Source organism: Pleuronectes platessa, chromosome 9 (genome assembly GCF_947347685.1).
Source record: "Pleuronectes platessa chromosome 9, fPlePla1.1, whole genome shotgun sequence".
NCBI classification, from domain to species: Eukaryota; Metazoa; Chordata; class Actinopteri; order Pleuronectiformes; family Pleuronectidae; genus Pleuronectes; species Pleuronectes platessa.
Genome location: NC_070634.1, coordinates 5,027,198 through 5,099,286, shown reverse-complemented (window position 1 = coordinate 5,099,286; position 72,089 = coordinate 5,027,198). Strand labels below are relative to the sequence as shown.

Genomic DNA, 72,089 nt, shown 5'->3' with positions numbered 1-72,089 from the left:
TGCCTCGCTGGTACTTCAGTGTATCAGGACATGGATTACTGCGGTAACAGCTGTGCCCATGAGTCCCCTGACTGAGAAGAATTACAAGTATTATCACCTACATCATTAAAGTAGGGTTCATAGACGTGGAATGGCTTCAATCAATTCATCCCCAGATAACACCGGGCCAGCTGGACCCCCTGCGTGAGAACTTGACTTAATTGGCCAATAAGTGGTGGGGAAGGGTGCATGCTATTTGATCAAATTACAGGGCCCCGGCGAAGGGATTACAATTTTCGGATGAGTGCAGAGCGAGGCTGGCGGTGGAGGCGGACCGTGGGTCAGGGCTACCGTTAGCGCGGGCCCCAATAAGCCTGTCCGTGGCTAAGTGTGAGGCCGGTGAAAAATGGTGGCCCACTTGGCACCGGGGAAGCAGAGGAGGGAGGCAGTATCCAGGTCAGCCTTTTGCTTGGGGAAATACACTCATTCATCATCCCCCCCTTGGCCTCATTTCTGGCTGGTGATACTTGTAAACTAATAAATTCCTTGTGCTATTTAGTTAGGATCATTACGCTACAAATTCTCCAACTTTTTCCCTAAATTCATTCAGTGTGAGGATGTGCAGAGAGAGGGGAGGGACACAGGAATCAGTGAAATTATCTGTTCACTTTATTTCACAGACCAAACACGTCTTTGTGTTGGAAATCAGGGTTCATATGCTTAGTGAGTAACATTCCCCATGTTGAGACACTATTTCAGCTTTCAGCATTATTCAAATGTTTAATAAGCATTCAGACATATGGTTAGACTCTCATGACCATAATGCATACACAACTAAATCTGCTCCAGTAACCATAAAACCAGCCAAGAAAAAAAAAAATTGGAGAGATAACAGGAATTTAAATTAGTTAAAATGCCAACGCCTCGCTGAAATTACCTCTTTGCAATATTCATGGGTGAAATGACTTGGCTGAAAGGCATTTTCGTTATCATTATTCCTAAGTAGAGTACAATTTAGTCATCAGTGCCCGACTCAGTTCTTTTCCGAGGTGGGAAGGAATTCACCTCTACGGGACATCAGGGTAAAGAGGCTCTAATTAGAACTGGGGCCCTGAAAGGCAATAGAATATCTAAACATGAGTTGGTCTGGACTCTTGTTTACAAAAAGGGGATTCATGTTGCAATTTCAGCCCCTTGCGCTCCTGTGTGTGTGTGTGTGTGTGTGTGTGTGTGTGTGTGTGTGTGTGTGTGTGTGTGTGTGTGTGTGTGTGTGTGTGTGTGTGTGTGTATGTGTGTGTGGAGGGAAAAGAGAGGGAGAGTGGTGCGTCTCCTCAGCCATTTCTCAAGATAATTCCTTGCTGGAGAGCATGTTTGTCATTGCTGTTAAAGTGCGGTGCACATTAATTCTAGGTTTGCTGTGGTGTAATTCTGGCAAAATGAGCAGCCCTCCAGGGGGCCCTGCGTGTAGACTAACTACTGGACAGAATTAGACTCCACACTCCCCGCTATCCATAATGCCATTAATATAAAGGCAATTAAATGAGTTTTTAACCTCCAACCTCTTATCGTTATTAATGAACGAGGGGACGGCACAAACCCACCCGAGATGAGGCTGGTAATTATCTTTGCATCAGGCCTTTGAAACAGGTTTGAAAATTAAAGCTTAGCGAATGAATTGTCTGGGATTTATTTCGGGGCAAACCCAGAGGGAGATGATGTGTTTTAATTTCATCACATGATGTCATAGCAGGAGGGTTAATTAGATGGGTTTTTACTGTCGCTGGGCTCGGCGGGCCCATGTGCTGGCATCTTGAAGATGCCACACAGCATCTCCCCCCGCTGTCAAACTGTCAAACCGGTCGTTCTTGTACTCCTTCACTGTAAAAAACACTTAAGAGAGAGAAAATAAATCTTCAGTATAATCAGGATAATAAAACAAAAGGACACAGATAGAGAGCCTGAAGGTCATGTGTTTCAATATGCTCATTATGGCCTTTTTACAATAGTAATTATGTAACTGAGCGTGCTGCTCAGCTCAGTGTTATCAAGCACCGCGGGTCAATTTCACACAGTGAGACAGAAGAGACACGTTGCTCTCTCTCAGCGGTGAGGACTGGAGGAGGCGCGGCATGATCGCGGCGTCACAAAAACTTGTTTGACCAGGAGCAGGGAGTGAAGAGGCAGCACGGAGAGGGCAGGTTTTCCTCCTCCAATCGTCCCCGCTCTCCTGCAGACGGTGTGGGTGAAGGTCAGGGGTCACTGTCACTGTGTATCCAGTTCTGCAAACAGCTCATTAGTGAGTCGGCAGGCTCACCACAGACAGCACTCCTGGGAGCGGGGTCGCGCTGGTACCTGCTCCACGCCCCGTTTGTTTAGAGGTCTCTTTGGGGACTGCTTCATGCTTCCCTCTCTTCTGCTTCATGTTTAATTAATAATTAACTCATGTCAACTGCTTGTTTACCCACATGGGGTAACATGAAATGAAATGAAAATGCTGCGATGCTATGAAAACAATATTTCACATTTATTCCTCGTTCGGTCACCAAGTCCCTCTGGTTTTTGTAATAACTGCACTCTGGCTACTGGTTTAGGAGCAAAGCGTCTAAATTATGGAGCACACAGATAGTACTTAAGTATTTTAACTCAAAACAATAAATAGAAACAAAACACAAAAACTTTTATTCAAGGTCACAATTCTTTATTATTGTGAGCAATATGACACTTACCCAGTGAGTGCTGCAGCTGGAGGTGAATCTCTCTTATTCTCACTATTTCCAGTCACACGTTCCCTACATGGCTCTCAAATTGGAAAAATAGTGAAGTGTGATATTTCGCAAGTCCTTGGACCGCTAACTAAGCTGTCAACTGGGTAAACTGCGCTCCATTGGGCTGACAACAATCTGCAAATGAGCTACAAGTAATTAACTGTGATCATTCTGGCAAATCAGTCAAGTTTTTTTCTTTTTTCTTTTTTTGCAACCAGCCCATCTCTGACAAGAAGACCGAGAGGCCACCCATCAAAGTCCCCGCCTCACCTCATTTGGTTAATGCACTTGTTTGAAACCCGAGTTTCATTCGCCGATCATGACAATTACCGGTGAAATGAAGAGTGACAGGGGTCAAAGCCTGTTGTCTTTATTACGGTTGTCTCCGATCACAGAAGGCACGGCTGTGGTGGGAGCGCACCGGCTCACACCCAGACTTGACAGTGTATAAATCTGTCTGTCTGAGGGTCAACAGAAGTGAAGAGGTTCCGCGACCCCGTGACCCACAGGTCCGATTTGACAACTCTATCTATAGCTCGTGTCCATGACAAAGGGCCCGCTGACAGATAGAGAGAGGAAAAGAGCAGGCTGCACTGCTGATGACCTGAGAGGTTTCTTTCTTCAAGGATAACTGCACGGTTAAATGTCACTTCTTCACTTTCATTTTTTATATATGTTTATGATGTTTACATCATCATTTATGGAGTTCTGTCTTATTTAAAATATAATAAGGAAATCTTCATATATAATTTGACATTAAACAAAGCAGTAACCAAAAGTGAAGATTTACTATATGTATATTTGTATTTGAATATTTCCATTTTATCTTAATTTCCATTTGTACTTTTCTTTCTCAAGGGGAAATATTGAAGAGGCACCACCTGGCATATTTACTGACTGAGATACTTTGTGTGTGATTTTACACACAAAACTCACACAGTCACTTTACTAAACTTGATGCAATAATAGGTTCAAATACTCAATATAATAAAAGATTTGTCTCTTTTTTTCCAGCTACAAGATTACAATTTTAATAACATGTTAATGATAATAATACAGTGATCATAATCATAATAGGATTATAACAGACAGGAGAAATGATGCATCAGAGACTTTAACTCTTGATACCTTACAGTACTTATCAAATTTTGAATAACATTTGTACATGAACTGTACTTTTACTAAATATTATAAACACAGGGTTGTATTTGTAAGGGATTACTTTTGAACTTTACTTTTATTACATGTTAAATTTCCATTCTATTTGGACACTTGGGAGTCTTGGGCTGGGTCAACTGCAGCCACACTAAAAGTAGAAAGTGGTCCTCTGATCTGTCTGTGTATTATTTGCCGGCACATGCTCCCGGCTCCGGCCCTCGTGGCTCTGATGGCTTTAATTGACTGTCTCACTGTGATTAATGGTCACATGTTAAACATGCACGTTGTGGACATGCTTACACAGATGTGGAAGGCAATTTGAGGGAGAGGGGCCATCTCTGGAGAAGCACTTATCTCTGACTGTGAGCTCAGCATTTGGGATGGGAGAGGGGAGCACCGCTCTGGTCTGCAGGCCCCAGAGCCGACCTGCACTCCACTGTAGTGACATTCAGGATATTTAAAGAATGGCCTCCTCCCACTGGGTCTCAGACAATGGGCTCTGGTAGCAAGGAAATTCATGGCTGAGATATGATAAAAAGGGTAAAGGTCTGTTTTCATAATTTTTTTGAATCTGAGATATAAGGGGGGTTTGGGAGCAGTAATAATATATTAACACTTGTAAAATAGTGTCAGCAAGGGTCCCTGCAACCAATTCCAAAAATTTGCACAAGGAGATAAAATGAAGTTTATAAGTGAGGAAGATTTTCTGGTCCTCTCACTTCTTGAAAAACAAAATAAAAAATAAACGTTGGGTCCATCCAATCCTGAGAGCCCATAAAGGACAAGGAGAGTTTCATCTTCTGATCAAGGAGCTGCAACATTTTGGTGATCTCAGGAGTCCTATTTGAGACACTAACAGCACAGAGAGCCCATAATAAAAAGAAAAAAAAAACAATTCCTGTGATCCAATTGATTCGGATCAGCTTCAATAACTTGCCTTTGATGAATGCAGACATTGCAGCAAATCGAACCCGTTCCGAAAACTGTTTCAGAATCAGTGAGCAAACGTGATTGTGAGGTTAAATATATTTAAACAAGAAAACATATGGATGAAAAATACCGACTTAATGTGCAAAGACCTTAAATCAATGTCAAAACTATAACTTGGTTGTAAGTATTTTAATTCCAAAGCTATTAGTGTGTAATGAAAATCCTCGAACGTTGTCAGGTAATGTGTGTGATCCCCTGACACACCTCCTATGGTCACCGCTGCAGATTACAAAGCTTACCACTGATCTCGGCTTTATGGAACTAAGGGATTCACTACAGTGACAGTGTTTGCACAGTGGGGTCCACATGGCAGGGCTCTGTATGGAAGCGCAGGCCAGCATCAATCAACCTAGCACCAGGCAGCCACCAGCCATCAGGACCAACCACTGCTCAGACTGATTATCAGGGCAGCTTTTACATCATTAGCCCAACCCCCTGCCCCTTTACACCACCTCCTGATGACCAACGAGGCTTGGCAGGCTGGCTCTGCTGAAATGTCTTGGCCAGCATAACCACGGACCCACCATTACCAGGAGCCGCACAAACACCAAACAATTTGACCCGGGGTGCCGAGGGGCAGTTGATGCAATGTGCAAAAAAATGCAACTAAAGACAAAGCCCTTGAATGGGAGAGGTCAGTATTGGAGCATGGGATTGAGCTAATTGAAATCAACATCCATGATTGGACACACAGGCGAGGGCACTTGGCAGCGCATTTCATGCCAACATCAGTCACCGTTAGACAGTGCCCTGCCGGCAGTGAGGGCGGCCTGCTGAGGAGTGGCAGGGGTCGCATGCCTGTCATGAGTTTACAGAGCGAGGGATCACAGAGGAAGCTGCTGAAGCGTCACTGGTGCTCTGTGCGCCTGCACCAGCGCGCCTTCACAAGGACATTGAAGATATGGATCAGAGGGAGCTCCAAGGCCATCACCCCGAGTCCAGGCTGGACTGGGTCTAGAGCACTTTTCCCTCCCAGCAGACCTCCTAGGGGCCAGTGGTAATGGTGGCTGCTCCACAGAGCCACGCCAGCCCCCACACTCCCCCAGCGACTCTGGCACCACACCAGCCCAGGGCTGCGCACATTAATGCTACGCTAATTAGCAAAGGAGCTGACCAACCAATTATGCACAGTTCAGTCGAGATTCACAAGTTAAAGGGTATTCTAATGCTGCACCACACACTTTGGAACTATCTGGATGTACAGTACAAATGAGTCAGCTGCGGAGGTCACACAAAGCTACCTTCCACACAAACACACTGCGATCCTGAGACAAGGTGCAATTTCACCTCACTAATCCCCAGTGTCCCTTACATCACAATATATAAATAAGTGGCTTGTGGAACAGAGGGAGCTCAGTCATTCAGAAATCAGATCAGGTTCCGCAATAGCATGATGTGTGTCGGCTGAATTAATAGTGTGTATGCTACATGAATTAAACAAAACACACCGGCAGCAGCCTCCTGACAGGAGAGCCTATGTGAAATATTAACGCACACTGTGATTGTTAGACACCAGATTAATTAAGGTATTGTCTGTTTCACATACAATACAAATTATTAACCTCAAACACACCAGCATTAATCCAAACAAGGAAACCTATTAGTGAGATGTGGTGATCACATTTCATTTTCCTTGTCTGAGGACAGAAGGGATCAGCACTGCTGTGTGGTCGGGTTAAAAGGAACCTATTCATTGGTCATTGCTTTGTTTAAGATACTAAAACACAGTGACCCATTTCTGCCACGTGCTTTTATCAAGGCTTTTCACACACTGACACTGGGAACGCTCAATCACACAGGGGATATTCTACTGAATTTACTTTTGTTTGAATCTATATATTTGATATGCATATATACAAATAAGCACATATTTTATAAATTTAATGGGGTTTGATATATGGGACATTTTATGAATTAAGATATTCTGTAATAAAACTATAACAGGAACATGTATGCCAAATTAAATTTAATTACATGCACTTTTCACCATGTATAAAGATAATTTGCTGGTTACAGAAGAGTGTTCTGTAACGTTGCGTCTGGCACTGGTAACCAGGGGAAAGCTGGTCTCCTGAACAATTTCTGAATTCAACCCACAGCCCAATTAGCAGGGATGTTTAAAAGACCAGACTTGTGACCAGAAGGTTGGAATCCCAGCTGGGACGCTGCTGTGTATCTAAGGTACTTAACCTGAATTGCCTCAGTAAATATCCAGCTGTATTAACAGATATAGGACATACAATGGGAACACACTTACCCTTCATATGGGATTTAATGGGCAACATGAGCACACTGTCAGTTTTGCAGCTTTCTGCAAATAACTTCCATAACTTTGCACAAATGAAAAGTTTGCCGCCATAAAAGTGGCAACAGCAGAAGTCTATCTATTAACCCAGAGGCGGACATTACTGTGCCTTTGTCCTAGCGGGATCCACAGTTGACTCCATTGGACTGCAGTCATTTGTATTCTGTTCACATGGCACTGATCATCTGCCACCATCTGCATAGTTTTACTGCCTGTGATCATGGTGCTGTTCTGAGGGGCTGTCATAATGCTTTACAGCATTGTTAAAGCCTGCCTGGCCGCGGCGTCAGAAGAGAGGGCTCATTCAAACATGGCTTCCCCCCCCGCTTCGCCCGGTATAAGTCTCAACCAAAGGTTACAACACACACCTCTTCTACACACAAGTGCCCGAAGACAAATCTGACCAGCACTTTGCGAAGTGATACACAGAACCAGTGAGGTGCGACTGGATTTAAAAGGTCTACATTTTTCAGAGCTGTGAGCAACAGAGACTTCTGACTTTTATTCTTCGTTACACAGAGACAAAACTCACACACACGTAGAATATCCCCTTGTATATATACTTATGTATGTAATAAATTGCTTGGATGTGAAAGGCGACATGGTTATGATATGCAATACCACATTGCTTATTCAATGATAAATCATGTATTTTAGTATGGTAGGAAAACAAAAATATCTTTGAATAATGACTTTCCAGTGATTTAATGTTCAAGTCTACTTCCTTTTGAGAGTCCCAGGTGATGGTACTTTGCATATTGTTGTGAATAACATCCGTTTGTGTGATGGGGGAAACCTAGCGTTGCCCCCGTGGCAATGTAAAGCAGTCCTTTAGTGCGAATCACATAGCCGGAGGTTATTGCTTCATATTCTTAAAATCTGAGACAAATCAAAGGGAAATGTAATTATTCAAAAGACAGTCAACTACATTGTGTAAAGTGTGTGTTATTCTAGCTAAACATTTCAAATGAACCCATCTGCAGCAGTGCTTTTAATAGTTTCCCATTAGTGTGTCATTAGTTGTGAAATGCTTATCGCTGATGTGCACGGTTCTAAAGACTAAGAAGTGCTGTGCAAGTGTTCTGTGTAAACAGGATGGATTTTTCTTCATTAAAATGCACAGTGGCTGCTCCATGTTCCAAGAAAAATAAAGGTTTAGTTCTCATATTAGCAGTTAGAGATTAAAAGCAATTTCAGACCACACCGGTTTTGTGGCTGTGCCTGTTATTTTATAAACATCTGCTTATTAGGGCACTACTACTATTCCAGTTCAGAATTATCTTGTTTTCGTCTTAGCTGTAATACATTATGGAGAAAACTAGCTGCACGGACAACTGATCACGATGGACCAGGACAATGTAACGTGTGACATTTACATGACCAACATTTTAATAAATTAATAATTAGCTGATTTACATGTGTGACAAAACAAACTTTTCACTTCATAATTTAGTAATGAGAGCTGAGCAGGCTGCACCTGCAGGTTGTGGATTTCACTATTCTGTCACAATACAAGATTGTGTGTATTACCATTTCCTTCTCGGCTTGAGACTCGTTACAGCCCTGATTCTGGGTTCAACTCTGTGGATGAAGGAAACACTGTTTGACAACCTATTAAAGTGCAACAGAATAATTAGCTTCTCTCAAGTGAGTCAGCAGATGTTCAAGAGACCTCGTCAGGTCCATAGTGCAGTTTAATGGGGTTGTTATGGCATTTATTCTAATTAATATATATACCAACTTCCCAACCAGTCTCTGAGGTAAATTAATATACTTTGTGTATGTAACTACAGACAGAAGAAAAAAAAACATTCTGTTGCTTATCAAAAGGTGCATTTTTGGATAGATCCAAGCTCAATACAAAACACTTTTGCAGCTCCAGCTTTGCTAAGTTTATGGTATTAAGATATTAAGACAGATATCATAGGATTGTATGTATGGCACTGCTTAGGGAGGTTAGATAAGAGGCGCTTCAATGTTGTGTATCAGTTTTTCCACCTGAATATGATACACAATCCGAAGATTCTCAAACTTTTCTGGTTCATAATGTCGTTTTTTAAACACAAGACTCTCATGACACGTGTCAGTCTTTCATTTGATATAGGCCAAATATGCTGATATGGAGAGCATTACAAATATTGTTATATAAATCAATATACAGTCTTCAAAGCATAACTTTTCATTAAAATTCCCAACATTTCTGGCAACCACAGCTGTATATCCACCCCGAACATATAAATGTTAAATATATTTCAACCGTGTGACCTTTAAATGACTGATATGGATTATGAGGCAAAGAAGTAAAATACAGTGAGACTGGGACAGGAATTTGTGACAAGCTCATGGAATGAAGAGCTAATACAAAGAAGGAGGTGGGCTCAGAAAGGCCTATTGATTTCGAGAATACATTCTAAAACCTCCCTTGCTTGATTTTAGTGTGACAGCAGGATTTGTGAAGACTTTGAAACAGCTTCGGGTCAAGGGTGCTGCGATAACTCCTAACTCCTAACAAGAGGACTATAAGGAGACAGTCAAGCAGCATGAAGGGCCCACCGTGGGCCACAAGAGTTAATGGTATGGGAGGATGCTGGAAAAACGCTTGGCCCAAATTTGCATGTAAGAAACGCCGGTGGCACATTCGGATAACAACACAACAGAGGAGGAGGAGGAGGAGGAGGAGGAGGAGGAGGAGGAGGAGGAGGAAGAGGCAGGGTGGGAAGAGTCAGCAGCATCTTTAATAATATCAGGGAAAAGTCAGAAAATGAACACTCTGCCTATAGGTATGGGGCTAATTAACAAAGTTTTGTCTGAGAGAGGAATCCAGGGCAAAAGAGAATGGTTAGATTCAATATTCCCCAAAGATTGTCTTCAAAGCTTAAACCGAGGATATTAAATGCATCAGAAATAATAATAATGCGAGCGTGTGCGTGTGTCACTGCTGGCGGCTTGTGTCTCTCTCCGAGAAGGCAAGATGTGTGTGTGTTGTGTTTGTGTGTGTGTTGATATCCACTGTGCGGAAAGGATGCACTAAACTTATGAAATACTCCCAATCAGCAAACAACAGTTTGTGTAAAATGGATATTTTCATACATGGAGATATGTTAACAACACACACAAATTATCTCCCTCTACCATGAGATCCATCCCCCTGAGACCCAACATTATAATTAAAACGCTCGACAAACCGTCTGTCAGGCCGGGACGTGCAGGACGCTTATGTGTTGATGAGATGATGAACAACTCTGACAAGTAGAATTTGTTGTTTTTTAACACATCCTCATACAGTCAGACGACAGTTACCGTTATCTTCACAACAACTGAACCCACTCTCGTGCAATTCTTTCAACATATCACGAGTCAGGACCACAAGTCTGTTAACGTGCTGGAGCAACTCGCCTGCTGGAAAGGCAACTCATACAATGCACCTTTGTCTCTATTTATACTCGGGATATCTACAATAACAATAACTATTGCAATAAAACTGTCATCAATATTAATATAACAAAAGTCCAATATATATTAATTTATTTCTCATGGATCTACCTCAGATTTGTACAATAATTTGCATTCTCTGCTCATTAAGAATAGTTTACAAGCACCACCTTCACTCAGGAGCAAAACTCATAAGTCAATAAGTCTTTAAACTTAACATAAATAATATTGTTATATTTGTCATGAAAGTATCGATTCAGAGTAGAAGGAAGAGGATAGGACAACACTTTTGCCATATAGTCCAACCCGTGTACCTATTTCTGTTCTGCTCTGTTCATATATTCATCTAATGTCACTCTGGACCATGATCACATGGTACGGAGCACAAATAACACATATAAAAACTAAACAAAGGCCTGAACAAGTGTTATTTTAAAGAAGAAAGGCCATCCTTCAAAAAAGCACCCAGTGTACAGAAAACTTTTGTCTTGTCTGATTGTAGTAAAATAATTAATGTTAAAAATAGATGGAAGGTTTCCAGAAAACATTGGCAGTTACATTCTTTTATTTATATGTCTTTACAGTCCAAAAAAACTTTCCAAAGAAAAAAAAACTGACATAGGGTTAAAAGTTCCATTCAAAGCTAGTAAGTGATCCTGGAGTTATGGGAAGTTGGTGATATTCTATGAGTCTCGTAGAGTAAACCAATCATACAAAAACACCAAAGACCAACAAAAAGTTGTTTGTGTAACCTGATGAATCTCTATTGTTGAAAGTGCATCAACGAGCCACTGACTGTTGCACCTGCCACACATGTTCATTCAAAAACCTCAGTAGGAACCAATGGGCTCAGGGCTGATAGGGAATTTGTTTCTGTAAACAATAACAAATCCCAGAAGGTATCTGTCTCCACAATGGGAGGGGGGGGGGGGGGGTGCTCACTGTGTGGTACTATTAAGAAGGAGACATGAATCTCTCTAAGCTTGGGTTAAACAAATGATCGGTGTATCTGATGCTGCTAGAGGCAAATCAGAAAATATGGTTTTAAACATTTTGAGTGAACCGAACCTTTAAGATCCCTTGCAGTGAACGAGTGAACGCAGAGTATCTAAAGTTCATACCACTACATAATTTCTGTGACTGTTGCAAATACCGGTTACGAGATCTCTTCCTGTGAGGCAGCCCTCAAATATCTCAGGCCAATTCAGCGAGGCAAGGAGCGCTCCCGATTCGAGCCCTTTAGGTTTCTTTCAGCAGCTTGTTTGCGCTCGGCCTCGCCAAGGGTGGATCCGGGCTCTTGACAACCTTGAGCAGGTCTCTGACTCCAGGCCTGTCCCGTCCGACGCCTCCGTCCATTTGTGGATCTTGGAGGGCTGAGGGGTCAGCTCCGTTCTTGCACCATCAAGCCCCCTCGCCTGGATCCTCGCTCTGCCAACACCACTTACCGTCTCCTGCCCCTACTCCTGCTCCAATCTGCCGCTATACCTCCGACCGACCCTGATACATAGCAGAGAGCACTACGAGACATGTTTCCCTCTCAGCCAGCAAGGAGGGTTATGTGTCGAGTTATCTTTCACTATCTGTGCCTTTCTCCATTTTTTTTCCCCTAACTGTCGACTCACATTGCGTTACAGCGGAGTGCTATAAGACTCCAAGCCATTGCAAAGGATCAGCTTCTATTAGGGCGCCTATTATCATCCCAAATCAGTCGCATTTTAGCATTTAAGTGTCGAGAGTTCACGCTGAATTTTCCAGCACCGTGCCTCAAGTTATAGAAGGCACATCAGGCAGCCGCCGATAACATGCTATCTGCCTTTTCTCCCCCCCCCTATTTCTCTCACACACTGACTGTTTGTAAAATAACATGGGATTTCACAGGGCCAGAGCTGGGTGTGATGAAATGCTTGCTGAAAGTGCCTGGCACAGGCAATAAATGTTCACAATGTTCAGCCAGTGTTGCATTGTGCAACAAATATTAAGCTAATCATCAGTCACTTTTGTCTTCTAGGCAACACTGGAGCCATCTTTATAATCCTATTTACCATTGCCAGTGAAGCCACCCCCTCCCATACCCACTACCCACCCCCTGAATCCACAAACTCTCCCCCCCGCCTCCCCCCCCACCACCACCAATCCAACCCGAGGCTGTTCATCTCTAATGAAAGAGAAGATAACGCACAGACAGTCGGGATCACACACCAAGATGCCTGCCCTACATAGTGCCTTTTCTTTCCACCAAATACTTCACAAGATGTCACTGACATTATTTAAAGTGATTACATTTAGCAGAAGTGAATGTCATGGAGCGGCACAATTACTCTCATGGCAAATTTAGCCCTTTTGACAATCTCCCCTACAGGTTAGCCCCAACACATCCGCAGCACACACACACACACACACACACACACACACACACACATACACACACACACACGCCTACCACCTTTCAACACACACACACACACAAATGTCCTGTCATCCATACTGTGAAAACTGTACATCAGAAAACAAAGAAAATGCTGGCTTATGTTTCAATCCAAGAGGAAACATTTGCTGTCAGGCGAGCTCATTTCAATAAACAACATGAGGCTGCTGGTGCTGGATCTGTTTACAGCACATTCTCACTTTCAGTAGCATCATTAGAAAAACAAGGAAATAACACAAAGCAATAGTAACTTAAATGTTATTTGGTACATATAATATAATAATTTTTTATATAAGGCGATATAAATCCTATTATAAGTTTGAAACACTGAAAAATAAATTCAGTCTTAAGCACAACATTTTAATTTGATCATTAATATAGAAACGCCTATCTGAAGCATGGGCAGACATGTACACACATACACCCTCATTCTGACTTACACACACACCAATAATTGAGATTTTTTTCACAAGGACATGCAGAGCCTGAAGCCAGTGCTTAATTGCACGAGCTATCATTACACGGAAAATCAACAATTTTAAAAATACACTGAACACCTTTCATCTTCACCCTCCTCTAATCGCACCAGTAAGAGCCGTCTGGAAGGGAGCTTGATGTAGTCAAACTATCTAAACAGCGCCAGCGGGTGACTCACAATCAGCACCATTGATGCAGATTCTTTTGGACACGGCGGAGTGCAGCCGTGCTGCCTCGCACTGCTGCCATCCTCTCACCATCTCGTCTCCAATGGGGAATCAGATGTGACCCGTGTGCCATGTTTGCCTGTTTTGCCCATGGTGAGCAGCAGACAAATGAACCAGAATCGCAGACAGCGACACAAATCCCTCCCCACTGCGCTGGTCTCTGTTCGCCTTTTTGAAACGCCATTTGGAGATGGGTGCTGAACCCAAACTGTTACTCGTTTCGTGTCTTTGAGGAGCGGCGAGGATGTGTCTGCCTCCTTCCCAAGTGAAGCGCTGCCCTCGGCCCTTGGGGAAATGATATAATGAGGATATCTATGCCTACACTCTGCCTCATTTCAATTGTAAACGCTGCACACCCTGCACTTTGGACCAGTGATAGTAGCATTATGGGCTGCGTTCAGAATATGACAGTCCATCATGTCTGCGTCACGTGTCACTTCACTCTCCACAGCGGTCTTGGGCAGTGTATTTTACACACTCTTCTAAGGGGATGCTCCTTCATCAACTTTTAAATGTATTCAATTGATTGCTATCAGTGATTGTTGATGGTAATCATACTTGAATAATAATTGCTATGTACACAATAATTATTATTATTATTATTATTAATAATAATATTATTATTAACAAAACTGTAATCCTGCAGGTTTTATCGCACTCGAAACCGATATAGAAAATGCTCTGGATTTCTGGTGTAATTGAATAATTGAACAGCACTGGTAAGGCTGAACGCAGCAATTAGCAGAAACAAGGTTAGCGAGTGAGTGACATGCCAGGTTAGAGGTCAGAGCACATTTGAGGGGCGCAATGGCAGCAAACTCCCAATTTACACACACTAGACCAACCTCTTAGCCTTAATATTGACAAATGCATAACAGCAGTGTCAAGTGCTCAAGGGTGATCTACTTTTCTCCTGATGTGGGGCTCCCTGGAGTACGGTGCAGAAACATATTCTCTTCAAACAATCCCGATGACAGCCAAATAGCCTGCTTGTCGCTTGTAAAAAACCTTCTAATGATGCGTGTCGAGGGAGCGCCCTGCCTTCTTGTAGCAGACGACTCCCTTGTGTACGAGGCAAAGCAGAGGGAAAAAATAATCACGTTTCCCCCAATTCATTCCTCCTCGTGAAAACCCAGCGACACCCGAGCATCCAAACAAACCTCTTCTTCTCGCAGGATCTCTCGCGTTTCCTTCCTCCTGTTTTCTGATCCGCTAAGTCAACATTCATTACAATAACCATTAAATCTCCGTTAACAGACAGTATTTGCACATATGCGCCGACTGGAGTATCTTGAGGAAAAGAAATTGGACATGATAGGTACATGAGCAGAAGCACAGGGGTCTTCGTGTTGCTATTGCATCAATGTAACACAGAAGCAAATGTTCCCTCTCCGTGCATACATTTCAGGTTCCCCCTTCAACCTTCATATTATAATTAGAGCAAAAATGATAGGAAGTTGGATGTTTGCTGTCTGGAGCTTAATGTTCCCTCGTGAAATATTGGGGAAGGAACATATAATCACATTTGTGTGCTTCAAATACAATTTCTCGTTGTGGTTGTAGTTGGTGCCACCGTTAGCCTGAAAAGTTTAGGTTTGAAATGCTAACTAATATTGGATACCATGTCATTTGACACAATTATTTGGATCGACTATGAAGGATGCCTTTTCATAGTTAATTATTCGGACTATTGTATTCTTGATTTAACTATCATTTTAATTTTGCCAGTCAAAATAATAGAAAAAAAATTCCAATAGTTCCCAGCTCCTTGGATGAGATGTCTTGTTTACTTCAAAGTCTAAATTTAGTTAACCATCACACAAGATCAAATAAGACCAACACGAGAGAATGTTTGGTGTTTTTGCATGAATACCTCTGGAATCAATAATACATTATCAAAACAGTTACAGATACATTTTCTACTGATTGTTTAATGCTGTCAGCTCATAATTTACTCGATATCTCTTTTATTTTTGCCCCGTTTATGTCTTTATTGCGTGGCAACACGGGAAACAAGAAAGCAAATGTGAGGAGAGAGAGTAGGGGAATCAAATGCTGCCTCTTTCATACACCTGTGCTGACCCCAATTAGACAATGTGTACCTATCATGATGGTAATTTAAGAGAAACTGCCTTAAATCTTCTGAAACAATCATTAACCAAGAAATTCAGCGGTTAATAAGATCATTAGAGAAGCAACTGAGTAGTATCTTGATCTTGAGGGAGCGGGCTGGTTCACTGTCAGATCACAGAGCCTCTATTAAAAACATATCTTTTTCATGTTCACTGAACAGATGACACAGTGGCCAATGAGAGAGCACGAGGCTCGGTGTCTTAATGCCAAGAAAGTGGGAGGGCTAACGGGCCCTGATTAGCTCCGTTTAGCTCTAATTAATTACCTTTACCTAATTAGATGCTCTGTTTCAGCTAGACATGGAGTCAAGTAGACTAGATTATTAGTGTGCTCATCGGGACTTTATAAAGGGCTGAAATTAATGTTACGTGCAAAAGAATCTGCTGCTTTAATTGCACAGGTGTTGCCTTATGGCAACACTTCATCATCCACCAGCTCCCCAAGATTATTAGCAGGGATTCATACAAAGGGACTCTTCTGTGTACGGCACCGTCGCAACAGCTCATTAGTTAGGCTTGTTATTGTATTATTTATTACATTTGGCCTTCCCCCATTGCCCATATTGATTCATAGTCCCTATTTTTTTACCCTCTCTTCTCCTTGGCTGTCTGTTATTTCATGGCCAGTTAGTGAGCCTAATTTCAAAGCTTGTTTTCACAGAACACCAGACGCTATAAAGATGGAAAAAGGGTTTTCTCACTTGTATCTCTTTTATGAAGAAAAGGCCCAATACGTTTTCAAATAGCTTTCCTTGGTAAATGATTAAAAAAACTAAAACACAAAGACTTCAGAAGGGGTTTCAAAATGAATTTAATGATAACAAACTTAACATTCATAGAATGAATTCCCCATGTGTGTTTTAAGAAGGATATTTGGAGAATACACAGATTAATGCAGAGCTAGGTAAACAGATGGAAAAACAAGCTCTTTGTATTTCCTTATTATCCTGTATTTCCTACAGACTGTAAACATTATTATACCATTAACTGCTATTAAATATGTTTCCATATTACTGTTTAAAGGCACAATCCGCAATTATTACCTCTGTCAACCTAGTGTATTGGTCATGCTAACACCTTATGCCTTACAAATTTGAACTTATAAGAAACACTAGCAATGATACGAAACAAAAGATTACGTATAACATCCAGCTCTAACAAGCATTCATTTTTTGAAATGTGCTCGCTGAATAAGCAGACTTCTATGAGCCGTTCACTAACCTTGTTTATCTGTTGGGGTACAAAGACTACAAGAGGAACAACATGGCTGCTATCCCATAAAGTGCAGCCAAAGCATCTGGATCGCCACCTGGTGCCTGGCTGCCGCATTGCTCTTAAATCCCATATTAAAAAACTTCCAAAACATTTTTCTCAAAGATGGTTTCTGCCATTGTAGGTAGTTTTTATTAGATCGATTTATGTTCAAGTTTTATTCAGCTAGTGGTTGGGTATATTCAGTTATTTGACATTATAAAAATATGCTGAAATATTATGATTAACAGTTTTTGGCCATTTCTAGTTCTGTATGCTAAGCTAACAAGCCTTTGGCTCCAGTTCTGCATTTAACACAGTCATGAGTTTAACTCAGTTCTAATTCCAATCTCCTTTTCCAACTCCCCACTTGAAAGTTAAAAATCGTATTTCCTAAAATGTCATACTACTGCTTTAACTAGCTGATCTGCTACACTTCAGTGGAATGAAGGTTATTCATAATAATGAGATATGTGCGACAATGGCATGCGACCTCGAGAACAAATCTAAACCTTCACACGAACATGTCGACAACATTTGAAATCTCAAGCTACATCGGTGTGGGGTTAGAGTGAGTAATGGCCAGTTCACCGCATTTGTTAAAATACATCATGAAACTGTAAACAACCGGAGGATTATAGCATAAGTGTGTCACGGTTTACTGTCACATCGTTAAAATTAGGACGACAAGACAGTAAAAACATCCAACTGAAAATTACTCTAACAGTGTACAGGCAGTGGTGAAGGTAAAATAAGGTGTGAGACATATTGGTCCATGACAACCACGGGAAAAAAAAGAGCCTTTAATTGGCAGTGGCAGCGGTGGAAGCTATAAACAGATTGGACCTTTATTTTTTTTCAACCTGATCGTGAGGATTTCTCCACTCATCGCTCTCCAGCTCCACCAGCTGTTTTTTACTTACTCCCCTCCAATCTCACATTGTGTTGTCGAACGCGAGGCTGACAGCTTGAGGAAGTCTGATGTCCTGGCCCTTATAGCCCTGGCAAAGGAGTGGATAATGCAGTGAAGTGAAGGATGTGGCGAGAGAGAGAGAGAAAGAGAGCCCGAGGGTTGCAGTCTACTGGACATGCATATGGTCCTCTCTTGGTTAGCTTCTCCACCGCTTCCTCCTCGCCACTTATGGCCCCTCGCAACCCCCGTCTTATGGCACCTTTGCCAATAAGAATGGGCACGGCAGCTGTAACCAGGCATGCTCAAGGCCACTGACCTGGAAACGTGGCTCAACCTTGCAAGCCCACTCACTCGCCCCTACTGGAATTGTATTGCCGGGAGAATGGGTAGCCCCCTCCCACTTCAGATCACACTGCCCATAACACTCGGCTTACTGGCAGTTATATTATTGTCCTAGAACACATGAGAAAATGTTCAGTCTAAATATGTATACGAGCATGACAAGGCAGATTAAAATGTCAATATCCTCCAACACATTTTGTCATGTTAGCATCAAGCATTAGTGCAAAGTGAAGTGAAGGCTTCAGAAGCTTAGCAAAGTCAAGAGTCTTTGTTTGAGGGTTTTCTTTAAAGTGCTCGACTATAATTGTCTTTAGTTGGCTGTGATGGATATATTAAGATAAATTTCTGACTGCACACCCACCCCTCTTTACTTTATTATTTCATCATGTCTCCGAGATATCACACGGTGTGACAATTTCTTAAGAAGGCCCACTTCACATTTATTCAACAACAGCCTATCACTTCAGAAATTTCTCTCAGACAGAGAGAGAGAGAGAGAGAAGAAAAAAAACGGGCACGCCATGTTTGTTCAATGGCTCGGAATGAGTGAAATTAACAAAGATGATGTGACACTATCTGTCATCAGCCATTACAAATCAATGGGCTCTCCACCCGCTCGGGCATATTCCCAGTGGTTTTACTTCCTTAAAAGTACAGCAGGTATTTTAATGTGTGATGAAAGGCGTGTTTCATGGGCGAGCATGAAATATGAGGGACATGTGACGACTGGGATGCAACCTCCTGTCTCAGAAGCCGCTCTCCGAGACGAGACAAAGAATCAATCGTCACTTTTGAGCAGTGACGACAGGCTTTAAACTGAAGTATCTTAACTTGTGTCACGTTTAGAAACAATTAGAGCCCATTGATGTTTGATGGCGGAGGGGGGGGACTGCTCATATTAGACGTTTAGCATTTCAAGTACGCTGACACATTCGACTTAAGACGAAAGGCTGCAATTCTACTGATAGTGTAATGACAGACATTGCTTTAGCTTGTCTTACACCTGCGTCGTAATCAACTTACTGCGGCATAAAACAAGTAATGGTGACCTAAATTTGCTCCATATCTCGCATTGATGTTACTTCTTTCATTCTATTATGATACATATATGTATGACAACATGGCACTGATTTGAAGTCGGATGTTCCTGCTCCCTGTCGTCTGCTTGATCATTGTTTCTGAACTTCTTTAAAACCCCCGTAAAAAGTTGAGTAGAGGCCCTCTGCCAGACAAAGGTCACTCAGCCAAGAGCACAGAGAACATTCTCCTGCTTCCCATCCCACTTCTTTAGAAGAGTGGGTGGAGCGTAGGGGTGTCTCTCACATTCTCTCTCCCTGACACACTCCCGCCGCACTGCTGTCCTCAGCATCTCCGTGGGGCGGTGACTAATTGCCCCCGTAAATCACTGCGCGGGCCGAGCGATCCTCCGTTTATTTTTCCTGACAGTAATTTAGTGCTTGCTCTTTTACACACTTGTCATCGCGTGTTTTTCCTCACATTAGAGGCTGGTGGAAAAAGGACGGTAATTAACGGTGCGACGCGAGCTCGCCATGGCTCTTTCATCATAGTGTGATAATTGTGCTCCTTGTCTGTCACAGTAACCTCTCAGTTTCCCCTGGAACTTCCTCGGTGCTATTTGTCAACCCTGAGATATAGGAAGGATTCTCGGGGCCTGGCTGCAACTCGGCTCGCCTCGCTTCTGGTTTTTCCTATTTGTATCATGACTGGGTAATTTATATTTCACACAAAACTTGTCAAAAATATTAGCCTCATCCTGCACAGGAAGATAAAAGATGTATGGTAAACACATCTGAGTGCTTGATGGCTGAGGAGTTCCACACCCTCCTCCGCTTTCTATTCCCTTAGTCTTTTTTATTCCTGGAAGGAGGGGAGGTCGCAGAGGAGTTGGCAGGGGCCGCCTAATAAACAGTCCTTCCATTCATAATGCTGAGACGCAAAAGCCAGGGCAGTGGGAATGCGCAGAACAGCTGAGACCGTAGAAAACCCATTCAATGAACTAATCTATTTGCAGGGAAGCTCAGTTCCCTCATCTTTTAAGAATTTACAGTGGAATAATGCAGTGTGTGCGCTGTACAACATGTCATATTCTATTTTTATCAGCTGTGGGGAAGTGATTCACCGTCTACCTTGTTATCCTCTGCTGTTCCATGCTGGGGATGCACAGTATCCATCAACCATAACCTGCCCCCCAGAGGTTAAGTCATCAATAACTTTGCTGCTGAAAATATTGCAGAGGACTTGGAGGTTTGCGTAAGGTCCTTTGAGTGGTTGTCCACGTCCCGCTCCACATCCCCCTGCACCCTCTTCTCCCAGGTTTTTTAATATCTTTATTCTCCTGTCACAGACAGGGGCTAATGGGATGTGTGGTCAAGATTTCAGGATCCATCACTGGCTTGCTGAAGAATTAGCATGGGCCCCATGCATCACCTGCCAAAGCTGTCAGGCCTGCTGTCTACCGCGCTTCATTATAGCGCTGGCACTGTGCTGCCTGTCTCCCCTCTGCGCTCGCTTCTCCCCAGCCAGGAGCCACGGCCGGGGGAGTAAAAAAAAGGCTACCTACCACGCCCCTCAATGTCAGCCCTGGTCACCAGCGGCTAAATTAGGATACACTGTCGCGCTTTTAGAAATTAGGAAGAGGAGCGGACAGAGCCTCTGTGTGTCGAGGATGCTCTCAGAGACAAGCGATTCTCCCTCCCTCCTCTTATCCTTTCACTCCTCCCTCTCTCTGTGACATAGGTTGGTTATTTTTTTTCCTCTTTTTAGCAGGAGTAAAGTCTTTAAAAACTATTAGGGTAATTAAGCAGCATTTGGCCCCTGTCGCGCTGAAGGCACTATTTGATTACTCATGTCCCTCTGGTTGGGGCGTCGGGGGTACGGCTCTCGTTTTTGGTGTCTGTAACCCCCCCGTGTCTCATTCACAGCCTGGACCCAGAAAACCCCCTCGAGAGCCATTCTTTATGTCTCCTCTGCAGTGCAGATTAGACCAGCAGTGCTAAGAAGGTCACAGTGAAAATGAAGAGAGCAAAGCAGGACTACAGCTGGGGACCCTGCCCCGGTCCTTTCCCTCTCCCTCTTATTAGCAAATCAAAGCTGCCTCCGGAAAGATTCACACTCCTCACCTGATTTTGTCCTTTTCCGCTAATCACATAGCCACTTTGCCTTGACTGACAGTTTTCTTTATAATTGGCCCATGATCTGGCAAGGATCTAATAACCAGAAAATCCCCTCTGAGGGTCCGCCGGGCTTGGGCGACCTGTCTACGCATACACACACACACACGCACATACACACACGCTGCCTCCACCATCCCCCTAACACCATCTGCAAAGGGCCGTTGCCATGCCACACTGTTTGTGCATGACAGCGGCGAGCTAATCTTATCGTTCAATAATGGTGTGAATATTCAATGAGCAGCCCAGGCAGAGGATCCACAGTAGCACACTCTAATTACTGTTCATTTGCCAGAGTATCAAAGCCTAATTACTGTTCATTTTAATGCTCCAGAGAAAAGGGAGGAGAGTCAAGGCAGGGTTAGAGGAAGATGCCCTCGAGAGATCAGTCAGTCTTTATCCGTCTCTTTCGCTGTCTCTCCGCTTACAGCCAGTTCATTGTCTTTGTGCATGCTAGCGCTCGCGTCTGTGTACATCCTGCATGTATTTGTGCGTCTGTGTGTTTTATTGTGCAAGCAAACGTTCAGAATTTTCTTCAAACAAACACGTTAATCAATCACAGAGACAGCTTAGAGGAGAGAGAAAAGAGAGACGACACGAGAGCACGAGACGAAGGCAAGAGACAGGGTCCATAATCCCAAGCTTATTGTTTCTTTTCTCTTCTTTATCTGTTTAATGTGTTTTGGGTAAATATCAGACAAGGGAAGGGAGGGGACTGCCGTCATATTGTCTTCGCCTTCATCAGAAGAAAGCTCGCTTTTTTTTTTCTTCCTTCCCTCTCACCTAATCCTGACAGAAGCCACCACCATCACTATCTGCCACCCATTTGACAGTTTCTGTCACCAATTAGCAGCTAAATCAGCGTCTCCCCAAACAAGAAAACGTAGCAAATTATATGTCTATTATTTAGCACTTGTCTAAGTGGGTTTTCTTCTCTTTTCATTCACACTCTTTCTCCCTCACATTAGAAAACAGACAACTGCAATGCAGTTGGCGGCTCGCTTGTCCTCTCAGATCTGCGGGCTCCCTGCCTCTGCGCAGGAGGCCCCTATGGGCGGGGAATAAACCCTGTCTTTCCCTATCAGGAAGTTTGTCTTGTGAATCTTCTGCCCCTTGCTCCGAAAAATTTACACGGCATCGACAACCCCTTTAATGAGGCACACCAAGCTGTTCGCCGGCTTTCCCCATGATAGGATGTTAAATGAAAAGCTGTGTGCAACATGCGCGGTTTGTTATCATTCAATCTGCTTGAGACCGCAAACCGGTCATTATCCAGCCATTATTTCCCCTGATTTACAATCGCGGGTGGAGGAGCCGATTGCCGCGGCTTGTCCTCCCCTCGGTGGGACGGATGGGAACCAGCTTGAAAATTTGCATTTACATGATCCGGCTGAGCAGCTTATTAGATCTGGATATTTATTTTCCACTTAAACCGATGTTTGATTACACTTTAATAAAGAACAGGAGAACCACTGAGCCGACTGGGACTAAGTGATCCTGCCCAGTGGTTTCTGTGGGATTTTGTGTAATGAAATGAGAGGGACAAAGGATAAGAAAGCTTAGGTCTTTTGCAACAGAGACGCAGAGGAGGAGGATGATTTGCAGGGCACGAGTGTGGGGATGCAGGAGGAGGACCCTGTAAAAATCATATCAATTCCCCCAGTAGAGCTAAACTGTTATAGTCACAGATAACATAATCATAAGGGATAACAAAGAGATTGGAAAAAACAACTTTCAGATCAGAGAAAGGTTCTTCAGGCTGTTAGGAAAATAATACCAAACATCCACCCTATAAAATGTGTCGTGATCTACAACAAGGGCAGCAAATAACACTGCAAAGGTGATTCTGTGCAGCACAAAGTGTAACAACGGGCAGTCAAGGACTGAAGGAAGAGGAGCACCTACAAGACCACAGAACAGGATTTCCTCTCAGATTTCTGAACAGTCCTCTGTAGTGCATTTTAAATAAATAGAATTATTTGCAGCACGTGGAAAGAGATCACGATCTGTTCTATAGCCGCAGCAGTACATTATTTTAAGTGTGTCTGATTATTCTTTTTTTTAATTAAACAGTTCATAATTTACTCTTTAAAATGTACAAATTTGTGAGAAACACCCAGCACAATATCCTTAAGTCAGATTTCATGTCATCTAATTGTTTTGCCGCACAAAACATTTTTACAACAAATTCTTCCAAATGAAGATATGTTTTGTTTATCATCTAAGACAAAGAAAAGCAGATCCTCACAAGAAGATGGAACCACATTTTTGGAATAGTCAGAAAATCATCAGAATAGTAATATTATATAATTAGAATAGTTGATTGTTTGTGGGTTGGCTGACTTAATAATTAGTTATGTTGGAAAACCTTATATTGTGTTGTACGAAACATTTATCAGCTGCTATGTTTCCTGTTTCATTATTGTTTCATACTGGAGTTTCAGGATTATTTGCAGCAATGTGATGAAGTAGTACATTATGGAGAAGTCCTGCATTTAAAGATCACAATATATTAAAACACTTAAAATACTACTAAATCTGTGTTGAATATTTTTTCCATAATTTTTTTTTTTTATTGAAATATAAATATATATATTGCTAATTTTAATACATGTAACTACAGGACACCAGATGACTCCTTCACTGAAAGCTATTTTCTCAGTATATGTGCACTGGTGGTTCCAGGTTACTAGTGAATGTAAAACAGCTTTCACCTATCAAAGTCAAAATATATATATAAGTATAATAACATTAAGCAAAACACATTTTTGAGCACGTCATGACAATGTGGTTACGTTATAGTTTTTCAGTTGAATTTGAAAAAAATTATAATATCAAATTCATTATTGTGTCTGATGTGGTTTTTTTCAGACAAAACTCCAAATTGAAATGTGAATATTATTAGAATATTTATAATTTAAAAAAAATCTCACTGCTGGATACAAGATGACTCATTCAAGCCTCCAGTTTCTACGGCACATTTTTAAAAGGTGAATGCGCAAACACCTTTCAAGAGTCAAACATCATTCAAGTGCAGTTACAATAAGCAAAACATGTTTTGAGCTCAGGGGAACTTCATTTCCCTGGATTGGTCAAAAGTATATATCCCCATTTTGTTATCTTGTAACTTTTCATTAGAATTTAAAGAAATTTTACAATTCAATGATGTCGTAGTAAAAGTATTTGCATATATTAATAATAAATTAAAGATTTTATCCATCATCCAACCTTAATGAATTAACATAATATTTTGATCCTTTAAAATGGACCAGAGTCTGGAGTTTCACTAAAAGACTGTAAAATGAGTCTGAGTGACTGAAATGTTGTGCACTCGTCTGTAGGTTCAGAGGTACAGACTTCAGGGTGCAGATTATTGAATAACTATTGACACTGACTGTACAAAAACTGAATTCCTGTCCCACTGGACAGGACATATGGGAATATGAAACAAATGAGGATGTCAGCCGAAGCAAAAATGGAAAATACTACGAGATCACAAGCCATAATTGCTTATGGACATTTGCTTTAAGCCAAGTGATGTTACACTTGACTCAATCAATATTTGCCTTAAGAAGCCATTTATAACCAAGTCACAGTTGATGAATAAGTCACATTAGCAGCTTGTATCTCTAGTGTAAAGCAAAAGGTCATGATCCGTGATGGGGGAGGTGTTTCATGGACTCACATGCTCCTTTCTGGACTTCAATATGATGTATGTGATTCAAACAATAGGCCTATTTACACCTCAGAGAGCAGAGGTGGCCAAAATTACCATTTTAAGAAAACAGCAAACAGTATGTATCCAACATTTAAAAAGGCATCTGCTTGAGTCAGAGCCTCATTACAATGGTCACGCACACACACGGCTTTCCCACACATAAACACAAATACACCGATAATTCCAATCTCCGGGTTCCTGTAACTCTTGCTTGTTGTCCACCGAGCAGCACAGGCACACAGGGGGAAGATGCAGAGGTGAGCCCTTGGCCTGGAGTGCCCCTCATTTAAGACGATCGACAAAATCAATAAAGTGAAGTATGTTTCCTCGCTCTTTTGGCTCCGTTCCCGCTCCTGAAGCGTTCCCTCAAGTAACCTACTCCAGCTGAGTTCTATTACTGCAGCTCTTCCCCCACGTGTATACATCCTCAACCGGTCTGTCTTCCCCTCAGCAAATGAAAACTCCACCAGCACAAACTACACTGTATGTGGTTAACGCACCAGTGAAAACAAGCCAATGCTCCACACAACTGCCAGAGAAGGATCTGAAAAGCTTCTATTTTAGACTGAAACACTGTTTCACTCGTACACAGCAACAAGAACAGTGGGAGCTCTCGTATATTACACATCTGTAAATGGACCAAAAGCAAAGTTTTGGGAGCAGATACTGCATTTAACTCATTAGCTATTACATTTCTATAAAGGTAACAATTGCCAGAAATTGGACAATGTCCAAATCATTTTTCAAACATACTGAAACCAATAATCAACAATGATACAATTAATATTTGAAGGAAATTTCACACTCACACAGTATCAGCAGAATGGAGAGGAGAAAAAGTAGTTTCACATTATCACAATATTCACCATCTTGGATGTCCTGTATCTGCTACTTTTATAGTCACAGTCTATATTAACTATGAATGTGTTTCAGCACTATCTTAGTTAATATAGATCATTGTAAAGGTCAGCTTAAAAGAGCTGAATTGATATTAGCGTTGATATCAGAGTTTATTTGGATGCAATGGTCTGGCTGTGGTGGGTTTGCAGCCATGTTGCAAGTGGTAAACCCACAAGTTTTTTTTTTTTACACTTCAGTTATTGTGCTTATTAAACAAATGAGATATAACATGTTAATTAGTCCGTTTTAGAGGTGCTGCTGGATGGATTTGTTTTCCCTCCTATGCAAACCGAAAACACCATGAACTGAAAAGCAAAGACACCTTGAAAATAATCTTTTAAAACAGATGAAACGGATGATACTTCACTAAAAAGCTCTTCTCACACACGCCCCAGAAGAAAGCTTTGTTGTGAACCATCAGCAGTTTCAATAAATGTCACATAAGAGAAAAAGGTTCAGCTTTTCCCCTTTTTTGTATTCTCAGTATACCCAATTACCTAGCCCCTTGCTGGGGGTGCACTCCCTCCATTGGATACTGTACAAATGGGAGGGGGACCGAATAAATCCTAGTCTTTGATTGACACAGCGACATCCCCGGGCTGTTTACCCCTCAACATCAAAGTACATCACGTGTAAAATATACAAAACACTAAAAACGGCTTTTCAGTTTTGAAACATTGGTGCCTGGAAATACATTATTTCATTTATCACACTAGCTATAGCACAGTCATTCATCAAGAACTGGCTTTGTTTTTCTATTAAACATAAAATACACGGCATATTAATTGTTCAGTACAGAGGACTGAACAGGAATCAGTAATCTTCGGGAGCAGCATCTTTCACGAATAACTCCCACTGGTCAGCACAACCTGACAAAACAAAAGCATGTGTGCTGTGATGTTATATGACGCTTAGCAAATTGGGAAATGTGCTCATGAAGATGAGAAAAATGAATATCTACATTAGCTAGAATGAGCAGATGAGTCCCTTAGCTTAGCATACAGACCCGGTGTCTTAATTTACTGCAAAATGCATAAACATTAAACAAATTGATCAACTGAAGCTCAAACAATCCAACCTAAAAAACATATGTCATTTATCACAACTTTCTGGTGTGACCCATGGGTCGACCAAAACAGCGCCCCCGTGGTGGCACGTGTAAGCCTGCAGGACCTTCATCATCATGGTTAACATAATAAATGTGCAGTTAAGATTGTAGAATGGCCACAGATGAAAGAGAGTTTCACAGCAGTAAAGAGCAATGGTTGGCTTCAGTGCAAGGTACGCCCACAAAACAATAACAAACACCAAGTTCAGTTGCATCCTGAAAAAGCGTCGGATCGTGGGAGTTGTCTTCACCATTGTTGCCAATGAAAACTACCGAAATAGAGCACAAATCGTTAATATTATAATATTTGATTCATGCTACACAACAAACGGCAATGAATCATCATGACCCACGAATATAAACCTTGGAAGGAAAAAACTGTCGACTGGCTAACAGGCTAGCAGTGTGTTTTTCTTTAATCACGTTGTTGGCCTGTGAAGTTATAACAAAGTCACAGATAAAGCTGATGCGATGCAACAAAAATTTGACCAAAATGAAATGTCTCGTTACTTTGAATATAATAGGGGATTTCTCTGGGTTTGAATATTGTGTGAAACATTTTGGATTATACAAGTACCCAAGTCCACAAAATATATAACACAGGTCTAGTCGTTTCGAGACTTTTTAATGAGCAATTGTTACACACTATATCGTTAAATTATAATAAAGACTAGAAAACACCCTGTTCTCTAAAATAACATTTGGCTAACAGAACCTCTAAATCTCACTAATTAACACATTATATCCATTTTTTTTATCCACGCAGAATCAGAGGTGTGAGAATTTCAACTTGTGGTTTAATAAATTAAATAAACAAGTTATAAATATATCTTCTATGGACAGAGGCTTGAAGCTAGGCTAACCAGCTGTTGGCAGTATCTTTATATTTATCGAAAAGACATGTGTGGCATCAGTCTTCTGATGTAAATTGCTGCATATAATCTAATCAGAGTAATTCCTATAATGTTGACATACTCCTTTGAGCTCCTAATGATTTACACTGAAGCAAAACAGTTTACAGTACAAAGAATTGAACTGCACAACGTATAAATATATATATATATATATATATATATATATATATATATATATATATATATATATATACATAAAAACTAATAACAGTGCTTCGTTCAGTCAAAACTGATCTGAGTGGAAATTTTGGTTTCATTGAACAAATGAATCCCTGCGGTTCTGGCCACAGACACAGAACTTCAACACATCTTTCCTCTGCATTCTAATAAGTATTCTTTGAGGTGTGAGAGATGAGGGGTAACAAAGCTCAAGTCTGCAAGGTCAAATCTTTGGGTTCATAGACCCGGAGGAGGTAAATTGATTGTTGAGTGTTAGGGGAGGAGTAGGAGGTAAGCATTTAACTGCTGACAGACAAACTCTGGCCCTGCAGGGGAGAGCAGGCAGCACATTGCTTGACATCGTTTCCACAGGCCTGTGTTCGAACAATCCTCTTCTGTTCAACGGGGCAGGACCCTGTGCTTTTGTTACAATTAACCTATTAGGAGAAGTCTTTTATTCGCAGGTGATTCCCTACTCCCGAGCGTGCCTCAATAACACTATTTTGATCTGCTGGACTATGGCCTACAGACATTTGCAGGATGAATTCTGTTAAAAAGTGGAAGATGTTTCATCAAAAGCGATGGGTCAGCACTCGCTGTGCTCCATCAAGACTTAACCACATTTTTTTGAAATAAATAACATTAACCACACTTTATATCCCTTGTTTTGGAATAAATTTGTGGGTTTTGCAGTGTCCATGTGGTATATGGGCTACAATAAAAACAAATGACTCTTACCCTCGGTGAAAAACATAAAAGTATTTAAAAATTGACCCCAAGGGTCTGCTTTGTCCGTGGCTGGAGGCATTATTATACCCTGGTTGTCACAAAGTACCCCCTCAGGTCATTACTCCCGGGCAGCTACGGACCCTTTGGCAGACAGAAGCTCAGCTCCATTATCTGGGACGCAGAGAGGGGCAGAGCGGAGCACACAGGAGAGGGGAACAAGGGGGACGCACTGGCCATGGATCTGAGGAAAAGGAGACGTAGCGGGAGATGGCACCATTTTGATGTGACGTTTTCTGGGGCCTCACCCAGGCCTGGAAGCCGCCCATTTGGGGCAGGTTCTAGTGGTAGCTGGCATGTGCTGGCAGAGAAATACTTAACCCAATCAGGAACATAATCGCATATTTTTTCATCTGCTTTTCATTTGATGCATATATTCTCTTTAGTTAAATTGTTTCTTTCCTGCCAGTTCCAGCCCATTGGAGTGCAGATGAGAGCGATATGCTTTTTGGTGTTTTAAATCAAAGCAAAAGCCCATTGTGAAATACGTCAGCTTTACCATTCTGAGGCCAAACAAAGAAATGTGTGTCAAGCCACACAGCATTCACAATGCTCAGTGCATAATGTATACTAAAACAATGCATTAAGTCCTTACAATCAAAGACTGGGTATTCATGAAAGTGCTGCCCATATATGGACAGTGACATGTTATTGTGTTGGCATCATATCCAAGTGCAATGCCAAGGAGCTGAATCAAAGCAGGGACTGGGTGTTAACTTTCAGCTTAAAGGGCTCTATTTGAGGGATCTTCGCACATCTAAAGTCTAAAGCGCACAGTGCTAATGAATTTGGGGCGTTTCCAAAATTCACTTGAATCCTAATGAATCATTAGTGTGTTTTGTGCACAACATGGAAAAAAACAATCTAAGTGCAGCAGAATGTTTCTCTGCAGGTAAAACGGCTCCTGCTCTGGTGCAAAGTATGAAAATCTATAAGCGGACCCATCAGCAGTGACCTGAGACCTGTCTAACAACAACCCATTTGAATTGCTTACCACTGAATCAGGCCACACTTACTGGGTCAGTGCCAATCTATGCAACATGTACTGTATGTGAGCATTGTGTTTGGTGTTCATGATTTGATAGAATCAATATGAAGAATCACCTACTGAATGATCACCCCTCCAGTTTAACTATGGTAGAACCACTTCATCTGCTTGTTATGAAGTTAGCGGTTATGATAAGCAACACCAAGTTAAATTGGCAGATACAAAATGGATCAAAACAGTTGATAGGGTGATACCATTGGAAAAACAAACTAATGCTGCTCTGTTTTATGTAATTATATGTTGAACATGTTGAGTACTGCTAACATGTGTATCACTATGACGAGAATTAAAGCCAATAATGTGGATCCACTCTTGTTCAGTGTCAGCTGTCAGGAGCTTATGCAAACCTCACTGTGAGAAATTCCACCTGAGGAAATAAAGACATAGTTTTGGTGTAATTACTCATTCATTACATCTTTGGTTTAAAGACAGCAGAACCGTCGTGTTCTGTGTTCCCACTCTGTCTTCGCCTCATGCAGAGCATCGCATGTGCACGTCAGAGCGTCAATCAAACATGACAGGTATTTACACTCGCTGGGTGAGTTGAAAGGTTCTGGCTCTATCACTCAGGCCCTGCTCGCCTAAGAGAATGGAATAGAAGACAGACAAAGCAGGAAAAAGGCCTGTACATTTTTATATATTCTGGGCTGTCTCGGATGGCTTGCTGCGGCAGGCGCACTGACGTGCACGCAAACCCCCAGCATCCACGCGGATGTGTGTGAGCCTGTGCAGATTTACAGCAGACACACACACGCACACTGTTTCTAATACTGCAGCGCAGGTCTTTGATGTTCAAGGTGTTGTATCTGTTGTGCATGTCTGTCCTCTCAAATCATTTCCAGCACTGAGAGTAAAAACATGGAAACAAAGGCAAACAACATATTCAAAAGTATCAAACGACACATCTGGTGTTTCATGTTAGCTGGATGACGGTGACATGGAAGCAGCTTCAGTGAGTTAAGATGCAGGACAGGCTAATTGACACTGGCTGCTGCAGGAGGTGAGAGCCGATAGAGGCACGGAGTATCCATCTCTGTCATGAACCGTCCTGCAGCCAAACTAACTCTAATTAGACTGTGGATAAACAGTTAAAAGCTTCAAACTTACTATTATAAAGGAGGATAAAGAGGTAAACCTTTATAACATTGTTAATGGCGCATTCATAATGTTTTTTTTTTGACCACTCAGATACTCAAACAACACAGACATTACCGCCTTGTAATGGTGGAACGGCAATTTAGGAATAAATACATATCCGACAGCATCCGAAAATGTTGGCCCCATTATATTTTAACAACATTATATATTCTTAATGGCATTTATCTGTGATGTTACGGAAAGAAATGCTAATGGTATGTTTGACTTTCTTTTTTTCTCAACATTGTGACCAGTACAGAGTTTGGCCACCAATGAGTTTAATGGGTCAGAAAATAGCTTGGTTATTTACATGCATTAACATCAATGTTTTCATTAATGATTGTCAAATGGCTAATATCTATGAACAGGTAAAATTCAGTACAGATCCACAAAATGATACAGACGTGTGTGATCTCAATGCATGTGTGCTATGTGGTGGACAAGTGGCCATTCTTGATGATATAAGATAAAAATAACAGACATATAACCAAGTATCTATTATCGGTCTCTATAGAAAGTGACTCTTTTTTCAAAAACGTTAGTGTCTGTTGGTTTAAGTAATGTGATGATGTCTGGGACGAGAGGTTGACGTTATTTTTGGTTTATACAAACAGTGTTAACGAGCGCTGCTGAAAGATGTGACGACATTTCATCCAACAACTTGGCCACAGCTTTTTTTTTTCTTACTGATTCTGTGCAGCTCCACGGCCCTTATGTGGTGATGACACCGAGATGACATTACTAATCAGCACTTAATCCGCAGGTAATGGCCGCTCTCTGACATATGGCACCTTCAGCTCTTCAGTGGAGAATTCCTTAAAGGGCAGTGCTGGAGTTTTGCATGTTTTAGCCAATTAACTACAAATCATAGCAGTGGAAGGTAAAGCACATGCCGGCATTACCACAGAATAATAACCTAACTCTAATGGAACCAGAATATAAGAGGACAGTCACTCACATTCCATTTTCAAGTCTCTTTTTCATGCTGTACAGGTATAAATGGAAAGAAGGAATATGTGTGATTTGTAGAAAATGGGAAAAAAGCGCCAGTCCTTTAATGTTACATCACTTATATGTTACTAGCTTAAATCACAAGTATAGAGCTAGACAGTGGGATTTCGTTTCCTGAGTAAAGATTTCAATTATCATCTTTAATATCGTAACCATCCAATGAAGACTTACCAGCGATGTGATCATAAAAAAATGTTATGTGCTCCTTTAGAAGCCACAAGTCCTATATTGTCCACTGGGTTTTACGAAAAACGTGTTTTATTCGCAATTTCACAGAGAAGTACTTCACTACCCACAATCCTCCGATGTACTAGCGATGTCTGTAATTTGTGTAGCTCACGGTCATATCATGGAAATATTTACCCGTACGATTGGATGGTTAAATGGTTAGATAAGAAGTCAGAATTCAATTCAAGACCAAGGACACAGGAGGTAGTAGGAAAGGGCTGATTTGCAATGGTTTATGTGATGCATGTTTCTTCACTCTTACAATTATTATGTACACAGTCTTCATCAAATGTGTTATGGTTATGATTCATCTTGCAGCTGGTCGGTCTGGTTCCAGGCTTTAAACCCTTTTCATAAGGATTTTCTGAAACCTCAATGGAGAAAAAGTTTGGGAAATTCTTCTTCATCTTCTCTTCTTCTAGAAATAGGCTATATTACACCAACCAGTGTAAAAACTGAGCCCATTGTAAAAATCTCGCCATCTTTAATTCTACATCTGCAATAGACTTTATTAAAGGAGGCTTTTCTCCACCATAATTTATATTGTGTTTCTTTCTTATTTAATGTCGTTATCTGAAAGGATTTCCAATCATTCGTTGGAACAATGACTTACAGGCTCAATTTCCCTATACAGCTCAGACATATGGGGCTCTGCCCACTCTTTGAAAATGTCCTGTTTAAATCCTGACAAAATTGTGTATTATTTGGCTTTGGTATTTTGTTGTTGTTTTTTTTAAGATCTTTCTGATATCTGAAGCGCTACCAACCTGCATGTTTTCATGGATCATCCACTAGGGTATTTCCTTCTCTACAATTACTGTTGGTTTAAAGGAAATTACAAATTTGTGATGGGATAACCAGACCAGTGACTCCATCAGTGCATGTAAGTCATAGGAGATAGGGTTGATCATCGAGTCCTTTCTACATGACAGCTGCGGATTTAAGCTCTAGTAATAAATGTTCAGCTCTGTGTGAAACAACACAAAGGCATCCATCTCGTGCCACGTGCCAACACTGGCCTCAGAAATAATAATGAAATGACTGTGAAAGGTGTGGAGCAAAACAACTCTGTGTGGGTTCCATAAATCATTTCAGAGAATAATAATAATAGATGCTGGAATAAATTGACAATTATTGGCTGAGGGGGAAACTTGTCAAATAAACAGGTTTATGGTAAGTCATATCACTTGGCAGTTGATCATCGTGATCACTCCTGGATTGTCCCAGAAGGTGGCATATTTATTAGTATGCAACAGATGGGGGAGCATGCGTTTTCTTTGCTAAGGCTTGTGAAATTGGTCTTTTGGTAGCAGTATAAATATGATGAACTGGAGCCTATAACAGGCGCCGAATCGCACACAAGGACAAAACGTCCAAATGAGCAGCAAAAAGTCGTGCTGCGGCTGCTTTACAGTGGTGCCATCAATGATTGATCTACATCCCGCTGAGCCACTACAGGAAACAAACTAGAGAGCCAATAATTTAGCAGCAAAACAATGCATGAGCACCGTCAGCTTGTGCATCCATTTCAGCACAAGCATTCCCTGGTGCAGATAGATCATTAAACTACCAGGCGCTTTGCAATATGGTGCAGTCAATGTCACTGAAAAGATGGGACAATAAAGTGAGGCAGGGGGTTGCAACAGCAGGGAGAGAGCATGGAGATGTATTAATGTCACATAGGCTTTAGCCTGCCTCCTTAAGCCCTGCAAAGAGTCACCAAGCCAATTTCCATTATCATATTGATTGAAATAGTTCATCATAGTGTAATTTTAGGTTTATCGCCACCCGGTTGGGAATAAGACCAAAGCATTATCCGACAAAAGCTATTGTTCCAGGGGACGTTTCGCTGTTCCAGTTCATTGATGGAGTTGATTAAGTTTAAATGAAGCAGACACTGGATAAAAGTGAGGGTATTGACCAGCGAGCGGTGTGCCGCGCTTGAAAAAGCCTGATACATGCGGAAAAGCAAGATTCGCTAAATGCTCTAATCTTCAATCAAATCTAACATCAATACAGACAAAGTTCGGTAATGAGAGATTCAATGAAGCATGCAGTAGAGAGAATTAATCCCCCCCTGCCTAAACTGAGTTCAACTTTGAAGCTTGCTCCTCAGGATAGATAGTTATCTAAATGCTAAATAAGAAACGTATTGTACTTTTCACAGCATACTAATCATTTGTTCATTTTGTCTCCATTATTTGTTCTCTCACACATCGCGGTTGTTGATCTGGCGATTAAGATCAACCTTGGATAGTGGAGGAGAATGGAATAATGAGGCTTGCCCGGGCGAATTGAGGAACAGCATCCCGTAATGCGCAGGGCCCGCGGGGACGCCGTCACCGTGTTGTGTTACAGTTCACAGAGCAGGAAATTAGGCACAAAGAATAAGGAGCATTTAAAGTGTAATGTAAAGATAATTATTTCCCACTAGCCCACAGGTTTTCTGAATATTCAGCGAGCTTCATTAAAGGTTTACTGGGATGCAGGGGGGGGGGCAAATCTTAATTCAGAGAAGCTCACTCATTCTTACTTTTGGAAAATCAACAATTATAAGCTTGTTCTTTATTTATAATTATGTGCAACAGCTCATTCTCACACAGCAGGACTTGGCTTGTATATACTGAAACACCCCACAGACATGTATTTACTAATCTCTCAATATTATTCCTCTCCTACAAAGGGCAGTTACTAAAAGAAGCACTGTTGAAGGAAAGTTAAGTTTCTAGACTGGACAACAAACTGTAAAAGCACATAGGCAGGTTTTGATGCATTCACTTTATCATCTTATAGGCTGATTATTTTTTGGGATTATTATTCACAGTTCACATCATAGGAATGAAGTTTCCTGTGTTTGGCTATGTTTTATTAATATTTATATTGAAATCAAAACAATGTCTAAATTTACTATTTATTCCACTAAACATGTGATTTAAAGGAAAACTGAGTAGGCCTGCCACATATCAAACAAATATTATCATGCAAAAAATAGAGATGCAGCAGTTGATACATAATACATTTAGCAAATTGTCATTTCAACAACAACAACAAAATTGTTTCCAGAAAACTACTGGGGGAAATCAATAAGTAAACTTTTGCTTTCACTTGATGTAGTGCTCTTACTTAAACTGTCTGCACTGGACATGTCTGTCTGTCTCTCTGTGGCCCACAGGGCAACCTAGCTGTTTTTACATCAGTTTCATTATGAGCTACTTTGGGATAATAACAACTATCTATCATAATAATTACTATTTAGTGAAACAGATATCAGGAAGTCAGAAACTGTTTATAAGTGAGTTTGGAATTTGTTTCTTTCCTGGCCTTAATTGGCTGAGGGGAGTTGTGACGTCACAGGATGAACAGAGAGATACTTTCCTCCTTCAGCCGATGAATGAGAAAACAGACGTCACACATCATCCTGCAGTCACATCCAAGTGCAATGACAAAAAGCAAAGCACAGTTTTCAAAAGAAGGAGCCTCTAGCATGACAATTGTCACAGGTTCTATACTGCAACATGTGTCTATGACCTATTGGTGGTTTAACCCAAGTGGAGTTAGATTATAAAGTCAGACACCCCATGTTTGAATCCCCCTGATCAGAGAGCCATGATGGGGGCTCTTGTCCTCGGACATGAAGGATCCATCTAACAGTGTGTGTGTGTGTGTGTGTGTGTGTGTGTGTGTGTTTGTGTGTGTGTGTGTGTGTGTGTGTGTGTGTGTGTGTGTGTGTGTGTGTGTGTTTGTGTGTGTGTGTGTGTCTGTGTGTGTCTGTGTGTGTGTGTGTTTCATGGTGTTTTCATCACAGGTACAGACAGGTGTACAGTCAGGAGGTTGAGCTGCTTTACCTTCCGCAGATCACGTAAAGCTCCTCCTCAACCCTCATGGGAAAAATAATAATACTCCATCAGAACGTCCACACAATAATAAAAAATAAATTAATGGTGATGACACACAGTGGACAACAACAGTAAAGTTATGGTATGTGTTCAGAACCACGTTGAATCCTCAGCTTCGTTCATTAACACCTGACACGTCTTAATTTAGACTGCATCGATGTGGGTGTGTGTGGGTGTGGGTGTGTGTAGCCTATAATGTATATCATATAGGCCTATAGAGAGTAAATGATAAAATGCAATTACTTGTGCATCTCTGAATTACATAAATACAGTGTTGTTATTAGAAAACGCACTGTTTCCTGAAATATAAACGTGTAAATGAAGGAAAGAACCGGGGATTCCACCTGACATATGAAGGAACATATATTGAACATATCCCAGAACTTTATTGTTATTGTTGACTCTGTGTGTGTGTGCTTTGTGTGTGCTTTGTGTGTCTAGCATCACTCCAGTTTCAGTGTGTGAAACGTCTAAACAAAGATTGTCGGTGCCATCCTTCAGTGACCAGAGTTGTTCTCAGTCTGTCTCGAGCTCGCTCTGTTTATTTCCTGATGCCTCCTCATTATTTGCATTTACTGTTTTATTTTTTGAGCAGCGACGGTTTAAGTGTTGTCACCCGTGCTGAGTGGATTTTTCAACCCCGTGTTTTCGTGCGCGTCTGCCTTCATTGTTGAGATATGAGCTGTGGGACATGAAGCCCGCGCCGCGTGTTGTCAGAATCCCATCTAATCTGCATGTTTGTTTCTTAAACAGGGCATGTTCGCTTATCCCCCCCTCTCCTCTCCTGCAAATCGACAGGAGATGAACCCGGGAGGAGAGCAATAAAACAAACTCCTGCTCTCAAAGGTGCGCGCGGCTTTGTACGGGCGCGTTTTGCCTGTTAGCTGCACATCCTCCATCTTTTCATCTGTCAGTTATTCCCCCTCATGTTTTGTCATTTGCTCTGTATATTCATTTGTCGCCTGGTATCTTTTATTTTCTTTCTTTCTTTTTTTGTCTTTTTTTTTTTTTTTTGTCAATGCCTGCACGCACCCGCGGTTGTAATTAAATTTCTTCCTCAAATGCGACAAAGCAGATTCTCTCTGTGTGTTTCTCTTCTTTTTGTTGTGAGATGTGTTAGATTGCCGCAGATGTGATGTTGCTCCTGCAGACCCCCGAGAGAGAGAGAGCAAGGTGGGGATGAGAGCTTTCAGTAGCCACAGCTGATTGATTTTTAATAAAATAAAATAAAATAGAACAAATGAAGTGGAATCACACGCAAAGGGAAATGGGCCTTAGAGCAGAGGAGGTGCTGCATATCTGTTTAGAGCTCTTCCTGTTGAACAAGGGATCCATACAGGCTGCAACAGGCCTGTGGAAAACTGCATTCTATCAGAAATATCTAAACAACAAAAAAACTGCAATAAACTGAGCAGGAATAGTTCACCAAATAAAATAAAAATCAAGATGCAATATTCTGCAGTATTTGCGGACATTATGAATTATTTTTCTAATTCAACACCTTATTTTCCTAAATTCCCCTGACTTAGTTTCTAGTTTTTTCTTATCGTGTATATGTGTGTGCGCGTATGTGTTAGTATGTGTGTTTTCACTTTCACCCGCGTTCCTCCTTCCAGGACGAAATGAGCAGCGGCCCCTACCGTCCGTCCATGAGAACTGCAGCGTGGCACCAGCTCATGGGCCCCAGACGCTTTCTGTTTTAGTCCCATGAAGCCGTTTCACACCCACATAAGTGATTACTGACACAATCACACACGCGTGCACGTCGTCTCTTTCCGTGTGAATGATTGTGGGATTTCAGGGCACATGCTCATCTCTCTCTCTTTGTGTCTTCGTTGAATGGGGCACGTGGACAGAACCTGACTGGATCAGTGTGGATGGAGGCAGAGCGAGTGGAACATGATGGATCTCTGCAGACACTTCAGCCCCAAACAGACACGTTATGAGATCTGCATCTCTCTCTCTCTCTCTCTCTCTCTCTCTCTCTCTCTCTCTCTCTCTCTCTCTCTCTCTCTCTCTTCACTATTTATTCTTTGGCGAAATCATGTCTGACTCGTCATTCCTGGCTCATATTCTACATTTCTCCCCTCATACAAATCAAAAAACCTCAGCTCGGATATATATATATATATATATATATATATATATATATATATATATATATATATATATATATATATATATATATATATGTATACCTACACATTGCCTGCCTGTCAAGTATAGGTTTATATATATTGAGTTTAGTGATGGTGAAATCAAAAGCAGGTCAGGCTGAGCCCGGCGGGTTTCAGGGCAGCTGCTCCCTGACCAGTCCCCCCCATCACACCTCCATGCGGCCCCGCGTCTGAAGGCATCTTGGTCGGTGGACTAATTAGGAAATAATGGTGTTTTCCAAAGTGCGACCATTAGTGTGCATTATTGATGTCCTCACTGTACATGACACGATGATGACGATTGTTTATTTATTTGCTTTTAATTTATGTATCTGATGCGCCCTTACTGTACCTGGTGATGATTGTTTATTTGGTTGTCTATTTATTCTCTTTAATTCGTTTATTTATCATGATGCATTGTTTTATATTATTTAGTTGGTTAAGATCCTGCACGAGACACCTTCACATGTGAAAGTGGTAAAAAGTGATTAAAATAAATCAATGACACGCGCGCGCGCACGCACGGACAAACATACACACACACACACACACACCTACACACACACACAGTCAATTATAACAATAAAGGTATGCGATGTGCTCGAAGCCACGTGGAACCCTCGGTGCTTTCCTTTATTAACACGTTTATATTTCAGGAACACTGCTTATTCTCATAACAACACTTTAAAGATGCAGGAACTTGAGGCGGATTTTCAGACTGAAATCAAATAACATGTAACATGTTTGAATCAGATGCATAGACTGTTTATATTTATACAGTATAGCCTTTATTATGTGACTTTTTTTTGACAAATGAGTTAAGGAAAACCTAAGAAAACTGTGCATTTATGTGGTTTCTTTTGGCAGTAAAAAGCCCACATATATTATTAACACTATTGTAGTGTTTGTTTATTTGTTTTTATTTGCTACACAGTGACACAAATAAAAATAAATAGAATCCAGCATGTTGCCGCATCATCCCCCCCCCCCCCCCCCCTCTGCAAAGTCAGGTACAAGCAGCACGTACAGTACAACAGCACCGTGCACTTGTCTGCCCAATTAGCTGGAACAATTACTGCAACTTTGACTGTAATTACGCCTCAACGTGGAGCCGTGGCGCTGCTCTATGATTCAGTGATTAAAAGCCTCTTTGCCCTCGGTGCCTGGAGGGCAGCGCATGATTAGGACCTGTCAGCTGCCGCAGTGAGCGGAGGCAGTCATGCGTGTGTTGTGCAACATGACCCGCTGTTGTTAGACCTTGTCAACATATTAACCTGAATTCCCCAGTCATTATGGGCCGGATTGTCTACATTACAAGTTTAAAAGAATTTACACACATGCAGTTGTAATTGATAAAAAAACACACAAAACAGAAATAATATTATAGAAAATAAGCATCTTAAGTGGCAGTACAGTTGTAGACACATGTAATAAATATTACATAGAAAAAATAAAATCTTACATATATTGTCAAAATACATATGGAAAGAAAAGAAAAGGGAGAAACTGTTTCTTATTGTAAATTGAAAAGTTCATGTGGACAGTATTGTTGCTTTTTAAATGGTAGAGATGTATATATATATATATATATATATATATATATATATATGATATATGTGATGTATTTATGTATATCCTGTGAAATTGTAATTAATTGTAATTATTGTTTGCAATGTTATTACATATTGCAATATTATGTATATTATTTATGGTAAATACATAATATCGCAATTTGTAATAACATTTTCATGGTAAGATTAGATTTACTATAATAAGATTAGATTTACACTATATATATATATATATATATATATATATATATTTTGGTCTCGATATATATATATATATATATATATATATAAATATATATATTGAGAACAAAACGTAATTGTAAGTGATACGAAAGTGGTAAAAGATTCTGGTTTGTTCGTGCAAATGTGTATCTGTTTTCATTATCTCAAGATCAAATGTAGGGTTTTCTTGTGACGTCACTGTATCCTAAGGCCCAACACGGTTCAAAAGCTTGAATGAAAACAATTAGATGCAAGCTGCAGACTTGACAGGTTGAAATGTGTTATTCTTAACATGCCAAACGGAGAGCCTGATATTATAAATGTGTTAAATAGTAAATTGTGTTGCTCAAAACCCAGAAGTCATGGGATATCTGGTGGTTACATGTAGACAAACAAAAATAAAGAGGTTTGACATGAGGGGGAAGATTGTTTTGAGAGTGCCAAAAGGTTCATATGAAGCACATTTGATCCTTGTCAAAATATATTGATTCGTGCTCTTTCAAGAGACAGTTGATGTCTTCCTTAATTTCTGACCGGCCATCTGGATTGACTGATGAGGGGAGACTCTTGTTCTCTTTTAAGGGAGAAGAGCTCAGAGACCTGATGAAGTCAGTAAATGACCCCAAAGTGACCATTTCCCATTAAAACTGACACATGAATATCTCCAACATGATAACACAGAAAACAAAAAATATCAGTGATGTCACATTAATATACATATGATCCAATGGGTATGCTAGACATTCATTAAAACAAGCTCAGATTGGGACTTGCATGAGTTTTTGCATGAGTGGCCAAACGGCCTGGCCATAGGTTTTATGAATTTCCCCCACAATCAGTGCAAGCCAGTTTCCTTTGGTGTATCCAGAGGTGAATAATTTATAGGAGGATAAAAGCATTTGTGGTAGAGAGCTAGACAGTCAGACAGTAGAAGAAGACTGGCTGGGAATCCCCCCCACACACACACACTCACAGACACACTCAACCCCTCCACCTCCACCCCAGCCGAGCTCGCCCCTTGCCGCGTGGTGGCCTTGCACGATACCTCCTCGGACGGCTGCTTGAAGTGCAAATCTGTGTTCCAACTTGTTCCCGGTGCCTGTCAGCATGTTTTCCTCTTGTCAGCGGCGGCTGAGTGTGGGCCCGTGTCACCCTTGTACCACCGCTGTAACAGGATCATTGACAGGCCAGTGACACCGCCCAACCAGATAATGGAAACCTATTGATTTTTCTTCTTCTCCCCCCCCCCCCCCCCCCCCTTTTTTCTTTTTCACAGAGGCAGTCTGTGGGACTTCTGAATAACTGGCCAAAGGACAGGTCATGATCAATGGTCCTGATCTCTGGATCACTGCTGCCACAGACAATGAATGTGGGGGAAAAACAAGACTATAGCTGACAAAAAAGTCCTATTAGTCGGTGCACTTTGTCAGGATGCTGCCACACATGTCATGAAAAAAAAGTGACTATACCGTCTTGAATAACTCACTTTAGATTATACTTTACACAGGCTATTAAACAAAAGGAGAAAATAATTCAAAGCTTTCCTAATGTTCTCCCGAATTTTAATTTCCTGAATCAATAGCAAGTGTTACATGTGAATGAAATGCAGGATTTCTGTTTCGTGCGTGAAGGGGATTGGCGTTTGCAGTTTTAATGGAGCAATCTCCAGAGAGGAGGCCCCTTTGATACCCATGGCAATGATAAGCATGCATTGGCTGCCTACCATTGGACCCCCGTGGCAGATGGCGAGTGTGGGTCCTGCAACAACACATTTCTTTATGTCAGCCTTGTCCCTCTCCCTCTCGCTCTCTCCCTCTCCAGCCAGTGGAATAATGAAAAGCCCAATCCTGGTCATGGCTAACTCAATCTCATTATAATCTCTCCTTTTTTATTCATTCGGCCCCTTGGGATGCTGTCTGCCAGCGATGTGGCTTTCAACCTCCAGAGAGAACATCTTTTGAAACAGCCAGGAGACCTAATGAAGTCACAGAGTGGCACAATTATTTCCCAAAGAAGGAGCATTAATGTACTTCAAAATTCCCTCCGGAGACGCATGATGACAATTGGTTTGTACAGCTTTGATCGCTGCTTTAAATACTGCCCAAGATAAACTGCAGGGTTAGCCCCCTTTGCCACTGGTAAGTAGAGAACCCAGAAATGGCTATCAAGCACTGGATACATCAAACACTCAGGCTGCACTGCTGCCGACTGCAGTTTTAAAATAGCACACAGCCTTGGAATTACTTTCACAGTAGAACGCTGGTGCAAAAGTGACACTGAATTCGTGTCTTTCACGGAAAAGGTTTGCAAATAGTTTTGTCAGATATAACGAATAAAATATGATGGTGTTTTGTGGGCCAGGGAATAGGTCATTATTACGTTACACACCTTTAAACAAATGAAAGGGGGAAACTCCTGCTGCTGCTGCCAAAAACAAGTCTGTGCTATTTAATCAGAGTTCATCAGATACTTCCCCTTGAAAAGAGGTTTAGAATTATGAGTTTTACCTAAAATATTACAGTTTTCTCTGTTTGCTCGCTATGGCTAATACAGTGATCATCAGCGAAGTACAGCGAGAGTACATGATGAATACTTTGAATCATTAAACTGGCTTCCATCAAATCTAGTACAAAGTCTTTGTGTTTCTACCTACCACATCACTTGTTATACAAATGTTAAGATAGGTATTCACATTTCCCTCTGATTTATGCAGATATATAGCAGGACCCAACATTGATATGTAATATAATGATAAACCCAGGAAATACAATTGCACAAATTACAATTTTCGTCCATAAAAATTCTTATTTGTTTCGTTGAAGAGTCATTGGAAAAAACAGCTGTGTTTTGCCCTTCCTATATGGTTTTGCTCTGTTTGTCTTCACTGATCAATCACCGGGCCGTCATGTTACCAACTAAACAATCCAGCTGTTGGCCCCGTCCCTTTCATCACCCCATTGACACCGGTTTCTTTTAAATGAAGTCTTCTGTTCAGTCTCAGACAGCCTAATGAATTGTTCACATGCTCCTCAAACCTTCTGTCCACTTTACTTAAACTGCTGGTGTAAATAAACACACTGTCAGATGTGACCGCGGTACTTTATCTTTATGTAGTACAGGAGAAGTTACCACGAACAACAACTAATATCAACATCTCAGTGGTACTTTATTTAACTCAGCCACCACTATCAGGTGATTTTACACAGTTGGTATATTACACTAACAAAAAAATAAATAATCTACACGTGTAAAAGTGTAAAAATTATCAGGAGTGCATAGAGAATGAAGATGAACTGTTTATTGTAGTACAAACAAATATAATATAAACAACTTGTAATGACAAAAATAGGAGTAGCACCTTATTTTAGGGAAAGCTACATAACTACACATTTTAAATCTCAGGCATAACTAGCTGAAAATGTCATGGAAGAACAGTTAGATAGATGAATACCTATTCTCACTTCTGGTCAGAAAAGTAGATCAAATATTTATTTCATTAAATTTCATTTCGTTCAAGTTCTTATATTATATAAACGTTTGCTATGTTCTATATTGTCCTATGGTGCTACTCAGCTTATTAGGAAGATCTAGATAAACTAATTTATTCTTAAAAAACAGTCATTAAATAAACACTCCTTCATAAAGGCTGTAATGTTCAGTTTGTGTTGAAACTGTGTTAAATAGGATTCAAGTGGATGTTCATTTTGGAAGATTTAGTCTGTGTTCTTTAAAAACTACTTTTGCCTTATTCTACTGTGAGATGTGTTGGCATACGCTCATTCAATTGTGGTGGACACCTGTCAATATAACAAAACTCACTTCAACAGAACCATAAATTGCCTCCTCCAAAACAATCATTCAGTTGAATCAGTAGCAAAAAAGGAAACATTATAACCTATGCAATAGACAATAGACATGCCTAAAATTAAAGTGTTTTTATATAGTTTTTTGGCAGACTAGATGACAGAACGTGCTAAGGACAAACTGTAGCTATGCTTTCAGTGTACAATGTGCACATATGCAATGAAACAAAATTAAAGTAAATATCAAAGACAAAGTGCTTTCTTCACTATAGAACTGTGCAGTGGAACAGTGGAAATGTAGAAAACATTTGTTCAGGGTCAGAGGTGTTCCGATTGCTAATGAGTATTTTTTTCAAGTATACAGAATTATTTTAATAATTTCAACATCAAAGTCTTCAGAAAAACCGAGCTTCCACTAAAATATCAATATGTATATAAAATTATAATGTCTATATAATTGAAAAGTTTTCCTATCGATAGTTTTGTTAGCTATGATGAAAGCCAGGTTTCAGAAATTACACTGATGGTTGAAGGTTAAGCAGAAGAACAAACAATGTCAGAATATGCTGTGTCAACATAATGCAGCATCTTCAATGTCACTTTGATTAAGAGAGATTCTCTCTGATACCGGCTCAGAGCATCAGCACACTAATGACAGCCCGTGTACACTGCTTAAAAAAGTTTTATGTTAATGTTGGGCCTATAAGAAAAGGAGATATTAACTGCATTGAAAAGCTTCAGTGTATATATCCAATATAACAGTGGCAATGCTCCTTTAAAATTTGTCCTAATGGCAAAAAATCAATAAAAATTTTAATATTTAATAAGAAAAAGATTTCCAAGATTTCTAATTTCCTTAACAAAATGGTTTGTCATAATAACACATAACACTTTAAGTGCGACATATATATATATATAAATAATCAATGGCACTCCCAGACCAGCTTGTTATTGCTCATATTGACATGCTGTGGCTTTTGCCACTGTTGTAGAAGTGTATAAGGCAAAATACTGAATTAAAATATCCTATAACAAAGTTAAAGTTTTTACAAATATTTTCAGTATCATTAATATATACCATTATTAAGTAGTCCAAATAAATAATTAATCATCATATATTTCAAGAAGGAGTTGCAGATTAATCTATAACAATGAGTTGTATGAATACTGTGCGATTGTTTGGACATTCCATACAATCCTACTCGAAATGTGGGCACTTATGAGACATGCTTATTTGTTTTTTGTGACCCGTACCCCAAAACCTCCACCATCCCCATCCCTGAGCGTGGCACACTGTTCTGCAAGAAGTGCCTCTGTAGATGCTTGATCCAATCCTCCTGGATAGACAAGGGACCCTGGAAGACCAGGTCACAGAATCTGCAAATGTAAAGTAAGAGAGAAAACAGTTCATTAATGCACAACTAATTTCTTCCAGAGAAATTTGTTTGTGTTTATCTATCGTGGCAACATCTCTGCACTACCCAATTACGTATTTCAGATGTACAACCCGGGTCATGAGATATGCACTGCAACCTATTCAGTTAAAACCAGAGTATTAGTCAGACAAGGGGTTAACTGGCATCTGAGCACCACAGAAGAGAAGCTGTCTAAAGATCATACTGTCTTTCACTGTCAAGCCAATTGGGTGGTCTTTAAAATGGCTTTAGACTTGAGTAGTAGTAGTACTCTTGAGTAGTTGCTCTAAAGAACACTGACAACACTGCACTGTGCAACGAGTTGTTGCTTTTGGGACATTTCAGATATTCCATGTGACCACAATGTGTCAACACAATGGCTGTGTCCCAGGTTGAAATGCCATTCCTTTTAGCGAAGGACTACCTTTCATCGTGTATGAGAATACAAGCTGGTATGTCCTTCAGAGAAAGTCTGTCAAGTCAGTAGGATGGAGCCATAACTTAAAGGGGTGTAGTGCTTCTACACGTTAATTTGGATATCTGGCATGTCTACCGTCCCAAAAACTCTGGAAAAAAACAACTCCCGAGATTTGTTGTGGCTCCTCTATGTAAGAAACCATACGCTAGATGGCGTAGAATGGGATTACGACCCGGCTCCCCGGCTAACGCGCTCCAACAGAGCCAGGCCGGTGGAGCCCGGGCTGACAGTGCCGACACTGCATTGGGGTGAAGCTCGGATTCTGCGGAAAGCGTTTAGTGTCCCGGGGGTCTCCGCCTCGACGGGAGCATTGGAGACTTCTCTGCGGTGTAGCCGGCTCAAGGTAAGCAGCGAGTTAACACGCAGCAAAAACGTCAGGGGGAGTGTCGGTGACATGGTGCGATCCGGGCTGTCCGAGGCGGCGACGCTATGTCATCGCATCAGCAGATCCGCCGCTGCCTCGGACGTCCCCGCATCGCACCGTGACACCGCCGCTTCCCCGTCGCTTTTGCCTTGTTTTAACTCACTGCTTACCTTGAGCCGGCTACACCGCAGGGAAGTCTCCAATGCTCCCAGTGAGAGGCAGCTAGCGTAGCACGCTGCTGCTACCCCTCAGAAATCTAAGTGGTCGCATAAACATGCCGATCGTCGAGGCGGAGACCCCGGGACACCCGGGTGTGAGGGGGGCGGGGCACTCCTAACAGGTCAATCTGAGGAAGGCTGTTTTAGACAGGGTAAAAAGGTGCTGTTTTAAATGATCCTTGGGGTATTTTGACAAAAGTATGTTACAGACATTTCATTAAGACCCCAAGGAACCATATCAACTTGTGGTAAAATGGGCATACGATGAGTCCTTTAAGCAAAATCTGTCTAATAGTAAGGCCAGGGTGAGACAGTGCATGTGGTGGGGTAGTGCTTTTGGTTCACTCAGGGTGACAGGAGGTTGACCCTGAACCAATGGTGGCTGATCAGGCGAAGAGGAAATGATTCATTGACAGAGAGGCCACAGGGGTATTTGCTCCTGCCCCTTATGTGAGATGTGGCTGTGTTAATACAAAAGGACCTGGGGCCTGTTGCAGGTGGTGGTGATGACGGACGACAGGTCAAAGACCAAGAAAGGTTTTAGTTAGGGGAATTTAGGGCCTGCTTATAAGCAACCAAGAACAAGTAGGAAGGGAAAGCAGGAGAGGGGATGTGGTTCTGTTCACACAGCTGGCTCGTCAGCCCATGCAACATGGAAATCAACTTCCCAAGCCTGCACTCCTAGGGTATCGGACTACAGACCAATTTCTTAGTCGCCAATGATCGTGCTCGTGACTAACTCAGAGATCGGAGCTTCAGCGTTTGAAAAGCAGACAATCATATAGGCACGTCGTAGTAAAAATCTTTAGACAAAACTTAAACAATAACCATGTGTGCATTGTCAGACCTGCATCACTTATGTCCAAATCCTAAATGAGCAAAGGGAGGGTCCTTCTTAGCGACCACATTTCTTGGAGTTTGTTGATGCCAAACTGTGCTTTGTTGCTTCAGAATACTTTCCAGAATTCATGTTGTGTCATATTTACTGTTCAGTTTACTAGTCACATAAGGGTCTCATATGGGAAACCATAGGAAGTGGAAGAGATACAGCCAGTTCCATCTACTTAGACAGGTAGAGGACTTGCAGGTGCTTTTTGTTTGAGTGGGGGCTTCACTTTCACTGTAACCCTGGAATTGGTTGCCAAGTCCCCATATAAACCTGTTTTGGAGGACCCGAGGCTGTCAACAAGGTGATGGCACTAGCCAAAAGTAGAATGTAGTTCCAGGCTGTCGCTGTCAATTGTAACAAATTGAAGTCTGCCAGAAGGTGGCACTCCTGTACGGTCCATACTGACATTCAGCTAATTGGACTTCCTCTATTCCATACTCAAGTTGTTTGTTTAAGTCCAAGCTTGTGGGCCTTCCCCTATCAAAGGCATGGCTTTCCTACTTGATTAAGTATGTCATTAGACACAAGACAAATGGCTCACTGTAACCATTATGGGTATTGTGTCATATTGGTTGCAAGGTGCTTGTCAGTGGAGGTTCTGTTATACCTTAACTGTTTTTGACTAGTGGGCTGTTGTAAGCCTTGATCATACTTCACTGTGGACACAGACGTGGGCAAACGTACATGCAGATATGCACACACACATTGGGGGTCTGCATAAACAGGTACCTTCCATGCATGCACACTACACAATTATACACGATGCTGACTTCATGACAGTAAGTAGAGCTTCTTTGTTTGTATTTCACTGCATGGTGCTTTTCTATCATAAGCACTGTCTTTACTTGAAGTGCGTGTATTCCACGATGTCAAAACATTTGAGGCTACAAATGAAAAAAAAACTGCAAAGAGGTCCACATGGACTTTTCCAGATCTGGGCAGGTGATGAAGTTAACATCCTGTGGACCCCTTGCCACCATGCAGACACAGAAACGATATATTGTATGGTCTTCCAGATCAACCCCTGTCTCCTGGTGAGATACTAGTTCTTGTAACTCTTTATGAAATCGATATCTCGGTAGATGTTCCTCACTTTACTCTCCACTCAGAGAAGCTTCTTTTCATATGTAACCTACCACTGTATATACCTGCAGGTGAGTGTGTATATCTGAGCATTCGAGGAGGGGAACATCTTCTTCTTTAACCCAGGCCTTGGTCTTGGGTTCTTCTGTTTATAATCATAGCCTAAAATACAAAACAAGACACTTTGTTATTAACATATAATGTTATTACCGACAAAATGTAAATACCTATCCCGTATTCAATATTATTTTCAGGTCAACATAACATTTTCAATTGAGATATATAGTATGTTAGGGAGACAAACTAAGTCATTCATTCACTGCCAATACAGCATTCATTGTAAACATTCATTCACACATCCATGATCATCTTTCACACACTTAAACCACAATGTTTGATTACAGAGGACAGGAGACGCATATAACCACATTTTGCCTTTATCCGAAATCTACATGGTTCTTCAAAAACAGCAATCCTCTTCCTGCATGCAAAGGCTTGAAGATGACCAGACAGACTGACGTCAGTGGGGAGGCTGCTGTTACACTGACTACACATCTTATTTGAATCAAATTTTCCTGAAAGACAGAACAATGAAAAGCTACATTTATCTCAGATAAAACAAAACAAATGAAACATCTATTTTTCCATTTGCTTAATCTTTTATTATAATGGAACTATTGATTGGATGAAGTTCACTTCCAAACAGTTTCTTACACTTGTGCCTAATGGTTTAGGATGATCAAAAGTTGGATTGCATTTAAGGAGAACAACACTGGGGGGAATTTGAGTTCATGCAGTAATTTTATTGTCAACCAAAACTGTTACTCCCAGTGTGATCTAGAGTCTTCTTTCACCTGGTTCCACTCCAAATATCTGATTTGCACTTTCCTGTTTGAAAAGTAAGTTTAACACAATCGTATGTCTTCAGGGATACTAGTGTTACATACAGCACCTCATGAGAGTCACAAACCACACACACGCACACACACACACAACAGGTCTGTTATTCCCAATATTGATGCTGTTGTTATAAATCAGAACTGAGATTTTTAAGATGTTATCCCAATAGAATCAAAATTAAACAACAACCTGATTTTACTTTATAGTCACGATACAGTGTGAACAACTCGATAATTAAAATGTGCTGTCATTAACAGCCTAATGATAGACTAATGTTGCATTCAAAAATCAGTTTTCTCTCCCAGTGCCTGACTGAAAATTTGATTTGGATATAGATTAATCGAAATTGTGAAAACATGGATGATGAGCTTCAAACTCAACATCAAGAGCATCCTCATGATTTTTTAATATCAACTTCAAAAACACGTTGATGACAATTAATCTAAAATATGTGTGTTTTCCCCCCACAAATCATATAATTATGAACTATTGTTTAAGCTGCTTCTTCCTGCCATTGCAAGGTTTCTGGACTGAGCTACTGTAAATAAAGAGATATAAAATATTGATTGAACAAACGCTATTCCCTTTGCCACACATAGTGTGCTCTACAATCAAACAAAACACAAATGCTTCCTTACTGTTAAGGGGAACAAATTTTTTATTCTACCTGGCCTTATTTTTGCATCGTCAAGTTTTGAAACTGATAAATTTGAGAACTCAGTTTTCTTTGACTGATGATGCTAGGGACTCATGTCCCAAAAATAGTGTTGTTGACTTAAACACATAACCTCTACTGGTCCTGCTACAATTAAGCACCAGAGATGAGAAAAGAATAGTATGCCATTAAATTACTCTAATATAACTGCTGAAATTAAAGATCTAACGTCCCATCAAGCAATGCAGACATTAAGAACAACAGTTGTGATCAAATCCTGAGGGCTCACATGCACTTTACTTTTAATTAGATTAACCTGTATTATAGTGGTAACGGATATTTGTTTCTTTTAAACACCCAAAATATGCAGCTTTAAAAAGATGACTACAATGAGAGAAAAGAGTTTCTTTGAGTAAAAATGTTAAGGAGCATAATACATACTCGCTGCCAGTGGTACAATATCCTAGTAATATTGCAAATAAAGCAAATAAAAAGTGCAAGTACCCAGAACCAAAGACCCATATTATTTGAGAGGTATGGTTGTTTTTGCTGAGAATTAACTAATCATATTCCAATTGATTAGTTTGCTACCTCACTTCCTAAACAGTCAAAGTCAGGGACTTGGAAATGCCTAAGATATTTTGGACGTATGCAAGTTACTGTATATGTATAGTACTACTGATACACTTAGCAAAACCTGCTCGGCCATGAAATTGCTATAATGCTCAAAGTATCGGACTACATACCGTGAGTCCAGCTCGTCTCCTCCTTGTAATCTTTGGTCATACCACAGAGCTTCCTGGCACCACAGACCTCCTGGTTTCTTGCTGTTAGTTCCATACTTCCGTGTCTTGTCTTGAGTAGTTCAACTAAAGTGCTTGAGGATGCCTGGATGCCTCTTTGCGTTTCTGCCTGGAGCTTCTCCCCCTCTTGAAAGGCGTTGGGTTCTTGTTTTGGTAAAAATCTATCTCCTTTGGCATGTGGACTCCTTATGTCATACTTGATCTTCACTGGTAGTGCAGTATGCATCAGAACCAGGCTGCTGCTGCTGATGACCTTCTGAGAAGCTGAGGGTTGTGGGGGGATCTGGCCCTTGTTGAGGATCCGGAGTATGTTCTGATGTTCCTTTTTTTCCTGTAGCAGATCATTCAGGATGCACAGTGGGGACTTACTGGTGCTGGTAACACATCGGCCTATTCGTTTAAGGTGTCCCCTCACATGGTTGGAGAGGCCAGTCTTAGTGTCAAACCAACTCCAGCACAGCGGACATGTGTGCTCTCCATGGGTTTCTGCCTTAACAGCTGCAGTAGAGAATAAAGTTGGTCACAGTGATTGAAATGAAACACCAAAACACCAAGCTAGTGTGTAAGGCAGTATTCACTTTTTGGGGATTTTGTTTCAATGCAGAAGCTCATGCAATAAAACCTGCCCCAAACAGGCAGTACACAGAGCTGCACAAATGTGCATACAACTCTGAAATAGAAGCCTTAAGACTTTGGTCTTATGTTGCGTTGAAATACGACAAGGAAGATGAGCTAGTTGTGAATGGGTCTTTTTAATACCACAAAATAATCCAATGTCAACTGCTCCTTAACCATGTATGTTACACTGGGATATGTTTGTTAATGTGCTAATATGCTGCCCTGGTACCATGCCATTTTGAATTTCAAGTTTTTTTGTTTGTTTTTAAAACCACCAAGAGGTTGTTTCATTCCTGTTAGTTCTGTCAGGATTACACAAACACTGCTTACCAACCTTTCTTGAATCTACCTGAAACTTGGTGGTGGGATATGGGCCAATGTACACAGAATTATGGAGCAGGTTCGATTAAGGAGGTGGATCCAGGATTATAATTTTACAGTTTCTAAAACATAACGAAGTATTTTATATTTTTATATTTTTTAGAGAGATATGACTGAAAAGTTGCTGTTTGGGGATAACAGGCCATTTAAATCTCCATTGTTTTAAAAAAGAAAAAGAAAAACGTTTGTCCGGCGAGTCTGAAAATCATACCTTTTCTCATTTTCCTTGTGCCAGTACGGATCCTCCTGCGAGTTCGTGGCTGATGGTCCCGCAGCGCCACTTGCTCTGGTGAAACCATGTGCCGAGCATTATAGCTCAAGCCAACTCGATGAAGATGCCCTCGCACATGATTAGACAGACCCACTCCAGACTCAAACATGGCGGGGCAGTATGGACAGGGCCTGTGTTCTACCACTTGCGAGTGGAAAACATCGAACCCATCACTCTCAGACATACGAGGTGATCCTGGGGAATCATCACCCACTGTAGTTTCGATATACTCCTCCTTGATTATGAGCTGTTCTATGTCACTGCAGTCTTCATCTCCATCACCTTCCTCCTTGAGGATATGGGGGCTTTGGTCTTTGGCTGAAAACCTTTGCCTCTTTTTGAAATACTTCCGAGCATACGGGTTCCTTTCATTCTCAGAGCTTTCCAAGAAGCTGCCTGTAGCTCTTCTGGTGTCATCACAGAAGTTATGGCCGCCCTCACAGCCCTTTTCCAACTCCCTAACTGCAGAATGTTTCTTATGCCTCTGGCTAAGCCTTGGCAATATACTACCATTCATTTTGTCAATACTGTTATGCTTAGGTGTTGACATTTTTCTCATTGATGGAGAGTTTTGGTTTGCTTGCTTGCTTGGTAAGCTCCTGCTTTCCGGGTCGCTCTTGCTACCCTCAAAGAACATCTGGTCTAATTTAAGATTTCTAGCTGACAGTAAAAAATCTGCAGTTGCAGGACAGTTTGCCTGCTTTGAGCTGCCAAATGCCCTGTGGCCATTTTGTTCAGCGTCTTCTTCCACACAGGTGAGATCAGTTGCCACATGTAATTTTCCTGCTGGTTCTAGGAGTAATTTTCCATGTTTGCTGATCCTCCACAAAGATGGTGACAGTGTGTTTTCGGTGCAGCCAACATGCCCCTTGAACTGAGGAGAAATTTTGTCACCAGATTTCTGAATGTAAATGTCACTTTTTCCAGTGGAACAATGGGCAAAATGGGCAGTTTCTCCAAAAGCAGATTTGGACAGATTTGCTTGAACAATTTTGTCCTGGTAATCCAGAATTTTACAGCGTGATCGCAGATTCTCCATCTTAGAATGTCTTTCTGAATCTCCTTTGTCTGTGCTGGTGAAAAACCCCATTTTACACTCAAACTGTACATGGTCTGCTCCCTCTGCATCATTAGTACGAGTCATTTTCCGGCACTGAGGCTGGTGTGTTTTAAGATGTGCGACATGTAAGTGCAGTTCGAGTGCCTGCTGTGTGAGTGTAATGTAGTTACACTGCTCACAAAAGTAGTAGTGCTTCAGATTATCGCCTGCTTTGGCGTGCTGGACAAAGATTTCCGGGCAATTGCAACCAAATACACATTGAGAGCACGGCACTGTGGAGCCTCTGTCTTCCAATTCTGGATTTTTGAGACCTTTGATTTTCCCCATAAGTTTTTCCAGCCTGTCTTGGTGAATAATGATGTGCTTCATGAGGGAGTTCCTATCACAGAACAAACGCCCACACTCCCTGCATATAAAGGCCTGTGAAACATTCTCACTCTTCACCTGATTATGCTTGCCTAAATGATACATCATATGTCTATGGAAATGTCTTTTCTCCATGAAATTAACATTGCATATTGTGCATGAAAAGAAGAATGGATCTTGTTCAAGTTGCTCTGCCTTCAACTGTTCCACTTTTTGATGAAAACCGTCTTCATCTTCAGGGTCATTTTCCTCATTAGAGTCTTCCCGTGATACACCAGAAATACGCTGCTCAGAGTCTAACACTATGTTCCTTGACAGATCTCTGAAAGGTAGGACAGAATATTGAATACCTGATTTTGTATCCAAAGAATCATCTTTGTTTGCAATGTCAACATTTTCAACATCATTACCAGGACGGAAAAGTCTGTACGAGTGATTTAAACTGTTGTTGACCTTTTCCAGGGAGCCTGCCATGGTTTTTACATGTGTATTGTGCTGCTTTTCTCTTCGGTGCGTCACTCTGGTCTCCAGCCTTCTGCCATTGTGCAAGAAGCTCTCTCTTGTTGAATCCCATCTGATTACTTCAAAATCACCATTATCATCGGAGGAGCTTTGTGACCATTCAGCACTGTGTCGGGATCCCGCTTCTATTGTCTGTTTTATCCGAGGTTTGCTAATGTGCATTTGCTCTGCACCGTCACCTGACAGTGTGGAATAGGCCAGTTTAGACTCATTCTCCTCCAAGTGAGACAGTGGCGTGTTGACACCTGGCAGTGTGGCCAGTGTTTTTACAGCCGGCCCCGCTGTGTTCTTCCAAGCGTCTGATTGAAGCTCACTAGGTGGTGGTAACACCTCGGGGCACGTGTCCTTCTCCACTTGCCACGCGGCATCCAGGACATTGTTGGATAAAACAGGGCCTTTGTTCAGGACACAGTGTACCTCTGAGGTGGGGTGTGAACCAGGTCCATTAACAAGTGCTCCTGAAGGCAATGAATTGCCTGCATGGGGAACAGCGGGGACACTGCTGTATACAAATGGATTCGGCTGGGTTCCATTTAAAGGGTTTTCGTGTTCCTCTGAGGACAGACCTGCAGCATTGTTTTTCAGACAGAATGTGTGACTCTGCAGTGGCTCCTGAGTATGACCCAGGCTGTCAGACACTATTTCCACCTCCTTGTCCTCTTGTGCATTTGTCTTCATATCAGATATAATGGCATTGATTTCTGAAATACAAAAGAATATCACAAAATTATAAAAAATTTCAAGCAGGCTAAGCATATTGTCCTCCATTGAATGCAGTATCAAACCATGTGAGGACAATTTTGAAAACGGAAAAGTGTCGAAAATAAAAACAGTGATGCACAACAGGTAAAATCTAGTCAATTTTTTCTTATTCACACTGACAATCTGGTTATGCTAAAAATCTGTTTTTTTTTTCAGGCTATTCCCACCGCTCTGTAAAATGAGAGCTGTATTATTCTGTGCCGCATTATGATTTTCCAACACCCTCTTTTGTCACCACTATTCACAACAAACCCTGCTGTTAGCCCTGAATACCCTGGTGAGGATGCTTAATTATGTGAACGCACCTCCGGGATGCAACCTTCCTGCCTCTCCACCTAAAGTTCTCAGTCGTCTGCTAAAATTGACCAATTTCCATGGGAACAAAGTACACCTCCAATGAGATCACATTGCTTCTTATCACTCCGGGATGGTGCCAACACAGATCCCAGCATGAGACTGTTGTTACTTGAATCCTGACAAATTGGCAGGCACACAATCTGTCTAAAACACAAACACAGACCTACACAAAGAAAACATGCACCTTTGCACACACACAAAGGCAGACTAATTATTTTTGATTTGTTTAATTTCATATTTATTTGGACAAACATATAAAATGAATGGTTTTCAGTGATTAAATAGGATCACATTCATCATACAGTTCAGCGTGTGTATAATAAGTCTTGACTGCACTGCTGTCCAAAGCACTTCCCATTTAAAATGTATGCTCAGTGGATTTGACATCCAGGGCGGGTCGCTCTCTACAGGAAGTTGCGTTGCTAACGAAGTGTTAAATTCAGTGCTAATGAGTGGCTTCAGTGTTACCACCTCTGAGGTAAAGCCTTCCAAGCTCCATATTCTCTCCATCTGTTGTGGTGTTAAATGTTGGAAGGGGGAACAGACGCTCTATATTTAAAGCGAACTTCCCTGTTACCCAAAAAACTGCAGGGTGTCAAAACCATCAAAATATCTTGGTTCAAAATGTGCAAGCCTCGTTAGCAACCAACTCACACAACTTGCTTCTATATATAATCAGCAGACATATTTTAATAATGTATTTGCTTGTATATACTGAATTAGTCCATGCTAAAGGGCTGATTTTACTTTACCTGAAGATGTTTACAAGGATTATGAGCTTTCATACAGTTAAGCTGTACACATGGATCAATCTGCTGTGTGTTTTTGCTAACCTCGCCTCGTATTGTGCCCAAGACGCTAGCCTTGTTTTTCAATGAGATTTAGGTGGAGCTTCCTCATTGATGTGTTCTGTTAGAAAAACCTTTTTTTTGTTCTTTCGGATATTTATGTTCTTAGCACTTTTCCACCCAAAAAATTTGCAGGGATGAAAATAAATCTTTAGGGCAATTGTGATATTGTGCATGCTATAGATAAACTTCTGATATCAGCGTAAAGCTAATAATGTGCCCTGGTTGAACATAATATTAAAAAACAATCAGCATCACTATGTGGCCACTTTATTAGGACTTGTGACAATAATCATGCACACAAGCAAAGAAAGATTCATTTAAAATAATGAATTAAATATGAATAAAAACAAGGCTAGTGGGTATGTTTTAATGAATTGCATTGTATAGAGAACTGTTTCTAATACTTTGACAACCATGAGCCCAGTATGTAAGCTTGTTGGAGAAAAACCAATAAATAAATATTGAGCAATGATAGCCCAGTGCCGTATAATAGTGCCTACAAAAAGAATAAGCCTGAACTAGACAGAAGTTATTGCAAGGCTGTTGTATTGAATTGCATTATATTGAAGAGGTGTATCTTATAAACTGGAAACTCTACAGGCATATCAATAAAAGCTCTGATTTGTGCTTTACTAACAGCAGAAAATGAAATCCACTCGTATCGAGGAGTTAAAAATGATCTCCTGCAGCTCTGATAGGTGGTGGGTTGGGAAGCATGCCATGTACTCACATCAGTATGGCTCTGAGACTGAATCACAAACACAGCACATGTCATGCCCTATTCTCTTTCATCTTCCTGTTATTTTGCACTGTGAAAAATCTAATTCATGAAAACGCCATGACATTGCCAGGGTTAATTTATTTCAATAGGTAACTGTGCGTGCTGTCAATTAAATATGACTTTCTTTATGGCAATTCTATTATAAAAGCAGGTGAGTCCATAACCTGCTTCCATCACAGGGACACTGACTGAGTGCAGAGGTCAAGCATTATTCTGAGACCTGTCAATATCATTTTCTGATTAACATTTAAAGAATCGTCTATGCTACAAGACTTTGTAAACAGATAATCTTGGGATTTTGGACTATTGGACAAAACAAGAACTTCAACTTAGCCCTGGGACATTTTCCCCTGATTTCTGACATTTTTACAGTCTGACCGATTTATCAATTGGCCAATAAAATATGCAAATATGGGTCTTCCGAGACATCTAGGTATTGATGTGTATTTAATTTAACGTTTTAAAAGTATGTTTATTTTCTTGATTTAAGTTATATATATCTGGTTGTATTTGTGTTTTCACAGATACAGTATATAGGCATTATAGCGTATATATCCAGAATCTTGGTATAAACCGATATTGGGGGATTATATGTCATTGCTAATATTGCATCAGCCCCTGACACTCCATATTAGACGGGCTCTTAATATTATTTATTGAGAATAATCTACACATTGATCTGTGTTGAAAATAAAAGTCCTGTTGCCCATTAAATAACCTGTTTATTCACTGTGACTTGTGAGCTGTGGCTAAGGGGTAGAGTGGTCGTCCTCCAACCTGAAGGTCGACAGTTCGATCCCAGGTCTGACCCATCTGCATGCCGAAGTGTCCTTGGGCAAGATGCTGAACCCCGAATGGCCCCCCATAGAATGGGTGAATGTAAAACTGTACTGTAAAGCACTTTAAATGGTCATCAAGACTAGAAAAGCTCTATATAAATACAAAACCATTTACCATAACCATTTTCTTGTTTAATTTTATTTAATGTCACAAACTGAAATACAAAAACTTTTTTTCTTGCACGACAACCAACTGATTGAGCAGGAAGAGTTTGGTGCTGTAGGCTTGTAAGGCTGTGACTGTCTAAGCAAATTCATTCTTCCTGTTCAACTGAAGACCCGGGCTGGCAGCACAGTGGAGACGGCGCTAAAGACCAACTGGGACCAGTCAGCCAAACCATTTCAACTGCTGGAGCTGTCTGTATGTATCAGCAGCCAACCTCGTATTCCTCTGCCATCGCCTTTGCTGGAGAAATGTCTAAACAAGGGGGGGCCAGGGTCCCTCAAGTACTGCACTACACAACTTCCTCAGCTAATGGGATCTATTGATTTATTTGACACAATGTGAATTTATGAAGCTGCCTCTTTAGTGTGAGAGTATCAAAGCATGGCTCAAAACAAACAGACAGAGATTCAGCTTGACACTCCAGTAATCCCAAGGTGAGTATGTTCTCTCAGCAAAGGTGCCACAGTGAAAAACACACACACACACACACACACACACACACACACACACACACACACACACACACACACACACACACACACACACACACACACACACACACACACACACACACACACACACACACACACACACACACACACACACACACACACACACACACACACACACACACACACACACACACACACACACAGTTCTTCTCGTGCTATCTTAGCCCTGCAGTTACCCACAGTATCAAAAAGAAAGAAAAGCAGGAAGAACTGAATTGTCATTTCCTCAAATCTCGAATTACAAAGCTCACTTTTCTACTTGCTAATAAAGAAAGTGAAACTTCAAAAAACCAAAGTCCTTCATAAAACAAACTAAATTTCTCTAATTTCCACAGGAGAAAATGAAGAGAAAGGCTTCACACTGTGTCTTTGTCTGGATTACATAGTCTTTTATCCCACTGAATTCTTGTCACCCAAAGGTCATTTCCATAATAATGGTCTCCATTCTCCCAAATGGGATTTTGGCTGTGATTATGTATGCCAGCGTCTTGTGCAGACACTATCAGCTCTGTCATCCTGAATTGCACAAATGTAATTACACAAAGCCTTTGATAACTAAACAATGTAATTTCATGCCTGAGTGAAAATTTATGCTGGAGTCGTATGACTCAAATTACACACTAAAGGAAAATATATGAGTGCCAGAGGTGGCATGTTGCAAAGATGTAATACTCTTTATACTGAGAACAAATTAAACACTATCAACAAGAATATCAGTGTGCATTCAAGTGATTCACAGGTAGGATATGTCTTTGAATTGGGAACATAAAGGAAGAGTTGGACATTTTTGGGAAATACTCAGATGTAAAGAACGATGCCTCTCTCACGTCTACCCGTAAAATCTAAATCTAGTTTGGCATAAGGATGGAAACTGGAGGAAACAGCTAAATTGCCTCTGTTCTGCAAAAAACAACTCTCCCATTTAAAATTGTGATTTGACTACATAAATGTTAAAATGGAAAACAAAAATGTATTAAAAACTCTGTTAAGGGTCTCTGCACTTGCACTGAATTGCTAAAGCATAGGTAAACCTCATTCACAATCTCTTTGAAATTTATAACTTCACCAATAACAAAACTCCAAACACAGCACAAACCCTACTCAACAGTATGTTGTGTGGTTCACTCCATATGTCCTAAAATATTGTTTTATTTAATATTTCTGTTTTAGCAGCCTTTTTCAGAGAAAACTTTCAATGAGCACTCAACCAGCAGACAGCATAGTTAACAACCAGGAACTTCAGTAGTTTATTTCAAAAGTATTTATATTTAAACTTCACCCAAACTTAGTTGAAATGTGTGTGATTATTTTTATAAGAAGGTCACTATTTATTATTAATATGAACTCACTAAATACTCACTATTCACAGCTGTAAGTAAAAATTACAATACAGGTGCTCTAATGCTGGTTAGGATTCACAAAGTAATTGTTGTTTACCTCTGATGTTTTTATTTAATAGAGCTTTATTATGTCTGAGAGTAGGTAACAAACCCCTGTAACACCGTCTGTTTTTTAACCAAGTCCAATGAACTAAATGCTGAATGAGAAATTTGGGTTGCATTACAAAAGCTAGTGGAGCAGTCATGACTTTAAGACGTCTCTAACTTTTAGGAAGCAGTTGTCAAGCTCACTAAAGCTTCATAGAAGGACTGGATGCAGGGATAAACAGCTAACATAGCTATGTCCAAACACTATCCACCTACCAGCAGCTGGAGAGGAGGATGTATTGGTTCTTGTTTCCTCCCAAAACAAAGTGTGGGCTACACTAGTTGCGGAAGGTGTATTTTGAAACCTTGCGGTAAAGCCAGCCCAGTATTTTTCTTGGTGCTTATCTAACCATCTGCTGACTCCAAGTTCATGTTTAGTGGACTGATATGAGACTGGTATCAATGAACATTATCCTCAAATGTCAAACTTAACTTCACCGTAGAAAATAATGTAACAGACAGGACAAGGCGTACATAGTCTGCATCTCACAAACCCTAAAAAAGGCCTGTTCTTTGGCCAAGATACAACACAAGAAAAGATAAGAAGAAAAAATTTCCCACAACAAACTTCTCCTTGCCCCCCTCTGCTGAAAAAAGGGAATGAGTGAAATGGCTGTGAAGGTAGATTTACTGATGAAAAAAGGTGAAGCGAGAACATTCGGAGTGATAAAAGGGGACAGGGAGCGAGTGACAGTTGGGTTAAGACAGAAGTCATGTTCAATAGCAGGTAGAAACATCAAACAGCGAGTTCACAGGAAACCCATGCAGCCATGTCTTGAAGGAGGATTTTCTGTTGTGTGGAGTAGATTATATCTGTTCAAGCTGCTGACACGGCCTCATTTGCTGCCCGTGGTGTTGGAGGGGGATTAAACGATATAAACTTTAAAGCTTTAAACAATACCTTTCAAAATTAAATGGATTAAGGGAGGGATGTCTGATAGGGATTTCCCAAGGCTTTGTTAGTTTTAAACTCTACTCCTTTTAAAAGGAGGGAAGGGGAGAAAAAAAAACAGCAGTTAGAAATTTCTCAGGCATGTGACCGTTTTAATGAGGCTGCTCTCACATTGAGGAGGGCAGTGGGCACAAGAGGGCTGCCAAGCAGATGGCTCTCATAAACATCATATCTGCTCTGTTTAGATACATGACTTCTCATCCCCCAACACTGAGAGGAAAACAAACCCGACCATCACCACAAGCACTACCCACTTGCCCGCTTTTGGCAAGCTGTGCCGGCTCGTTGAAATGGCACATTTCCATTTCCCCCATTTCTCCTTCATAACAATATGCATGAGCTGCGCAATTGATATACATAACCTCTAATCTGTTCTAAGTATGCAGAGAAGATGCAGTGATTGCGGTGATGGGTATTTTTGTTTAGCGGCAGTTAGGATGTTGACTTTTATTAAATGTTATTATTACCATATAACTGAGAGTATATAAATATTAAGCAGGACAGAAATAGTTGCTATGATTAGGCATATGCTTTCCACTTCAGTTGAGATGGGGGGGGAAATATCAAATATATAAATAAATGACAAACTTTGCCGCAGACATGTGACCATTCACATGAAAGCAGTCGGTGTCAAACTGCTCTCCAAATTGAGGACAGGCTCCACATTGCCGAGAAGACATCAGTGAGTTTAAGATACAGAGGCATGTCAAGCATTGCAGGTATTAGGATGAAATCTCTCATTATCTTTCTTTAGAACATAATGTGAGTGCACCACGGCGGGAACGAGAGGGGGAGAACGCAGGGAACAGGGGCCTCATAGTCACTGATGGCAGCCAAAGTGAGTCCTCGCTAGTCACCTTGAATTCTATAATTAGACCAGGACAAACAACTCCAAGCAGAAACTGGATCAAGTGTCGTCGGCAGCATCTGATTGGGTTAGAAGACCAAGAAGTGGCTAAATAAAGCGCCGTTACGATCACATGGGGTCAAAGAGATGACATGAACCGCAGAGCCCGGAGTGAACGAGGAAACAAGCCTCTGAAGAGAAAATGCCGAAGCTGTGGCTGTCAAGAAGTCATGAGGACTTCTGAGGCCAACAAAAGCCTATTTATTTAAGTCTACGAGAAGAAAGTGGACAGCTGGAGCGCAGTAGCCTTGACAGCAGTGGGAATCCCTTGTCATTTCCCAAGGTCCACACACACACACACACACGCACACACAGGCCCATGTAAGACGATTATTCAGTACTGCTTGTCAATTGTACCTTTTCAACCTGGATCAATGAGTCATCTTGCACCAGGGGCCTGTATCAGCGGCAGTCATTAACATGCGAGTGCCACTCTATCAGCTCCAGCCCCAAATAAATCAAAGGGTCGGCCACAGAAGAAAAGGGGCTAATATTTCCTCAATAACCCCAGAGAGACACCATGGAGGGATGCAAATTGCCTCCCAGGAGAGCCCGGGGAAGGTGAAGGAGAAACTCGCTGGGAGGCAACGGGAAGCTAATGAGTATAATGGTAAATGTATACAAGGAGAGGGAGGAAAACCCTCTCTATTCATACCAATTAATACAATCTTATCAATGGAGGTGTACTGTAAAAAGGAGGACCCGTGTCTAACCCCTGCCCTCCTCCCCGTTTCCACCTTGCAAGCATCTGTATTATTCAACACGGGCCCGGCTACGGTCATTAGGCCTGTGGGAGGCTGGGCCAAGCCTGGGGAGTTAAGGAGATTTTAAAAACCACTCACTCCTCACATCAAAACAAATTGGGCCAAATCAAAGGGGCTCAAATATGTCCTTTCTTTGAGGGGCGAGGGAGGGAACTGCCAGGCCTGAAAAAAGCCCTCTCTCTGTCGCGTCAACGTACAAACACGTGTACAAATAAAAGATAGCAGTACATGTTGAAGACGTTTGGTCATGTAGTGCTGCGTTTGTGGAAAAAGGATTACTGATGATTGTACTGAGGTGATAAGTTCTCTCTCTCTCTATATATATATATATATACAGGCGTAATTACCTATAAAATGACGACATTGATACCTTGAATTAGATCTTTCCCTATTATCTTATCTTATTAGCCAATTAACAGGATTTTTTTTCTCGTGTTAGAAAGGAATAGTCACTTCACTGACAATTAAGAAGATAAATGAACCTCTCTTCCAACGGAACAATAAACAGATTTTATGTTTGTTTCTTCTTTTTTTTAGCCTACGCTAAAATCAAACAAAACAAGACAAAAATCTTAAATATATCCAACTTTTTTCATGAGTAGTTTTTTTAGCAGAATAATAAATAAAACATTCTAAAATTAAACCTTAAATGAACCCTGTGAAATTTTCTCATCCACAAAGTTTTTCTTGCGTGCTATGTGTACAACAAAAACCAAAATGGGTCCCACACATAAAAACACTGTTCCACAGCGCCACTAGTGGTCACAACATCCACAGTGTTCCTTTTTGACTCGATAAGGCCTTAGCACTGAAGAAAAACTGAGCAGGATGTAGTTTAGGGAAGCATTTGCACTATCTGAAAGAGTAGTTCACATCTGAAAGGGTAGTTCAAATGATATTTCTTCTTTATATATTTCAAAAGCACAAGAAATAGACAGAATGCCTCAAAGTATCATTTTGAAGGTCAGTTATTAGGGTGGAGAAATATACCTGACAGCAGCTGACTGGAGGAGGATTTGCCTCTTAGAGATCACCAGGGGGACTGAAATGAAGGTTAATCACCATATAACTTTCTACATGTATAATCCTATACTCCAGATTTCGTTGAGCATGTCTGTAAAAGCCCTCTGTCAGCATAATTGCGCCTAACCTGTGCCCCGTGTGCTCAAATCTCTAAAATATCACATCCAACGCTGAGAATAAATGGGAAATGAATGAGGAAAGTGCTGAGCTCAACCCTAGACAGGTATCACAGAAAGGGTTCGTCTCACAGCTCATGAACAATAGAAGCTCACTAATCCGAACCCCTCAAAGACAGAGATTGTTTGGACTTGTGAAATGTTCAGGGGGATAAATACAAGAGGATATAAATTTGACATTCTTGCAGACTCGGGCACATCCGCCTCAGACCTGAAGTATAACAGAAAGGTAAAGATTGCTTTGGCTTGCCTGGTAATTGGGATTTGAATTTAAATATGCTGTTTGACAAATAAAACCAAATTTACCTTAAAATCTAATTGTAAACTAGATTATGTGATGAAAATTAGCACTGAATAACTTGTAATATAATACTGTTAATACACAGCTTTATATTCTCAACTCCCTGTATGTGTATATGGACTTTTTTTTACCTTTGTACATAATTTACTAAGTCTCAATCCTGTTTATAAATGTTTTATAAATGGTGAGTTATTCTTTGTGTCCTTCATTCATCCCTTCTTTTATCATCTATTCCTGGCAATGTGATTACACAGGCCACATTATCGGTGTTTCTCAATGTACCATCCACAGCGTAAGGAGCTTGTGTATCAGTGATCATATTCTGCCCCTTAGTGGCGGAAATGGTCCATACCCAGGGTGAAACAGGATAACAAGAGGCTTGATGTGCAGAGGGGGAGCAGCAGGCTGGATTGTGAACATCTGCAGCTTCATCTCGTGCTTTATCCAGCCTTTGATGGACCAAAGATTTAAGTCGTCTGAGCCGGTTCCTGCATTGAAACAATTTCCTTGCCAGGCATTAATGGGCTGCCATTTAATTCACATGTGATCCCTTAACCAGAGGAAATACATGTCTGTGAACATGAACGTTATCCAGACAAGATACTAAATCAAGGGTTCCTGTTGTCAAACAGTGCCCTGTACTTTAAAAATGATTTTATCTAGCTTTTCAAATAATCCGGTTGCATCACGTGTCACGGAATCAGAACTGGAGAATCTCTAGAAAAAACGAAATATCAGTTTCTGAAAATCCTTCTCAGCAGTGCTGCCCTCACAAATTAAGAGAGCAGCAGCTTCGTCGTGTCTGTTTGTTACAGGAGCAGCAGGGAATGTTTGCTTATATGAACTCAAATGAAGGCAAATACAAATAGAGTGAATGAATGACGAATACACCTACAAAGTGAATGTGTTAAATCTAAATGAACTGAAATTAAGCATATTAGAAAAAAAAACTATCCTTGATAATTTAGGCAGAATATCCTAGAGTACCAATTAAAAACAAAAATGGGAAATTGACTTCTAGAGAATGAAAGCTTCTTTTGTAAGCAAAGTCTATATTCTGGTCAGTTATTTAGAGAGGAGGACCAGGATGGGGTTGTCAATGAAGCTAGAGACAATAAAGCAGAATAACTGTATGGTCGGTATTTCACTATAAACAAGACAGAAGAACCTCCTGAATGGAAAAAAAAAAACACATATGAACTCTGAGCAACACCTGAGCCACTCATTTAATAATCTTACAATGATGCTACACGTCCAACAATAACATTCTTACGATTTTAAGGAAATTAGACAAAGACAGTCGCAGCGTAAACACACTGCGTGTCAGTGACTCTGTTTCACACTGGAAAATAATCAACAGCCAGCTTGTCACTCCCTACAACCTGCCAAGCGTAAGAGTGGAGGCACTGACACATGTAACTGACATCTCAGATTTAATTTGACTGGTAATCACACCCAGCTATAGTTTCAGAGCATTTCACACATCTGAGCTCCAGTTTCAGGTGTTAAGTCGGTAAGGAGACATACAACTGTGCCTCTGAACGATAACACCTCATCAGAGACGGTCACATTTTGGGTTTATGCTCTGCCATTATGATTAGAATAATGATAATATGACAGGATTATTTCTTAATTTTCAATAATAACAAAACCAACACTCATTTTGAGCTCAGACAGTTTCATTTCAGGTCAGTGGATATTTAAATCAAGTTAGAAATGTGCATCAGTTCACTGCATGTCACCTCCTTAGGATTGTGACTGAGTCATAAAGCATGAGCTGATAAGATCACTTCAAATAAGACAATATTCTACTAATACCACCTAAATAAATAAAATAAGAGAATAATCATGTGGTATGTTTCACAAGATAAAACAAGAAAAAGAAACTCTACCTGGCTAACAGTCCAGTTGCAGTTCACATTCACGTCTATCCACATGCACTGTTTTTATCTGATATAATTTGATTCGACTCTGTTAAGCTTTGTTGTTCTTGTTCTGCTGCACGTTTACTGTAATAGTCTGTAAGATTGTTCATAGAGACGAAGAGAAAGAGTAAAATGCCTTTGGATTGTGTTTACATGTTTGACCAATAAAGCTGATTATGGTAGAACACAGAATTGTGGCCATGAGGTGAGTCCTGCTTCAAATATGGATGTTGCTGCAAAAAGGCTACAAATTCTAGGACTTAAGATATGTTGTCAACCCGGCAGCAAAGGAGGGTTATCTAAACAATCATCACAGTTTCAATACCAGCACCCAAGATTAATATTAATATTTTAGTATTTGGTATTAACATGGTCACCCTCTCTCTTTCTGTTCTTGGGTTATTGATAAATAATGTCCAGAAAGGGGTTTTGCTGAGTTTTAATGTTACAGTGAAACCGACCTTTGACCTTTTGAATTTTAAATGCCAGCAAGTTATACAGTTTTCCTATGTTTTTGAAATGTTGCCATAATCAGTTGATGAATTCTTGAAGTTTGGCCAAATACATATTTAGTGAGGTTGCATTGACCTTTGAACATCAAATTCAAATCAGTTCATCCTTGAGTCCAAGTGGAGCTTTGAATAATTTCCACTCAAGTGAGATTTCAGTAAAATTAGATTAGTAAACTACTCCATCCGACACAACCTACCTCAGGGACTCTATCCCTCCGACGTCAACCTTTGCTATCTGATTCATAACTGAAAGCCTTTGACATTATTTCCCTGAACAACACACAAGGACTCAAGGAAATGCGGTTCCATCAGGGTCGGATTAAGAGCTGGAATGATTGACAAGACTGTATCCCTCGTGTTCTGTTGGCCTTGGCTTTACTTCTTAATTGTTTGGAGTCTAACAGATACCACTGCTGCATGTGTACAAATAATAATGATAGTAACAAGTGCAAAAATCACATCAATTATTTTAAGGCTTGTAAAACCCCAGATTAGAATCCTTTTCAATGTATAGCAAGTGACAAAACAAAATATTATCATAAAACATTGTTATTGTACCAAAGACAAGGTGAAGTTACTTAGTTACAAGAAATGTAAAACTTCCTGTTTGCACTCATACAGGCTAACTGCCGAACAAACAGTAATATGATATTTGATGTTGTGAACGCTGGAAACATATCATAAATTTGAAATATTTTTAATGAAAAATTCTCATAGGATTAGCAACCATCATGAAGTATGAAGGCTATTTACAAATTGTAAGAATGCCTTCAAATGCAACTGGTTTCTCAAAGATACCAGACAATACATAAGGGTACATGTACATTGTATTAATCGATAAGTCCTATTTCAAGTAAAACTGTCCCAAATTCTGGGTTGGCCGTTTTTCTCTGTCCTATGCAACTGTAACCTGGATTTTGGACAAATCAAGCATTAACCACCTTGGCATCCGTGAAATTGGATAACGGGCTATTTTCAGACAGTTTTACACAATAATGAAAACAATTTTTGTTGCAGCCCTAAAGGGAACTGACAGTTGTTTTCCATGTTGTGATGGAGAACAGAAAAACTGAACAGCTTCATACGTTGATCACCAAGAGAAATAACTGTGACAGTTATTAATTTCATGTTGATGCGAATCTATGAAAACACGCCGCTCTTATTTCCTCACCTCTGATATATGTGTGCAGACCTCGATGTTCTTGGTAGATCCACCTGATTACTAAAATATCTCCTCTCTGCAGCTGTTCCTCAGCTGAGTTGCTAATTCAGGCCAGTACTCCCATTTAAGTAGTCCCAGGTGCCTCCATTTATAGCTGTGTAAGCAGCTAGCCAGGCCAAAAGAGAACACATAACTGTTTGCTATGCTGAGCATTCAGGGACTTCAGGCATCTTGGTTAAAATATTTGACCTTGTCAAGTGACATATAATCAATTTGTGGATAACATGCCTCAACCATCTGATTTATTTACTCGAGCAGTTGACTCCTTTACTCCAGGTGGGATACTAATGCAGTAAAACCTTCTTGGCTGTTAAGATGACACTGACTTCTTCCTATGGCCATCTAAGCTTGTCCTTACATACCTGCAGGGAGTGATGGGCTTACTGATGAAGGTCTCCACTTTGATTTGACTATACCTCAACCCCTGAGCTGACAACAACAGGGATATCACCAACACTCCCTGCGCTGCAGTAGAAGCACTGCAGCATCCTAATTTGACCACATACACCGTGTTTGTTTTCTCTGCTCTCAATTCTTTTGTTTAATGACTGATAGTTGTCTCAAGAAACAATCACATATTCCAAAGAGTATAGAGGGGAGCAGCCTTGTGTTTTAAGGGATGTTGATATAATCTTTCCATATGTAAAATTCTGCAGTTCGTAATGAATACTGCTCGCAAGGCATAGCCACAGTTACATTTATCTATTGGAGTACAATGCAGTCATGATTCTGAATTTACTATGTGTTGATTTTTGATTCAAATTTAGTTTTAGATATTTCTTCATACATCAAAAATATATAAGGAGACCTGAATTGATTCACCGTGGCAAAGATCCAGGCTCACGCAGCTTGTGAGTATTAAGATACCACATGCAATAATTTGTTGGGAAACAGGACTTTTGTCCCTGTATTGTTTGCTTTCAGTTTTTTTCAGTATTTATTATGTATTCCATATTAATTATATATAATGCGTTATTTTAAGGGGGTTAGCCATAGTGCTAACCTTAAAGTCAAATCAAAGACAAAACCTACATTAGATTCTTTTGTTGTTTTATGTTGTAGCATATGAAACCAGACAGTGTAGAGCTCCCATAGGATTAGCTAAATTGATCAGCCTAAAGGTCCAATGTGTAGGATATCATGGGATTTATTGGCAGATATGTAATTTAATATCCGTAATTTTACTTTGATTTGTATTTTTAATTATGGTTTCATTACCTTAGAATGAGCCCTTTCTATCTACAGAGGGAGTCCTCCGACAGAGTGGCAAAACACTGAGAGAGACTTTTGTCTATTTATGTTACCTGAAGGCTATCAGAATTTCTCCTGTGTATTAGGTCGGTTGTAATATGAAACCTCACTGCTACATGTCACTAAATGCTACACGCTGAACCTTTAATAATAGATTCTATTTAAATGTGACAGCCAGCAATTTGCAGCCTTTCTGCCAACAGTATGTTGATGTGTTTACGTGAAATCATAAATACAATATAATACATACAAAACATTCTTGTAAAAAATAAATTACAATTTCCAAAACTTCCTACATTACTACTGTATTATAGCCAACTATATTAATTTGTATGTGTGAATGCAGGCATTGAAATAAAATTTAAAATGTATTATTAACAATTGCAGATTGTTTGAACTAATAAGACAACAATAATAAAGTTATTCATCTTAACAGGTAAAGTCCATACTCACCCAAGCTGTGCTGGGAGCAGGTCTCACCAGGCAACTCATGCGTAAACACATGTCTGGGTGGAGCGTAGATTTACAGTTCTACAAACGTTACAGATAAAAAAGGTTCAGAATTATTACTTCACTCCTAGCTTTTGTCTGATGTGCCACTCAGTGGAAATTTAAAAACTGCCATTGGAACCCATTGCAAGGATTTGGAGTCAACACACACCTATCAGCACTCAGGTGTGAACAACCTCCCATCACGCTAGACCATATCCGGTCTGGGCCACATGTGTCCACATTCTTTTTAGCAGTATGAAAATGAATGTGTCCAGTGTTGAGAACTTTTTTATCATCCTCACTCTTTACTGTATATGTCACTATATATTATGTATATTGTATATTACATATTATATTTGTACAGGGTAATTGTGCCTAAATTCCACAGATACTCCATTCTCTCTTTAAGCAGTACCAAAGTTCAGGTTAGAGACAAAGGACCGACCAACATTGTAGTGTCTATGTTTAGCGACTTTAGTATCTCACTGAGATGCCCCAGATAGAGAGGCACCAACTTCAACTCTTTTTTGAGTATAACACCAGTGGCAAGATGGAACAACACAATTTGATTTAGGAATGCAAACTGTAGGCTTAACTGTCCAAGAGGATGCGATGACCTGCATGTAACATAGAGGGTGACAGCAGTTCTAGTCATTCATGCATGTGCTGTTTGAATGGGTGACACAAGTAGAGGGAGATATGGTGATGCTGTGGGAGACATCTTCAGACTATGGGGTGACAATTGCTAATGTTACTCTGTTAGCGTTTGATTATTGTTGAAACTTCTGGTCCTCTTGATGTATCAAGTCTACATGAACATATTGTGAATGAGACAACAGCTGTTGCCTGAGTTCTCCTTTCACCAGCTTCCAGAAAACGTCCCTGACATCCTACTTAACTAGCGTCCTCTGTGTAAGCGGACATACGTACACTACCGGCATCATTAAACTGCAAAAACAGGCATAAACAACAGAATGGGATTTGCTCTGCCTTGAACTGTCTAGGTTAGGCTATTTTCTTTTTACTCAACTTGCTGCTAATCGCCACACATCACGTCTCTACGAACGATCACAAGACCCCACATTGTAATGCCAGGTCTAAACGCACACACTCAGAGACTTCCACTTGTGATCAGATCACAAAAGCCACATGTTAATACCAGGTGTGTAAAGCATGATCGATTTGAATATGACCAAAGCTTTACAGATTCTTACTCACATGAGCTTACTGGTTGGTGAGGGTACACCCACCTGTGACTTCTCCTTGTAGGGACGTCCCACTCTATGTAAGCACTGGTCCCAGCAAGGTCTAAGACAGTTCGTAACACTAGGTGGCATTATGAGCCACGTTCAACCCTGACGTGTAGATTTCTTATCAATTTGGTCAAATGGGATATTAAAACCAGCATTAATGTATATAGCCATGGGACAGTCATAGGATGAAATCCACTGCTCATGAAACACAGAATCTCTTTAAAATCGGTTAAGATGCTCATCATGGTTTGCTGTGGTTGCTCTGTGCTCCTCAGTCCAGCTGGTTCTAAACTGCACTGGGCTTTTACTAACTTCCCAACAAGGGGGCTGTAATGGTATCACCACACACCGCAGTCCCCTCACCATCACAACCACAGACTGTCTCCACAGACCCCAGCTCTGTGCTTCTGAGAACAGGCCGCTCACAGAGGGGAGAAGTTCACTGAGCATCACACACACGTTCCCTGGGACCAGAGCGGAAGATAGCTCGCTGTCAGGGAGCTGCCTCCACCATAGATATATATCTATGGCCTCCACGCGCTGCAGCAGAGAACTTCACGTTGCGTCACTGACTCACTCTGAGGGAAAGTTAATGGAGGTGCACCTCTGACGTCACTGCAGTGTTTTCACCACATCGACCTCCGCCGGCGACGCTTCCCTGGCTAATGACCGGGCCTGACTGCGATGTATCCCTGCGCACAACACACTGTACCGTAGCACCTACCTCGGGACGAAGAACAGGCATGTTGTGAAGTTTGTCTTTTCTCCCCGCGCAGCCTCCTCTCTGTGTCAGCCTGACGCCATCTTGCTCGAAAGCCGGGCAGGTTGCATCCTGGTCCGGGGGAGAGGGATGTCCACAGCGGAGGGAGACACATGAGCATCACCCGGTGTGCACCGCCCTTCTTTCCCTGCCTCACACACGGAGCAGCTCAGTGCAGGAGCCACACTGCACTATTATTAAATATGTCAACAAATGTGTAAACAGCGGCTAAAACTGCTACTTCTGAAGTTTGTATTCGAGGCAGATGACTTTGAACTACATGCTGCATTGCATTAGTTAAGTGAGGCACAGATCTAATCCAATATAAAGTGGGTTAAACAAAATGCAGATGGATCCAGTGGCCCTCAGCTCATACCTCCACTATCAGTCCCCTTTCATTCAATCAAGCTGCACACACGGTTTTATCAAGATCTCTAAATATTTCTTTAGAAATTCACAAACTTGTCCTGCAGTGTTAAAGAAAGAGGATCCTCCCCTGATCTGGAACCGCCACCACATGAAATTGGCT

At 40.9% G+C, this 72,089-nt stretch overlaps 1 protein-coding gene across 1 annotated transcript; it reads right to left on the bottom strand.

The window, feature by feature from the left end:
* Positions 1-43,724: 43,724 nt before the first annotated feature.
* On the bottom strand, positions 43,725-71,653 carry znf644b (zinc finger protein 644b). The gene is made up of 7 exons (XM_053430852.1): positions 71,525-71,653; positions 69,509-69,586; positions 52,260-54,968; positions 50,993-51,547; positions 49,144-49,266; positions 48,757-48,853; positions 43,725-45,621 (listed from the first exon to the last, which is right to left on the bottom strand). The coding sequence occupies exons 3-7, from the start codon at positions 54,943-54,945 to the stop codon at positions 45,462-45,464; spliced, it is 3,621 nt and encodes a 1,206-aa protein (XP_053286827.1). The 5' UTR covers positions 54,946-54,968; positions 69,509-69,586; positions 71,525-71,653; the 3' UTR covers positions 43,725-45,461.
* Positions 71,654-72,089: the final 436 nt, after the last annotated feature.

Excerpts from the sequence above, each read along its gene's own strand:
- znf644b (XM_053430852.1), bottom strand. The coding sequence starts at position 54,945 with ATGAAGACAAATGCACAAGAGGACAAGGAGGTGGAAATAGTGTCTGAC. Across the intron at positions 49,267-50,992 it reads GGAGACGAGCTGGACTCACG|GAAAATTTGATTCAAATAAG; the intron begins GTATGTAGTCCG and ends TCTGTCTTTCAG. Across the intron at positions 48,854-49,143 it reads TGCTGTTTTTGAAGAACCAT|GCTATGATTATAAACAGAAG; the intron begins GTAGATTTCGGA and ends TTTGTATTTTAG.